Consider the following 71244-nt stretch of genomic DNA (forward strand, 5'->3'; position numbering starts at 1 on the left):
AGGGAATTGAAGCTAATCCAAGTAAAATTGAAGCTATACTTCGAATGGAGCCACCAACTACAAAAAAGGGGGCCCAAAGATTAACAGGGAGGTTGGCATCTCTTAATAGATTTATATCCAGATCAGCAGAAAGAAATTTACCATTCTTCGAAGTGCTGAAATCAGCCGAAGTCTTTCAATGGGGACCAAGCCAACAAAAATCCTTCGAGGAACTGAAGCAATATCTGATAGATTTAACAACATTAACTCCACCAACGCCAGGGGCTCCTTTGTTATTATATGTGACAGCTTCGCACTCAGCGGTAAGTGCAGCACTTGTTCAGGAGAAGCTTGATGGCCAAGTCAAGAAGCAGGTCCCAGTGTATTTTGTATCTGAAGTTCTTAGTATATCAAAGAAAAACTACACAGAATTAGAGATGGTATTATATGCTGTTTTGATGGCATCCAGGAAGCTTCGGCACTACTTTCAAGCATACAATATTGTTGTTCCTTCTTCGCAGCCGTTGAAGGATATTATGAGAAATAGAGAAGCTACTGGGCGGATTGGAAAATGGGCTGCAGAGCTCAATGAATTTTGCATTGATTATGTGCATAGATCTTCGATCCAGTCCCAGGCGTTAGCAGACTTCATTGCTGACTGGACGCCAGGGGCTCAGGATGAAGACACAAATAAAGATGCCGAAGTATGGACAGTGTTTTGCGATGGGTCTTGGGGAACCTTCGGGGCAGGAGCAGCTGCTGTGTTGGTCTCGCCATCCAAAGTTAAAACTTGTTATGCGGCAAGACTCGATTTCAGTTGTACAAACAATATTACCGAGTACGAAGCCCTGCTTTTGGGTCTTCGGAAGCTAAAAGCAATGGGAATCAGAAGGGCCATTCTTAAAACTGATTCCCAGGTTGTTTCGCGTCATATCGACAAGAGTTGCAAGGCTAAAGATCCGAAGCTTGAAAAATATCTAGACATGGTTCGAAGAGTTGAAGCTTCCTTCGAAGGATTTTCTGTCAAAAGTATCCCTCGAGGACAAAATGAACATGCTGATTTGCTAGCTAAGTCAGCAGCACAGGGGTTGCCTTTGCCTTCGGATGTGTTCTTCGAAACAATAAAGGCACCTTCAGTGGAACTCCTTGAAAGAGCAGTCCTCAATATATCTCCTGTTTATAGCGAAGATTGGAGAACTGAAATCATCTCTTACCTTCAGGGTAAATTCCTTTCAGATGACGAAACTTATAACAGGAGGATAGAGGCAAGAGCTCGTCCATATGTCATGATAGAAGGGGAGTTGTACAAGCATGGAGTTTGTGCTCCGTTGCTCAAGTGTTTATCTAGAACCGAAGGCATAGAGTTGATGAAAGAAATACATGCAGGCCTGTGTGGATCTCACATTGGATCTAGGCCGTTACTTGGAAAAGTTTTCCGTCAAGGGTTTTATTGGCCGAAGGCAGCTTCGGATGCAGCGGAATTAGTTCAAAAGTGCGAAGGTTGTCAGAAATGTGCAAGAGATCAAAAACAACCTTCGTCCTTAACGCAGCTCATACAACCCATTTGGCCATTGCAAAGGTGGGGCCTTGACTTGTTGGGTCCATTGCCACCGGCCCAAGGGAACTTAAGATATGTTGTAGTGGCTGTGGAATATTTTTCCAAATGGATTGAGGCAAAGCCTTTAGCCACAATAACTTCGGCCACCATTCAAAAGTTTTTCTGGCAGAATATTGTTTGTCGTTTCGGGATACCAAAGGCCATCACTGTGGATAATGGAACACAGTTCGACTCCGAAGCTTTTAGGGATTTCTGTGATCAAATTGGTACGAAGATCCATTTTGCATCAGTCAGGCATCCGGAGTCAAATGGGCTCGTTGAAAGAGCCAATGGCATTATAATGACAGGAATAATGAAGTTAATCTTCAATCAACCCAGGGGAAAGTGGCCAGATCAGTTAACCAAAGTGGTGTGGAGCCACAACACAACAACATCAAGGTCTACAGGCTTTACTCCATTCAAGTTATTATTCGGTGACGAAGCAATAACTCCGGAGGAAGCTAAAACTGGATCAATAAGAGTAGTAGCTTCGGCAGAATCAGGTTCTGAAGATGCTTATTCTGTGGAAAAAGATGCTTTAGAAGGGATTAGGCTTCAAGCTGTGGAGAATATCAATAAATATCAAGCCGAAACAATCAAATGGCGAGATAGAAAGGTTCGGCTAAAGAATATTGAGCCAGGACATTTGGTACTTCGGAGAGTGGCCAACCCAGACACAGTGGGCAAGTTGCAGTTGAAATGGGAGGGACCTTTCTTAGTAGCATCTTCGTCAAGACCCGGTTCATACAGATTGAAGGATATGGACGGCAACGACATTCCTAGATCTTGGAATGCGGATGAGCTTCGGCGATATTATGTGTAACTTGATGTAACTTTTTTATGTTTTTTCTTTTTCATGGCACCCTTTTCCTTTCTAAAGGGGGAGAAAGGTTTTTAATGGGGCCATCATATGTAATTACCTTTTTAGTTCTATAAGAGCAAAATCCCCCAAAGAATGTAAATGTAAAAGCTGAGAACGCACCATCGAGTGCCGAAAAGTAAAAAGCGAACAAGCTCCAAAGTCGTTCCTAAGGGAATGCAGAGCTTACAGCGAAAAGTCAACGCTGATTCCGCCAAAAGTAAAAGGCGAAGAAGCTCCAAAGTCATTCCTAAGGGAATGCAGAGCTTACAGCGAAAAGTCAACGCTGATTCCGCCAAAAGTAAAAGGCGAAGAAGCTCCAAAGTCGTTCCTAAGGGAATGCAGAGCTTACAGCGAAAAGTCAACGCTGATTACGCCGAAAGTAAAAGGCGAAGAAGCTCCAAAGTCGTTCCTAAGGGAATGCAAAGCTGATGTGTGATTGTTTCTAAGAAAATAATGGCTGAGAGTATAGCTTCGGATATGTGTTTGGACATTCATTCGCACATCACATTACATCATAGCATTTGCATTCATAAACATTCATCCAGGCATATGTAGGATAATCATCATCATGGCATAAGTAATTGCTTCGGCATAAGAGAAGAGCTTCTTCGCGTACAAAAAGGAGAGCTTCGGAAGAAAGGGAAATGTTGTTTTCTATGCTTCGCTGTGTACGAAAAGAAGGGAAGGTGTTTTTTCGCCTTCGGCTCAAAAAAGATAGTTTCGTCCACAACAAAGCACTTCACATACATTAATGGAAGGGTAAGAGCATGATACAAGGTATGAACAGAACTCATTAAAGACAAGTTTAGTTACATTTACAAAAGTTATCTCAAAAGTTTCCTAAGTCTGTCTACAGTCTACTCCTACTTAATCTTCGGGGGATCTTAGCTTCGGCGTCATTCTTTTCAATCATCGGCTTCGGCTTCGTCATTCTACATGAATTAAGTTGTTGTAAGTCAAAATTGAGCTTGAAGGAAGAGGTAAGCACAAGGTATGATTTCTTACTGGTTCAAGATGACTCCGAGCTTCGTCTCCAGCCTTTTCTCGCCCGCCTTTTGTCCATATCATTTTCACAAATCTATTGGAAATACTTCGGGCGAGATCAGGAATGTCATCTAGGATTGATGGTGATAAAGTAAAATTGGGCCTATTGACAATCTTTCCGTGATCGCAGCCAGCTTTTAGGAAGGCTGCAGCAGTGCCCCGAGAAGCTACCCAGGCACAGAAGTCACCGTGCCCAGCTATAACTTCGTCGAGCTCGTCAATTTCACCCTCAATATGTTCGAAGGTCTTCGATAAATCTTCAGCTGAGGGGGTGAATTTCTCACTGCTGGCTCCAACTGAGTGAAAAAATTTTCTTAATCGTTGAATGCATCTGTTGCTAAATTTCAAACATTTTTCTTGAAGGCCCGCTAATAGTTTTTTCAAATCTGAATTTTGTTGAGCTTCGGCTTCAAGTTTTGTATTAAGTTCTTGCTTTTCTTGTTCAAACTGCTCAGATTGGTGGAGAAGCTTCGTGTTCAGTTCTGTTATTTTTGCTTCGGCTTCCGCCAATAAACCTTCGGTTGCCTGGAGCTCAAAGTTCTTTTTCTCGACAGCATCTGATTGCTCCTTTATTTTGCTTTCTAAATTTTCAATTATAACTTCGTGTTTCTTGTCTTCAAAATCTTGCTGCATTTTCAAGGCTTTGCTTAACAGCATACTCTGCACGAAAACAACCTTTGTTAGACATGTTTTTTATTATTAAAAACAATAAAAGTTAAGGGAAAAGTAATTCACCTTGAAATTGGAATAAAATAAACTACCAACGATATGTTGTCGTCGGTAGCGGCTAATGTCCGTTTCTAGCTTCGGAAAACCGATACTCTTTGACAGAGTACCGATAACTTTGGCTCCAGTTTGGTTTCGGATACAATCTAATTTCTCATCATCAATACCTCCGAAGAGGAGTGCTCCTGGCTTGTACCCGCAAGATTTGGCATACTCTTTAAGCTCTTCTATTTCGGGTTCTGACAATTTTTCTCCAACTAAATTTTGGAACATGAAGGCTTCGTTTTCTGAAGCTTCATCAGCAATTTCCTTCCCTTTCCCCGACGCTGCGGCCGCGGTCTCTTCGGCGGCGGTGGTAGCTTCTTCTGCAGCCATGTCTAGTAGTATTTTGTCAATGTGTTCAATTGTGCTCTCCAGGTTCAAATCTTCAGCTGAGGCAGCTTCGGCAGCCGCGACCTCCGAAGGTGTGATTTCAATATCTGTCCCTTCCTCAGCCGCTGGTGTCTTCTGAGCTGAAGCTCTTGGCGGTGTCTTGTCAATTACCTCTGTCACACCGATGATCCTCTGTCTCTTTACTTTAGTCGTTTTCTTCATTTTTTCGGGCTCCTTTTCCTTCTGAAAAAACTTTGTCAGTTGAGGCCCCAATGGACTTAGCTTCGCAGGCAGGGATTCAGTCATTACCTTCAAAATTGCCTCCACATCAGTGGCAGAGGGTGATGTGGGGGTTTCTTCTTCGTCAGATATTTTTCGCTTCGGAGAAGACGCTTTCCTCTTCTTCGGAATTTTCTTCTTTGGTGGTTCTTTTTCATCTTCATTTAAGGCTTCAGTTATCCTTTTCCTTTTCTGGCCTCCGGCACCTTTGTTCAGATTTTCATAGTCAGGGTATTCAAAACCCAAGGCGTCCAGCACTCGATTCAGTCTTCGCTTCGGACGGGTGCCGAAGGCCGCAGTCATCAATTGATCTTCTTTTTTGGAGTAGTTGCCAAGTATTTCATTACACATTACTTCAATTGTATCCAGCCACTCTTGGCAAGGTGTTTTAAAGTATTTCTTAAACTTGAAATAGTAAGGTAAACGCACAAGTTCACCTTCTTTCTTTTCCCCCTTTAGCTTCGGCATTTCCCATTCTTTTAAACTAGGAAAAACCTTGAAAGCCAAAAACTCCTGAACCAGGTCTCTTGTACTGATATGCTCTGCAATAATTCTGAATTCATTCATTGCTTTTTGAGTTGGACCTTCCGGTGTCATGTTGCAATGGGGGCGGGTTTCTCCGAAGATTAGTTCAAGTGGACTTTGCACAAGCTTCTCCTTGTCGTCATCAACCTTGACATAGAACCACTCCGACTTCCAGCCTGCTGCCCATTTGCTTCGGTAGCTTATTACAGGAAACTTTGTGGTTTTTCGGTAAGCAAAATTATAGCAACCAAAATTGTCATGCAATCCATCTTTTCTAGCCTTCGTCTGATAGTGCAGTTCGTGAACTCGACAAAAGCTGTCCGCAAACGGCTCCACCGCTTGGCTTCGGAGGGCCCAGATATAAACGCTAAGCCTAACAATAGCGTTAGGAGTCAGCTGATGAAAGTAGATACCAAACCTCTTCAGTACCTCTGCAATAATCCCGTGTAGGGGGAATCTTAATCCAGCCTTTAGAAAGCTCTTGAAAATGACAATTTCACCCTTCTCTGGTTTTGGGGTAGTCTCTTCTCCCCCGAAGCGTAATAGCTTCTTCTGATTCTCATTGAAAAAGCCCGACTTTACCATTTTGGAGAGATCAGCCTTCGAAACAGTAGACTTTCCGAAGTCCAAGTGGCTGGGCTTGCTTGGCATGGCAATTCGATAATCGTCTTCGGGATCAGTATCCTCAATATCTTCTTCTTCTGCTTCGGCAATTGCTTGTTCTGCCTGTTCTGCATCATCACTGGGGATCTTTTCCGAAGTTACCAGTCCGGACCTCTGCATCGCTTCGGAGATGGGAACAGTCTCCGAACCTTCAGCTTCGCCCCCCTCACGCTCAACCCTAGCGGTAGAACGCACTCTGGCCATTTAATTCTGAATTTGTAAAAATTTAATACTTTTTTCTTCCCAAGTTTTTTCTTCTGACGAAGCAGGCTTCAAACTGGAGCTTCGTTCGATTCCGAGAGTTAAGCTTCGGCGATGGTTAAAAATTTTGGCAGCAAAACAGTGCAAATAGCAATGAATGCTGTGGTAACTTCACACCTACTCGTCTGTTTATATAGTACTGCAGGTAAGAAGGCGAAGCGCCAGGATTTTTACACCAGGCGGGCACCCGCTCGCACTCGCTGCAAGGTGGACCGCAGAGACCAAACAGTAACTCTGCAAGGTGGGACCGCTACGCGCCGGGAAACTGAATCGTTTCTCGACAACGAGCTCAGGGAAGGTGTTTTTTGGACCTTCGGCTCCCCGAAGCTTAAGAGACTTTTTTCACGGATCAAGCTCGTTACGAAAAACGATCTAGCACCGCGAAAGGGGCTACTGTTGGGTCTATGCTTCGTCGCCGAAGGTCTTCTAGGAAGAAGCGGCTTTCGGCTGAAGCTGCTTGTGTGAGATGGCCGAAGGTTCCTCTTCATGAAGCTTCGGTATTACAAACCGACTTAAGGATAGAATGACCTTTTAGTCCATAAAGGTCTGGGTCAATGTTGTAAACTTTTATGAGGGGCATGATTGTAATTCCTCACAGGCTGTGTCCTGTGCCTATAAATAGTGAACAGTATTCCTTTACTGTTCAGGGATTCTAGCAATTGTAATCGCATCTTTCGGGAACCAATCTTTGCCAAGGCAGAGGTACAATTGTATTCAATAATTCAATATATTAAATAAATACAATTTAATTCGTTTATGATCCATTTATCTTTTCATACCCTTTATTTTATGTTATCTTATATCATCTATTAGAATTTAATTACGAAGACTTAACCTTCGTAATTATATTCTCATCAACCTTCGTCCATGGTTCATTATCCTCATGGGAATATTGTTTCATGGGCGAAGGGCGTTAACATTTAACATTTTATGTTGCCTTGTTCTTAATTCATAGCATTTGAGAACAAGTCCCCAACACGGAGCTTTCGGCCCGTCGGACCACGGCGTCCTCCAGGAGATTCTTGAGCTCTCCCTGAATTCGCTGCCCCTCGGTGGTTGATGGCTCCGGCATCACGCGGAGAAGCATTGCCGCTGCAGCCAGGTTCTGGCCGACTCCACTGGAAGTGGGTGGCGGCCTCACCCTGACATCGTCGGTGATGCGGTGCTGGATACCCTGGGGTAGATGACGCATTTCTCTGGCCGGAGGTTGGCCCGCCCATTCCTGTCCGATGTCCCGACAGATCGGCTCAAGTGTTCCTGCTCCCTCGTCGAGCCTGGCCTGCACCCCGCGGATTTGCTCGAGCTGTGGGTCATGACCCCCCGCTGGAACGGGGACCACAGCTAGCTCCCGTAGGATGTCAACGCGAGGCACAAGCCTAGGGAGATCACCGTTCTCCGGCATACCAAGATGGTTGCCTTCGGAAGGACCCCCTAGATCGACGTGGAAACATTCACGACTTGGGCCGCAGCCCTCGTTGTCGAGGCTGCGGCTACCGTCGGAACAGTCGGAAAGGCAGTAGTCACACGCGGTCATAAAGTCCCGCATGGCACTGGGGTTACCAAGTCCGGAGAAATCCCGACAGAAGTCGGGCTCGTCATCTTCCTCGGACCCCGAGGGCCCGTAGGTCGAGACGTCCGTCAGCCGGTCCCAGGGTGACCGCATACGATACCCCAGAGGGTTTGGACTCGCCTCTACGAGAGCGCCCACCAAAGCGAAGCCGCTTGGCGGGTCGAGGCTGAATCCAAGAGGCGTGAGATGGGAATCGGTGGGTACCTCTTGGTCGACGGGCGGTGACGAAGTCACGTCAGGGACTGACTGCACCGTCGTCTTAGGTATGAGGGTGACGCCTAGCAAGTCCTTCACGAGCGTGCTGGCGTCGTCCGTTTGCTTGGGATTGGCGTGTTGCGGGGAGAGGGCGCTCGTCTTCGTCTCAGACGCGAGGTCGATGCCCGACGTGCCCCCAGTTGGGGCGCCGGCGCCGTCGACCCGCTCGATAGCCGACGAGGTGCCGCCTCCTGCTTGGCCTTGGTTGCCCCGCCTCCTCCTCCGTCGGCGGGGGAGGGGACGGGGCGAGCTCGAATGTTGTTCTTCCACCACGCGGGGAAGACGTCCTCGATTCCGTCGCCGGCGGGCGGGCTGTCGGCCGCCATTGTCGCTGTCGCACGGCGGGGGAAGGAGTATCATGTCGTAGCTGCCGTCGAGGGATATGAACTCAAGACTCCCGAAACGGAGCACCGTCCCGAGCTGGAAAGGTTGCTGGAGACTGCCCATCTGGAGCTTGACGGGAAGTTGTTCGTCAACACGCAGCAGGCCCATACCTAGCGCGCCAACTGTCGGCGTTTCGAGACCGGGGGGTCCCTAGACCGACGAGTGAATTGTCGTCGCGTGCCCCAGCCCAGATGGGTCGGTGCGAGATGGAGCGCGAAGGGGGGAGGCATCCGGAGGGAGACGTGCGTGAGAGGTGGAAATCCCGTGGCCTTCGTGTTTGTCCCGCGCCCAGGTCGGGTGCGCTTGCAGTAGGGGGTTACAAGCGTCCACGCGGGAGGGAGCGAGCGGCCTCACGCGAGCGCCTGTCCCGTCCTTCCCCGCGCGGCCAACCCTCTGTAAGAGGGCCCTGGTCCTTCCTTTTATAGGCGCAAGGAGATGATCCAAGTGTACAGTGGGGGGTGTAGCAGTGTGCTAACGTGTCTAGCGGAGGAGAGCTAGCGCCCTAAGTACATGCCATCGTGGCAGCCGGAGAGGTTTTGGCACCCGGTTCGTGTGGTGTCGTGGCCGTCGGAGGAGCGCTGGAGCCTGGCGGAAGGACAGCTGTCGGGGCTGTCGAGTCCTTGCTGACGTCCTCTTGCTTCCGTAAGGGGGCTGAGAGCCACCGTCGTCATAGAGCGTGCGGGGCACCATCATTACTTGTCTAGCGGAGCGAGCCAGATGGGACGTCGGTCTTGTTCCCCGTAGCCTGAGTCAGCTTGGGGTAGGGTAATGATGGCGCCTCTTGTTGACGTGGTCGGTCCGTGCCCTGGGTTGGGCGATGTGGAGGCTCCTCCGTGGTCGAGGTTGAGTCTGTCTTCCGAGGCCGAGGTCGAGTCCGAGCCCCTGGGTCGGGCGAGGCGGAGACCGTCGGCTGAGGCCAGGGCTGAGTCCGAGCCCTGGGGTCGGGCGAAGCGGAGTTCGTCGTCTTCCGGGGCTGAGCCGGAGTCCGAGCCCTGGGGTCGGGCGAAGCGGAGTTCGTCGTCTTCCGGGGCTGACCCCGAGTCCGAGCCCTGGGGTCGGGCGAAGCGGAGTTCGTCGTCTTCCGGGGCTGAGCCCGAGTCCGAGCCCTGGGGTCGGGCGAAGCGGAGTTCGTCGTCTTCAGGGGCTGAGCCCGAGTCCGAGCCTTGGGGTCGGGCAAAGCGGAGTTCGTCGTCTTCAGGGACTGAGCCCGAGTCCGAGCCCTGGGGTCGGGCGAAGCGGAGTTTCCTATGGCGCCTGAGGCCGGGCCTGGCTGCTTGTCAGCCTCACTCTGTCGAGTGGCACAGCAGTCGGAGCGGAGCAGGCGGTGCTGTCCTCTTGTCAGACCGGTCAGTGGAGCGGCGAAGTGACTACGGTCACTTCGGCTCTGTCGACTGGAGGGCGCGCGTCAGGATAAAGGTGTCAGGCCACCTTTGCATTAAATGCCCCTGCGATTTGGTCGGTTGGCATGGCGGTTTGGCCAAGGTTGCTTCTTGGTGAAGGCTGGGCCTCGGGCGAGCCGAAAGTATGTCCGTTGCTAGAGGGGGCCTCGGGCGAGACGTAGATCCTCCGGGGTCGGCTGCCCTGGCCCGAGGCTGGGCTCGGGCGAGGCGTGATCGGGTCCCTCGAATGGACCGATCCTTGACTTAGTCGCACCCATCAGGCCTTTGCAGCTTTGTGCTGATGGGGGTTACCAGCTGAGAATTAGGAGTCTTAAGGGTACCCCTAATTATGGTCCCCGACAAGTAGTCTTCTCCATCAAAGTGTGGAGGTTTACCAAGAGGAATTGAGAGCAAATGAGCATTGGAATTGAACGAAATACGAGAGTAATCAAAAGAATAGTTTTGATTAACCGGTTTCTTTTTAGACGAGTCATCGTCGTCGTCGTCTCTTGGTGAAGAAAAGGAGGCATCACTGTCGTAGTAAATGATCTTCTTGATCCGCCTCTTCTTCTTCCCGTCCCTCTTCTTGTGACTCGATCCTGAGTCAGTGGGCTTGTCGTCCCTTGGCTCGTTGAAGAGGGACTCCTTCTCCTTGTCGTTGACCATCATCCCCTTTCCCTTAGGATCCATCTCTTCGGGCGATTAGTCCCTTACGTGAAGAGAACGTCTCCGATACCAATCGAGAGCACCTAGAGGGGGGGGGTGAATAGGTGATCCTGTAAAATTCAACACTAATAGCCACAAAACTTTGGTTATGAAGGTTAGAACGGTTAAGTGGCTTGAAACAAGCTCTTGTGAACACAGACAATCAAAGAGAAAACAATCACAAGAGACACACGATTTTATCCCGTGGTTCGGCCAAGTAACACTTGCCTACTTCCACGTTGTGGCGTCCCAATGGACGAGGGTTGCACTCAACCCCTTTCAAGTGATCCAATGATCAACTTGAATACCACGACTTTTCTTACTTTTCTCTTTTTCCCGTTTGTGAGGAATCTCCACAAGTTGGAGTCTCTCGCCCTTACAACAAAGATCACAATGAACACACAAGAGTAAGGTTGGGAGCAACACACACGCACACAAGCCAAGACTTGAGCTCAAGATGAAGCACAAAGAGTTCACAACTAGAACGGAGCTCAAATCACTAACACGATCGATCAAGTGCGCGGAGATGGAGTGTGGGAGTCTTAGAATGTTTAGTGAATGCTTGGATTACTCCTCCATGCGCCTAGGGGTCCCTTTTATAGCCCCCAAGGCAGCTAGGAGCTGTTGGAGGCCAATAAGGAAGGCCAAAGTTGCCTTCTGTCGGGTGGCGCATCGGACAGTCCGGTGCACCACCGGACAACCATTGTTCATGTCCGGTGCGCGATCTCCTTTCTATTCTGGGGCAGACGACCATTGCAGAGTCGTGGCAGTTGGCGCACTGGACACTGTCCGGTGCACACTGGACAGTCTGGTGCCCCCTGCCGACCGTTGGAGCGGGCCACACGTCGCCCGCGGATTGCGCGGCCGACCGTTGCGCTGGCGGCCGTTGGCTCACTGGATAGTCCAGTGCACCACCGGACAGTCTGGTGAATTATAGCCGTACGTCGCAAAATTTTCCCGAGAGCGGCCAGTTCATCGGAGGATGGCCTGGCGCACCGGACACTGTCCGGTGCACCACCAGACAGTCCGTGTGCCAGACTGAGCAGAGATTTGGCTGCACCAAGCCAAGTCTTTTGGTTCTTTTCTTTTTTCTGTTTCTAGCACTCAGACAACATATGTTAGTACTCAACACAATGTACTAAGTCTAGAAACGTACCTTGTTACATGATTTGCATCTTTTGCTTGTTTGGCACATAATATTTCACTCACTTTGTGTTGGACACTTAATCACCAAAACATTATAGAAATGGCCCAAGGGCACATTTCCCTTTCACCATGGCCCCAAACGTAAGTTCTGAAACACAATTGATTAGGGTAGAATGTAGCTGGATATTTAGATATCGTGCACGCGATTGTATGAATAGAAGTGTGTCCCCATCATCCTCCCCTTCTTGAATTGGAGTCGTCCTCGACTCGATCTAATCTTTCTCACCCATGTATGGCTTCAAATCTAAAATGTTAAAGGTGGGACTAACCCCAAAATCTGGAGGCAACTCAATTGTGTATACATTATCATTATTTTTTGCAAGAACTTTATAAGGCCCAACAACACGTGGCATGAGTTTAAATTTTCTCAAATTAGGAAACCTATCCTTTCTCAAATGAACCCACACCAAATCACCTAGTTCTAATTTTATTTCCTTCCTACCTTTACTAGCAGCAATACGATATTTTTCATTTATCTTTTCAATTTGCAACTTAGTTGTTTCATGCATCTTAAGAATGGATTTAGAGTGTTGTGTAACATCCAAGTTCACTATTTCAGGAGTTGGTAAAGGTAGCAAATCAATTGGAGCATGAGGATTAAAACCATATACTACCATAAATGAACTAAGCTTGGTTGTGGAATGAATGGATCTATTATAAACAAACTCAATATGTGGCAAACATTCCTCCCACAACCTCAAATTATCTTTCAAAACAGCCTGTAACATAGTAGATAAAGTTTGATTAACAACCTCTGTTTGTCCATCAGTTTGGGGATGATAAGTAGTAGAAAATAACAACTATGTTCCTAGTTTAAACCACAAGGTTCTCCAAAGATGGCTTAAAAACTTAGCATCCCTATCAGAATAATAGTATTTAGGACACCATGCAACCGCACAATCTCGGTGAAGAACAAATCAACAACATGCGAAGCATTATCAGTTTTGTGACATGGTATAAAATGTGCCATCGTGGAGAAATGATCGACAACCACAAAAACGTTATCACTCCCCCTCTTTGTTCCAGGCAAGCCCAAAACAAAGTCCATAGAAATATCCTCACAAGGTACAATAAGAACATGAAGAGGCATATAAATACCATGTGGGTTAAGTCGGGACTGTTGTGAGCTTCTGTTTATGAGAGAAATTGGTTAGATTTTGTAGCAGTAAGTAGTATTCTATTTATGGTGGTTTACTTGTTGATTGATCATTATAGCTTGCTTAATTTGTTGTATATGCAATTATGCATTTTTAGGTCTATACAAAAAGTGTATCCGACTAGAACACTAGAGGCTTAATAAATTGGTCTATGTCAGTTACAATAGGAAGATAGAAAATATGTTTCCAACAATAAGAGAACTGGGATCCAAGGGAAAAATAAGCAACCCATTGATGCTTGAAGAGTTTATGTGGGAAAATGAATGGGTTGAAGAAAATAATGAAGCTAACGGTGGTAACACATATGACATGTTGTGGATGAGGCATTAGGAACAACTCAAGCTCTCCAAGGCAGGATTTCGTCAAGAATAGTTGTTGCAAGTGCTGGTTCGTCTTCTCAGCCTCAACGGACATATGTTAGGACAAGGAAGCGTTCAAGAAATGCAACAACTCAAGGTATTGAATAAGATGACAGTGATGCTCAAGAAGATGGTCCTGCCACAGCAGATGCAAAACAACAACCGCCACCAAAAGCAACTCAAGATATGGAGCAAGATGGATCTGAATCTATTGGAGGGGAAGCTGATGTTGCTTTTTGATCGGATGTTGATATGCTCTAGGTAGTAGACTAGCAGGTACTACATTATTGCTTGTACTTTCAATATTTCAGTTTAGACTTAAATAGTGCCTATCATATTGGCTATTGCAGTATTGTTTGTATATACATATATTATGTTATATACATATACATATACATATGTCCAGAAATTATATAAGGCGAGTAGGAGACGACCAGAGGTTGACTACACGTCCTAATTGTTTCCCTAATCACGATTAGGTGTCTGGTTGGTTCTTTGGAACAACCAGCTGGTTGCTCGACTTGAAGATAGTGACATAGAAATCCTCTATCCTCCGCACCAAGTCCTAACAGATGAGAAAAAGTAACAAAATTGATTGTGTAGTGTTGATCCTATGTCATGAAGCATATCGGACATGTTGTAGCAATAGAAAGTAACAAGGAACTGACGAAGGACTTTAATGTTTCAATCATACCTTAATATCGTAAAATAAAATTCATATTGAATCGGTTACAAGCTTTGATGACTTGGTTGAAATCTTCGTCTCTTTTTGATTTCATGTGCTCCTAATCATTATATTCCATGTCCTAAAACAAACTCTAAAAACATGCCATACTCAATAGAGGGTGTTAGAGCGTTTACAATAGTAAGCCGAACACGTTAAAAAATATAAATTCAGAGAAAACATGCTCTTATCCAGCAGATAATCTATGACAAGTTTGGTCCGCTGCCTAATTATCATAATTTATCTAACTTTTTATGTCTAAGAATAGTTTTCAATTTGGTCGACTAATCTTATGCTCTGTTTGAATGTCTGGAGGGCAAGAAATTAAATTAGGTTTAATACCAAATCAGTCATGATATTGAAATAAGATGTAATTTCAATCATATTGTTTCGATGTCACTCAATTAAAGTTTTGAATTGTGCTATTTAATTCCACGCAATACATAGAGGTGACACTTTGAATTAGGAGAGGGAATTTCTAGTTGTAGTCTAATTCCAAAGAATTGGGTCGCTGATTCCAAATATCTATTCCATGTGAAACCAAACAACAGAATTTATGAAAGCTGGTTTCAATTCTCAATTATGTGCTCTAATATCTACATCTAAACAGGATATTAGGCAAGTTGTGGCAAAGTTTGCCAAGAATCAAACAATCTTTTTATTTTACTATCATTACAGATAGAACGACAAACCAAACACTAGTCCGTCCACATAAATTAATCATTTTGGGTTTGTCTTGAGTCAATCACTATCAATTTTTGTCCGGTTATTACCGGATGTTTCATAAGATTTTACAACATAAAAGTAAAATGTTACTTTCTCCGTTCTTTTATATTTGTCGCAGTTTAGTTAAAAATACACTAACAGACGACAAATATTCTAGAGCGAAGGTAATACTAGATTTATCATGACTTTAACTATCATAATATTCCTTTTTAATTTAAAATAATTTAATATTGTTGGTCAAAATTTAAATAGTTTTGCTGTTGACGTATAAAGCAAGTCACGACCGACCCCACGTGTCAACGGCTCATATACAGCTACTTTCTACGTACGTAACTGCAGCGGATCGGGCCGCATCCCCCCTCCCCAGCCCATCTCCGCCGTCATGACTCATGCCACGCTGCTCACTCACTGACAGCCTGCCGCCGGCTCTGGTCTGCTACGGTTGATCACAGTCGCGAGCGGCGAGAGTGACAGTGCGAACAGGCTCGTCAGCCAACAGGAAGCAAGTGCACACTCCCACCCCACTCCCGCGCGCCGCGCCCGCGACCGGGGCGGCGGGGCCGGTGGTGGTGGAGGCGGCGGCCATGGCGGAGCTGCGGCACTCGATGGCGGTGCGCTCGTCCAACTCCCCCGCCAAGCGCGATTCCGACACCTCCGCGGCGTCGTCCCCCTTCCTCCTGTCCCCCTCCACCCGCGGCAGCCGCGGCGGCGGCGGCGGGGACGACGACGGCAAGGACGCCCACCGCTCGTCCCCTCTCCTCTCGCATCACCACCACAAGCGTGTCCACCTGCTGACGTCCCCGTTCCGCTCCCTCCTCGCACTCGAGGACCCCAGGTCCTCCGCCGCCTCGTCCTCCTACAGGATCCTGCTTGCTCTCCTCGCGCTCCTTCTCGCCGCTGTGATTTTCTGCGCGCCCTTGTTCTGGTCCCGCCTCGTGAGCTCCTGGCCCCTCCCGTATCTTTCCAATGCCATTCAATTTTGTCAGGATTCCGACTGACCACTGACATTCTGTTGATGTTGTTGTTGTCGTCCTAGAACACTCCGTTCTTGTGCCACAAGGAGGGGATCACGCTCCACTGCCCTGAGGTGAAGTGTGCTTCGTTGCTCCAAGGGTTTTGGGACCCGTGTTCGCTTCATAAACATTTGGTCTGAAGAATTTCTTCTTTGGGTGCAGACGAAGGAACCCCCATCTCTATGGGAAAATCCACGTGCTGCCACGATGTCCTGGAAGCCCTGTGCAGAGCGATGCAGCAATGAGCCCTCAGGCGAGTCTACCTTTCACGTTTGTTAAAGACAGCAATATAGCATATATTGTATCCCTACTTTATACATTACCCCAATCACTTTGAGGTCAGTAACCTCCATTGTGCAAATTTCGATCTCCCAGAGCTAGTCTTTATTGATCTAGTGCAAAAACTGAATTTCGTATGTCTCAGGAACCTGCCCAATTGTTATGTGTAGTTTCATGTTAGATGATAGATTTATGAAACAGCACATCTAACATCTGTTTTCATTCATGAATGGGACCTGCTAAGTGATGATACCGTAAATTTCTATATCATGCAGATGTCCCATCAGTGAATGAAACCTCTGGGTATATTTTTATCCATGCCGAGGGAGGACTAAACCAGCAACGCATAGCTGTATGTATGCACTTCTGTCCCTCAGCCTTGCTCACCTAGTTGTGTGTGAGTGCTACTTGCAATATACAAGCCTATGTTTGCTTCTTTTCCTGTTAGCGTGGTTGCTGCTCATTGCTCAAGCATAACTACAATAACCCTTCAATATAACCTTGTTAATTCTTTTGATAATGTGTGTTTTCCATGACCTGCTAAAGCTGGTTTGAGATGAAACCTCTGTTTCTAAATACAGAGTATGGTTCTCCATTAGCAGATCATGCCAGTTTCTTGAGCTTGTCCATTGGCTTTCTAAATGTAATTGAGTTTTGGTTACTTCTCTCAAAAGAAAACAATTCGAATTTCAGATATCTGTTGTTTTTGCAGATATGTAATGCTGTTGCGATTGCTAAAATAATGAGAGCAACACTTATTCTACCTGTTCTGAAGCAGGACCAAATTTGGAAAGACCAGTCGTAAGTGTTATTGTTCCAGATTCTAATGTATTCTTCTTGTCTATTTCCCTGCAGATATTTAATAGATAATTGTATTATAAAATCTTGTTAACTAGAACTTAAACTTTCGATAAACTGAACATAACGTTTGACTAGAATGTTAAAAATGAGCATATCTGACTTTCATCTAATCTACTACAATCTTGTTTGGGTCATCAAAGCTAAGACAAATATTTTAGGTCTTACTTTCATTGAAACATTTTGCTCCAAATATGTGTAATGGAATTTTGTTAGCTTAAAAACCTTGTAACTGAATGGTTTTGCATACTATCATCTGTAGATGACTGTATCTGTCATTCTATTACTGAAACACCAAAGTAATGCCTCTAGAACTGGAAGTCAGTGCTTCATTTCTCATGCTTCTCCTGTGGTTGTAGTATTGTCCTGTCATATAATGTCGTTCAATAAGGAAATCCACTATGATGCTTCAGTGCTTTGCTAGTAAACTAGTGATTACTGGGACCACAAACAAAAAATGTATGGGTTAGTTGATTGGACCAAATGCAGATCAATGTACTCTCACCTGAAAATCCATCACTGTTCTTATATAGTTTAATTTGTAGTTGATGAACAGACAAGAAAAGCAATAAACTATGCTAATTTTGTATGGAAATGCATCCGAACTGCTTATGGATTATACTGATAACAATCAGTAGTTGAATCATTTGGCATCTTTGAACTAGTTCATGTAATCACAAAACTTGCAAGGACAGGAATTTCCAAAATCATGGATATTTGGGCTGAGTGTTTCTTGGTCTTATGCTGACCATTCTGTACTGAAGTAATTCCCTTGAGCACTTACACATGATATGAGTCATATGACCTACTTAAATACACTATTTGCTTTCTTCCAGATTGTCTTGGTTCTGAGAATGTATATCTTCTCTGCAGAAAATTCGAAGACATCTTTGATGTTGATCATTTTATAAATTATTTGAAGGATGATGTACGGATTGTCCGAGATATCCCTGACTGGTTCACAGAGAAGGATGAGCTGTTTACTAGTATAAAGTAGGCGTTTTTTTACTCTGTTTTAATTACCTGAAGCTTTCAGAAATTAATATTACAACATGCAAGATACTGTTGGCAATGAAGGGTGCATTGGTATTTGGGTACTTTATCAGGAATATTTCTTTATGATTTTGCTGGTATTATCTCAATAGGGTAGGAAAATTTTAATAACCTCATATGACATAAATCTTAACCACCCATGCACTCTTAGTTGTTGTTTTGAACCAGTCTTTCCTTGTTTTTCTTTTCACCAAATAAAGTCTCGATGATGTGTGATATACCTGTTTGGTTATATCATGTCATCTATGCAGTTCAGTTTAGAATATGGTCAATTGAACAATGTTATCAGGTATAACTAGATGAAGCAAAGTATATATATATATATATATATATATATATATATATATATATATATATATATATATATATATATATATATATATATATATATATATATATATATATATATATATATATATATATATATATGCCAATACATTTTTTTGTTATATACAGCTTATCCAACATTCTACTATATTAAGACATTTTTTTGGTGAACTTCTTGCGAAATCAAAAGGTTCTGCTCAAATATCATTTCTCTCCATTAGCTGCTCTGCTGCCTTGTTTTATCTTATGACTTATGTTCCCTATTCTAAAAAATATGCTCTCTGCACTCACCTTTATATTACTGCAAGTTTATTTATGCTTGACTGAATATTCATGTTTCCATGGTATGCGTTGAATTACGGTTTTGTAACAGGCGTACTGTGAAGAACATCCCAAAGTATGCTTCAGCACAGTTTTATATTGATAATGTACTTCCAAGGATCAAAGAGAAAAGGATAATGTCTATCAAGCCATTTGTGGACAGATTGGGGTAAGTAAACTTTTGACGACAACATTTCGGTTTTTCCTGTTCATTTTAATTTTGATTCAGAACATCTGGTCAGCTTAAATGATGTGGTAAAGGGAGCATTATTCTTTTATTTTGTTCTTTGTTCTGTGCAATGGCCATATATTTTCGTATTGATATGCTCTCAGTGGAACAGTCTGAAGCTAATGTGAAACTTCGATGTTCAGGTATGATAATGTACCAACAGAGATTAACCGGCTGAGATGCAGAGTTAACTATCATGCATTAAAGTTCCTACCTGATATTGAGGAAATGGCTGTTAAGCTTGCTGCAAGAATGAGGAACAAAACTGGCAGCATAAATCCATACATGTACGTTATAATTATCCTTTTCGCTGGGTGATATTGTGTACAGTAGAGCTTGTATCTACCCAAGACACTATCCAGTGCATAGCTGAAGTTGACGCTCTCAAAGTTTATTTCACAATCAAATATTGACACATTTTTTTTGTTCTTAAAGGGCTCTTCACCTGAGATTTGAAAAAGGGATGGTGGGGCTTTCTTTCTGTGATTTTGCCGGCACACGGGAGGAGAAGGCAATGATGGCGGCTTATAGGCAGAAAGAATGGCCAAGGCGCTTCAAGGTGACGCGGACTGGACTAGATACATCTGTTACATTGGACTGAGAAAGAATCCCTAGGAGAAATGAAGCACCGACACTAACTATACGCGCTAGTTCGGGAACCCCGTTTTCTCACGAGATTTTTATTTTTCCAAGAAAAATTAGTTCATTTTTTTTAGGAAAATATAAATCTCTTAAGAAAATGTAGTTCCGAAACTAGCCCTACAAGTCTAACGATTTTCTCTTTTTTGTATCTGCCACGCAGAATGGATCCCATCTATGGCCACTGGCGCTGCAGAAGAGAAAAGAAGGGCGGTGCCCTCTTGAGCCCGGTGAGATCGCTGTGATCCTGCGGGCACTGGGGTACACGAGCGGCACACAGATATACGTCGCGTCCGGGCAAGTGTACGGCGGCAAGAACCGGATGGCTCCCCTCAGGAACATGTTCCCCAACCTGGTAGGCAGGCTCAAATCCACTTCAGATTGTGTCAAGCTGAAGCCAGTGATAACTGATAAGCCACTGCCGTGCATTGTGCATCGCTGCAGGTGACGAAGGAGGAGCTAGCGAGCGCGGAGGAGCTGGCGCCGTTCCGGCGGCACGTGACGAGCCTGGCGGCGCTGGACTTCCTGGTGTGCCTGCGGTCGGACGCGTTCGTGATGACGCACGGCGGCAACTTCGCCAAACTCATCATCGGGGCGCGCCGCTACGCGGGGCACCGCCTCAAGTCGGTGAAGCCCGACAAGGGCCTCATGTCCAAGTCCCTGGGCGACCCCGACATGGGCTGGGCCTCCTTCACGGAGGACGTCGTCGTCACGCACCGCACGAGGACGGGCCTCCCCGAGCCCACCTTCCCCGGCTACGATCTCTGGGAGAACCCGCTGACACCCTGCATGTGCAGGGCATGAGACGGGCCATCCCTCAGATCAGAGTGGCCGTCTGGCCGAGTCCTCGTCTTCGCTAGGCTACGACTACGAGTAGTCTCGTGCTCACTTCCATCAGCGCGCATTTCAGCGAGCATATGCTTCTACTAGTTAAACACCTAGATTTGTATGTATTTGGCTGGCCTAATCTGTAGTTTCACATAGATCACTTCATGCTGAAAATGTCTTGGACAAGGCAGTGAATGAAGATAACATCAGTAACGACCTGCTTTTCCAAAGCTCCTCTTGGATTTACCAAGCTGAGCCAAGAAATGGCTAACCTGAGTTTTGACTTGCAGCCTTGCAGGCATGACGTGGGCGACCTGAACTCGCTAGTCGTAGAGTTTCTTTCCACGCGGCAGCTCGGCAGAGCTACGCAGCCTCTCTGCCCGCCACGTTCTCCTGCAAGGCTGCAACTCGAAGCACTGAGAAGCTATTAATTAATGGATTCTCGAGCATGCGGCCTTGTTCGCTAAACCTCGCGCACAGAAACACAAGCGAGTACCAGAGCAGCTAGGAGTGGTCAGCAATGGCGCAGCTTAAAGCAGCCGCCGACGAGCAGCAGGAGGCGGCGCTGCACGGCGTCGCCTCCGGCGGCGGGAACGAGAGCAACAAGAAGGCGCGCGCGGGGCTCTGCGGCCTGCTCCGCGAGCGCAAGGTGGTGGACCTGGCGCGGGCCAAGCGGCGGCTGGTGGAGGTTCCCTACACCGCGACGCTGGCGCACACGGCCAACGCGCTCCTGGCAGCGCGCGTCTCTGCCGTGGCCGTGGCTGCGCCACCGGGCCACTGGATCGGCGCCGGCGGCTCCATGATCCTCGAGTCCGACCCGGCCACCGGCGCCGTCCGCAAGCACTACATCGGCATGGTGAACATGCTCGACATCCTTGCCCACATCGCCGAGGCCAGCGACGACGACGAGGCGGCCGACCTCGACCGCCGGATGGCCGTGCCGGTGTCCTCCGTCATCGGACACTCCCTCGAGGGCCTCACTCTGTGGACGCTCCACCCGAGCACCAGGTACGCCGGCCGATCTCCAGCTCACACTCGTATTTTTCTTCTTCTTCCTCGCATTGTACGCAATCTGCGCGTGTGCGACATGTTCGTTGCGTTGCGCCAGCGTGCTGGACTGCATGGAGACGTTCAGCAAGGGTGTGCACCGCGCGCTGGTGCCGCTGGAGAGCTCGGCGGACAACGTGGTGGCGCTGGAGCTGGTGGAGTCGGCGCCGGGGTACCGGATGCTCACCCAGATGGACGTGGTGAGGTTCCTCAGGGCGCACGGCGCGGAGCTCAGGGGCGTGCTGTTGCGCACCGTGCGCGAGCTCGGCGCCGTGAACGACACCGTGTTCGCCGTCTCTGGCGTTACCAAGGTGATCGACGTCATCAAGGCGATGCGGGCGGCGTCGCTGACCGCCGTGCCCGTCGTGGACGCCGTCGGTAGCGGTACAGAGACCCTTCAATACGTGAGCACTGCACGCGCCTCCGATCCGAACACGCCATCTCCTGCCGGATTTCCTCCTGTCTGAAATTCCTGTCGTGCTGCTGCAGGGGAGCGGGCAAAGGGCGGTCGAGACGTTCTCGGCGACGGACCTGCGGGACTGCCCGGTGGCGCGGCTGCAGGCTTGGCTGGGGATCAGCGTGATGGAGTTCAAGAGGAAGGTGGCTGAGTACCGCGCCAGCACCAGGCTTGTGGTCCCCGGCGCCGACGCCACGGACACTGGCACCCCTGTCGCCGGGTACGCCGACACCCCCGCGGCTGCCGCCGCCACTGACGAAGAGCAGAGCGAGCAGCAGGAGTCGGCGCTGGTGACGTGCTCCCAGGAGAGCACCCTCGGCGAGGCGATCGAGGCGGCGACATCGAGGCACGTGCACCGGCTGTGGGTGGTCGACGAGGAAGGGCTCTTGCGTGGGGTCGTGTCGCTCACCGACATCCTCCGGGCAGTGCGGGAGGCCGCGCTCGGCGAGGACCTGGAGCTGCACAGCATCGTGCCGTGAGCCCGTGGGCCGTGAGTCGTGACGTCCAAGAACAAGCTCGTAGCTGTTTCTGCCCATAGTGTCCGTCCACCTGTCGTGCTCCTGCAGAGGAGGGGGAAAAGGGCGATCGAGACGTGTTGGCGACGGCCGACCGGCGACCGCCGCCGAGCTCGTTTTGCCTTGTTGCTTTGTTTGTTATATGGCCCTGGCTCCGATCCGGGCTTCGTATTTCGTTGACAGGCCTTCATCGTGACGCCTTATTTTGCATCGTTTTATTGATCAACCAAAAATACGGCTCGTTTGAGTTCGAGCTAGAGCTTTAACGAGCTTGCTCGACTCTGACTCTCTTAAGCTAAAGAGTTACAAATTTAGCTCGTTTACAGAGTTAGCTTGTCTATGAGCTGGCTCGCTGGAGCAGAAAGTAATAATAATTAATTTCTAGTTAATTTTAAATTAATTTAACAATAGAAAATAAGCCGGAGTAGAAAAGTAATAATAATTAATTTCTAGTTAATTTTAAATTAATTTAACAATAGAAAATAGTAATTATACTCATAGTTTTACTGACCATAACATCAAATTAACACAACTTATCACTCATTCATTTACAATTATCACTCATCTATTTACAATTTACATAAATGTTCATCCGTATAATCTAGTTATATTTATATAGATCAATTTAATATATAAATACAGTCTATTAGTCATTATTTTAATTTATAGGTCATAGATATAACATGTAATATCAATTGTATAGTTTCGTTTTTAATATGATAGTAGCTCGTTTATCTATGTTTATTAATTGTTACGTACTATGTTTATTAATGGTTACGTAAATGATATATATAGTTTTGGATTTCTGAAATGTGATAGTAGCTTGTTTACCTCGCTCGTTTATCTCGTGAGCTGACTCATTAACGTGAGCTGACTCATTAACGAATCAACTAGCTTATTGACGAACCAAGCTACGAACGGAGCTAAAATGTAAAATGATTTCCTGAAATGTGATAGTTCGTTTACCTAAAATGTGATAGTTCATTTATGTCGCGAGAGCTAGCTCGTCAAATAATCGAGATAGGAGTTAAGAACCGAACTCAAATGTTAACTCAACTTATAAAAAAATTCAAACAATCCCGTCTAACCCAAGCCGAGCTGCCCAATCGTTCGTCCAGCGCTAGGTGCACTGCCAGTGTTTCCAGTGATGCATCGGTGTCAGTGATGATGAGCATGATTGGTTGCAGGGACGTCTCCCGCCAGCATCGTACTAGCCTGGGCCGCTGGAGACGAGGAGAAGTTGCGTGAAGTTGCGTTTCCGCGCATGCAGACTACCCACTAAAAAAATAACAATGTTACATGCGTAGAAGCAGGTGGTAGAGATGCTATGCATCTATCCAAACACACGCTAACTGCAGTCAACGGAACGCCGCGGGCCTGAACATAGCCAACCAATCACCCGGGATGTGCCTGGAACGCATTCCACGAGCCGCGGCCTCGAAATTGAAAGATGCAAGCGCTTACTGTAGGTGTTTGAGGGGCGTATCGACACACAAAATCGACCTAAACACCTGGTTGAAACAGAAACAAATCATCTATTGAGAACATGATTCTCTAATAGGATGTTATCTTAATCGAACGTGACAGATATGTATATGTAGAATAGAAAGCAGGCTAAGCTAGCTCAATAATGGTGGCTGAGTGATTAACGTTGCGGAAGGCTTTCGACTCTCTTGTTTTGCTTGTGGCATGGCTGATTTGGAAAGACGAATAAAAGAGAGAAATAGGCGGGTGTTGGATCCAGGACGGCGCAGCAGCTGCTCGCACAGGACAAACATTGACATTTAATTGATTCAAACCAGCCAGGCGCCAAATTAACACGATGCAGACGAATCCGTGCCAAAAATAAACCTCCTAGTTATTCTTTCCGCCATTGCTATCTCCAACGACCTACGCTACGCTACGCATGGCCGGCCATCGTCAAGCGTACGTGATGCAGAAGCAGTCGCCGGGGAAGCCGCTGGGCAGGGTGTCGCAGCGCCCGCCGGCGTAGCCTTTGCTCGTGCACCGCTGGTAGCAGGAGAAAGCGCTGCTGCCGCCGTCGCTGATGGGGAAGCATGCTCCGATCTTGATCTCCCGGTGACGGTGACCTTCCATTTATTATATTTGGGGTTGGGGCAGCAGGCCGGGTAAACGAATTTCAGTTTAGAAAAAAGGCTAAACAATCGACCAAAAGAAACAGATACTACAATATGCATGGCCACGCGTTCTTGTTAGTACGCACCGCCGGTTGGTGCCGGTTCCTCCCTCAGGGTTTCGTAGCCCTTCGGCGCCGGCGCCTGCTCCGCCGGAACAGCGCGCTGCTGTGACGTTGCCGGCTCATCGGCGTCGGCTTGACCACCTAAATATATAGACATGTGTAGCACAGTTAAGCAAGTAAAAATGGGATCGGAGCGAGATCTAATTGATAACGGTGGTGTTTATCGAACGCATGAATAGATTCGTATATCAGGGTAGCTTACCGGTGGCCAAGAGTAGCACGAGTAAGAGAGCGAGGAGCAGAGCCATGGCTGCAGACCGCTCGATCATCATCGTGATGCTGATGCCCCGTGAGGAAGAGAGCTGAGTGCTGATGTCTACTACTACTGGAGTTGTTGGTCGCTCATCAGATCACTATGCGCGTCTGTTTATATAGGCAGCCAAACAGCAGGTGCGTTATTGTTTATTATTGGATGATTATAATGGAGCATTAGTATGTGCTACGCCAGGGTGGCATCATCATTGGCAGGAAACCAATTCGTGCTATATACTAGGATCTAGTCTACTATGCAATTGCAACGTTATTGGCAGGAATTTATAGTGTGTTTGGTTTGAGTAATTAGCTAGTACATCATCTTCTCACTCCTCACTATTTTTGTTTGGTTTGTGGAATGGAATTAGTTGATTCATCACCACATCATTCCTTATAGTTAGTTAGTTAGTACTAATATGAGGAATGAGGTTATCCCACCAAATTTGAGAAATAAACCAATGATGCACCATCTCAATTTGGATGTAGTGATTCCTTAAACCAAACATCCCCTTAAACTGCTACTAACACTATTACTCTAGTACGAGAAACTTTATATGGACGGTTATGAACACATTTGCACTGTCGATTTTCAGAACCGACGGTGCTAAGAATTCATAGAAAAAATTATTTGTACGAGCGGGTAATTGAGAACCACCAGTAAAAATTGATTTCTACTTACGGTCGACCTAAACCTAAGTCATCAGTAAAAATAGATTTTTCACCGACAGTCAATGTGATAAAACATAAAATGTTTTTTTAAATAGCAAAACATTTATTTTTATTAGAGAAGGAGCCTCACTAAAAAACGTTTGTTTTTATTATTGGATGGTTATAATAAAATTATTGTGTGCTACGCCAGGGCCGCATCATCGTTGGCAGGAAACCAATTCGTGCTATACTACGATCTAGTCTACTATTATGCATTGCAACGTTATTGGCACGAATTTAAACTTACTAACACTAGTAAAAAAAGCTTTATACAGACGGTTATGAATACATTTATACTGGTGTTTTTTAGAACCGTCAGTACTAAGAGCCAATATATAGAAAAAAACATTATTTGTACGGACGGATAACTGAGAACCGCAAGTGGAAATCGATTTTCACTGACGACCGGCCCAAGTCGCTAATAAAATAGATTTTCACTAACGGTCGATGTAATAAAACACCAGTGAAAATCTTTTCTATAAAACATAAAATGTATTTTAAAAATAGCAAACCATTTATTTTTATTAGGGAAGGAGCCTCACTAAAAACCGTTTGTTTTTATTATTGGATGACTATAATAAAACATTAGTGTGTGCTACTCCCGGGCCGCATCATCGTTCGCAGGAAACCAATTCGTGCTATACTACGATCTAGTCTACTATGCATTGCAACGTTATTGGCAGGAATTTGAACGACTACTACCATTAGTACAGAGAAGCTCTATACATATATAGACGGTTCTCAACACATTTACATTGTGTTTTTCAGAACCACCGGTGTTAGAGGCAAGTAAAAACAAAAAATTATATATACAAGCGGGTAACTGAGAACCGAATCAATTTTTACTGTCGGTCGATGTAAAAAATTTATTTGTACAGGCGGGTAACTGAGAATCGAATCGATTTTCACTGGCGGTCGATATAAGCCATTAGTGAAAATCTTTTCCAGCAAACATAAAATACGTTTGAAAAATAACAAAACATTTATTTTTATTAGGGGTGGGGCCTCACTAGGGAACATTTATTTTTATTAGTGGAAATCGATTTTCACTAGCAAGTCATGACAAAATTCGTGGCTACGCGACCAGTGGGAATCAAACCCACAAACTTACCCTCGCATGAAGCCTCCTTTATCACTCCGTCTATGACGTGACTTGTGTATATATTGTAGTTTTGTTGCCCACGTATTAGAATAATCTGAGTCTAAATTGACTATTTTAGACTGTAAACGAACTTAAACGAAAAAGTTGTCAACTACAAACTTTCATAACTTTTGAAGCTCTACAACTTTTGTTTTGATAATTTTTCCATCTGAGGTCGTTAGCAAAATTTGCATTTTAAATTTGACAAGAGTCGAGATGATTTCAAATAAAAAAGTTGTCAACTACAAAGTTTCATAACTTTTTAAAATCTACAACTTTTATGTTGTTGATTTTATCGTCCACAATCGTTCGAAAAACTCAAAAAATAAGGATAAAATGATTTCTAGTGGTGGTTTCTTAAAAAACGCCACTAGAAATCGATTTCTAGTGTCGGTTCCTTAAGAAAACCGCCACCAGAAATCATGGATTTCTACCGGCAGTTTTCTTAACAAACCGTCTATAGAAATATGATTTCTAGTGGCAGTTTTCTTAAGGAATCGCCACTAGAAATAGCACTAGCAGTTGATAATTGAATCAGTCGGTAAAAGTTAGATCCTACCGCAGGCTTTGCGAAAGGATCACGATGCCAAAGAGGGGGTGAATTGGGCTTTTCTAAAAATCAACAACAATTAGACCCTAATCAAGAGCCCAACTTCACCCAACAACTAACAATAAGAGAATACTACTAGAAATACAACAATACTAAGACAATGCTTCAACTAATTGCTAAACAAGTGCACAAGGTAAAATGCTTGAATTAAATACGAAATGTAAAGCAAAGTTTAGAAGACTCCTCTAATTTTTCCCGACGTATCGAAGAGTCGGCACTCTTCCCTAGTCCTCGTTAGAGCACCCACGCAAGGGTATCGCTCCCCCTTGGTCCTCGCAAGAACCAGGTGCTCACTATGAGATGATCCTTTGCCACTACGGCGCGGTGGATCCCTCAAGACCGCTTACAATCTCGAGCCGGGTCACCAACAAGTCCTCCAAGGTGATCACCGTGCTCCCAACGCCACCAAGTCGTCTAGGTGATGCCGATCACTAAGAGTAACAAGCCATAGACTTTCACTTGCCAAGAGAAACCTAATGCATGCGGTGTGTGCTCTAGGTGGCTCTTACTAGCACTAATGAGGTTCTAATGTGGGATAAAGATTTTCTAATCACCTCACTATGCTTTGTGGTGCTTGCAATGCTCTAGCAATGAATGGGTGTTAATGTGGGCAGCAAGACATTCAATATGGTGGGTGGAGGGGGGGTATAAATAGCCCTCACCCACCCAACTAGTCGTTACCAGCCTTTCCTGTGCATGGCCACACCGGACAGTCCGGCGCGCCACCGGTGCGCCAACGGTCACTTCCAACGGCTAGTTCTGACAGCTAGCCGTTGGGCAGATGGCACACCGGACAGTCCGGTGTGCCTGCTAAAAATCCAATTCTCAACTCGTTGCTCTCGGGTTTCTGCAGGGGGAGAAGCTCTTCCCCGGGCCAGACTGACCCCACTGTCAGAGGGTGCATCGGACAGTCCGATGCACACCGGACAGTCCGGTGCCCCTAAGACAGAAACCCTAACTCCTTTTTAATTCTGTTTTTCGAATCCGTTTTCGTTCTAACTCGTGAGTGTGTTATAGAGTGACACCTAGCACTAGATGTGAGTGTGAATATGCACCAACACTATAATAGAACTCTCTTGGTCAAACTACTCATCGACAACCCCTCTTTATAGTACGACTAAAATAAAATAGAAGGCCTAACTCTACTGAGTGTCCGCAACTCCTTGACACTCGGAATACGATGACCTTCATCTTTTGATTCGTCGTTTTAGCCGTCGCTTCAAGTTCTCATCTCAGGGATTGTTTTCACCGTTGTAGTACAACTTACTGTAATGCGACCTAACTTACCATTGTCTCTACAAAACACACGTTAGTCACATATAATATTAAGTTGTCATTAATCACTAAAACCAACCAGGGGCCTAGATGCTTTTAATCTCCCCCTTTTTGGTGATTGATGACAACCCTACGAGAGTGTGAGAGTAGTTTATTTGTTTTTCTGTCAATAGAGAAGATGGTTAGCTATACTCAATAATTTTGACAGAAAAGAGCGTGTAAAATAATAATAAGTATAGGCGCATACACGACGTAAGTTTCTTGTTCATATACGAATGAAATGAAATCGACGAACAAGAAATGAATGACTGGTGAAAACATATTAGGTGAAAACACAATACACACAGTCAAAATAAACATCGAGAGCATATTATAGAGTTCGTGAGCTAAGCGTCATACAAAAGTGGAGCTAGTATATAGAATATCAAGCAAATATATTACATCAAAATACAAAAGGCACTCTTAACTAACTCCCCTAGCTCTCACACCTCTCATATATCTCTCCCTTTAGCGTCAAACACCAAAAGGGTTACCCGAACCTATAGCCCAGAGGCGGAAGGAGGAGACGGGGGCGCATCCGGTCGCGGTCGGGGCAGAAGCGCAAACGCAAGCTAGGGGTCGGAGTCAGTCTCGGATCCAGGATCTATAGTAAAAGCTGGAGCTGGTACTGACTCTGACAGAGGCTGCACTGCAGGATCCACCGGAGCAGAAGTGGTCATGGACACCGCCACAGCAGCAGTGGTAACAGCAGGCGCTGGTGGCACTGGAGGCTAAGCAATGATGGTTCCGACAACCGGCAATGAGAAATCCAGAATGACCGGCCGGAGCTGGGAGGGAGAAGGACCAAAAGGAGGTAGTGGGGGTCCTCCTGAATCACTGGCACAACGGCTGCCTGAAGAGCTGGAGGAGGGGCAGACTGAACCGGTGGGAGCTGAACACCGGTATGCTGAAGGATATGAGTCATGAAAGCCCGGTGCTCAGCCCTGTCTGTCAAGAGCTGCTGCTGTAGAGTGTCATGTCGGTCCTGAATGGTCTTAAACATGGATACCATCTTTTCGAACATCTGGTGCTGGATAGCTGCCTGTCGAGCCTTCTCGGCTGCCAGATGAGCCTGCTACTGTGAAAGAGACTAAAGTATCACAGCCAGAGCAGGATCAATAGCAGGAGGGGCAGCAGGGGCAGCACTGGAACCCCCGGTCTCGTGATCATGTGAGCGAGGAGGCATAAGAGGTGGTGGCGGGATCCCAAAGTCATCATCACCATTAGTTGTACCCTGGGTCTCGAACTGTCTGAATGCCTCATCCTTAGCCTGAATATCTGGCACTAGATCTGGCACTAGGATCGGGTTCTTAGGGGCTGGACGATATGAACCAAACTGGAGGCGTGAGGCCTCGAGGGTGCCCTGGAACTGAGACGGCATGATTAGCTGCGGGAAGATGTGACAGAGGTAATGCGCATACGACAGCTGACGGCGAGCACAGAGACCATCCAAAACTGTGTCCTCGATCTCACAGATAAGAAAGTCAACGACGTCAAACTCAGAGTGTGAGATCAAGGCACCAAGTAGCCATAACTGAATATGAGTGGTGGCCTCTCTATATCCCATCCTGGGTAGCAGTGTCCGTCTCATCACCTGATACAAATACTTCGCCGCAGGGGTGAAGTCAACTGGAGAGTGTCGTGACCCATCTGTGAAAGGAGGTCTCAACAGGGCCACGACGTGAGCAGTGGCTGGTGCAACTCCGCCGTGAGGGCGACGAGGAGGATCTTATGTACCATAGCACAAACTGTGGAGCCGAGTCGACGACTCTGGAAATCCAAAGAGTTGGCGTATCTGGCTGACATGCAATGTGACATCCTCTCTCTCGAAGCGGAACCTCATCCACTGATGATCCGGGTCAATCCACACTGCAACATAAAATACTCGGACCCACTCCTCAACGTATATGCCACTCGTAGTCAGTAGGGAAAGAAGTCATGGCAGACAGGAGAGATGCACCTCTGAATCAGCACCGGATGCTAGCATAAAGGCAGGTAGATCCAAAAGCCGGTGCGCTCGCAGGGCAAACTGCGCTGACAACTGTGCTCGAAAGAAGGACTCCTGAGTCTTGGTACTGAAAAGATCTGCCGCTGCAGGGTCCCTCTGAGCTGGCAACCAAGACTCCACGGGTACGTGTCTGAACCTACGTACCTGTGCTGCAGTGGCACGCTGAAGATCAAGTAGTCGAGGATCAGCAGCTAACGGTCGCATCTTTGTCTTGTCTCGCTCCCTGAAGCGGGGTGGTGGAATGGGTGGAGCGAAAATGGGAGCGGGAGGGGGAACAATGGAAGCTGGAGTGGTGGAGGTGGTGGGTATGGCGACAGTGGTGGATGGCTCTAGAGCGACATGAGTTGGTGCAGTGGGAGGTGGAGTAGTAGCTATGGCGGGTGTAGAGGGAGCGGATGAGCAAGGTCGAGACACGAGGCAACGAACCCTGTAGGCAATCTGGTCTGAGGATGTGGCGGAACCGCTCGAATTATTCCAACTTAAGTGCCTAAGTCCCACCTTAGAGGCTAGACCACACTTAAATAGGAATAACCCGTCAGTCCCTCGAATCTAGTCCGACAAGGCCACTAACAGGATCAAGTACCACGTACTCACTCGATGGTGAGGCACAGAGCAAATACAATAAAACATAAAACCAACAGTAAGGAGTATTAAATTTATTACAACATCATCGGAGTTTTAGCAAAAGTAGTGATCATTGTTTGGAATGCAGCGGAATAAAAACTAACGATAAATAAATGAAGGGATGGGGAAGCCTGTCCCATCACTCCTCATGCTCCTCCTCAACCGAGGTAGGGTCTGTAAAGCCCAAAATTGGTATAAGAAAAAAAATTAATAATAAAATGAATAAACAAAATAAATTTATAAGTGAGCATTTTAGGGAAACTCCTTGAATGTTTTTATTTTCCTTTGCATACTCAACTAATGGCATTAAATTATGCAAATAACAAATAAACAAATAAATGAAATAATATGAATACTACATCACATATTGGATTTTGATTGTACTTTTATTTTTTAAAATTAAATGTGAAACCAGAGTCAAATTTGAATTGAAACACAAAAATTGATTTGGGAATATCCATGATGCATTAGAGAATGACCCTTAACAATAATATCTCTTGTTAATAGATACAAAACTAAACTATGCTGCATGCTGGGAATTTTGAATGCGCATATAGTTCTGGTCGAGACTTAAACTCAAATTTGAAATCCAAAAGTAGATTTGAATATAGCAATTTAAACTATGCTGCTGACGTTGGGCCAAAACCACTGCTTCCGGCCCACTCTCGCTGCACCCCGCGCCAGCCCATCTCTCCTTGTGCGCTCGCATTGTACAAAAAAATGAGACTGACCGGTGGGACCCTCCTGCTCGCGTCTCCTCCCTTTCTGTCCGCGCATGCACATGTGTGAAGGGTCGCTGCCAGTGGGTCCCTTCGGCCAGCCATCCCCGCGCTCTCTGGTGTGTAGGCTCATGTCGTCAGGAGTCATCTTCCCCAACTGAACGCGATTCCCTGGCCAATTTTCGTGCCGTCCTCACCGAACCTCCGCTCGGCCGCCGTGCATGGCGCAACCGACCCTCTCAGCTCGGACTCGCCCCGCCCCTATATAACCCAGCCGCTCTAGCTCCCTTATCCATCTCGACGAGTACCCAGTCACCAAGTGAACCATAGGCGGAAGGGAGAGTGAAAGGGAATTAGGCTTACACCTATTTTCTAATTGATTTTGGTGGTTGAATTGCACAACACAAATAATTGGACTAACTAGTTTGCTCTAGATTATATGTTCTACAGGTGCCAAAGGTTCATCTACAACTATACTAAATCGACTGTCCGGAATACCGTAGATTATTCCGGACAGGAGAAGCTTTTTGGAAAAACAGGCCAAGCGCGGACCGTCCGGGCCCTTGCGGCGGACTGTCCGCGACACGAGGATGACACTCGGACAGAACCAATGCAAAAATCTAAGTCTGCACTGTGGACCGTCCGGAGGAAAAGTGCGGACCGTCTGAGTCCTCACGCGGACCGTCCGGCCTCTAGCGCGGACCGTCCGGTAGGCAAGAAACCGAAAAACCCGAAGGTGACGGGTTCAGAGAAATGAATTATAGCGGCCTCGCGGACCGTCTGGGCCAGGCGGGCGGACCGTCCGCGACTGGCTTCATCTGACATCTGCCGACGCATTAAATGCGATATAGCCGTTGATATAGCCGTTACTGCTGACCGTTGCTTTTTCAGCCGTTGATCTACAGGGGCGGACCGTCCGGACCTGGCTCGCGGACCGTCCGCGCTCAGCAGAATGGAGCAACGGCTAGGAAGTGGTTGGTGGCTATAAATACAACCCCAACCACGTCCATTCATATCATCCAAGCATTCCAACCTTCAACATTCAATACAAGAGCTAGCAATTCATTCCAAGACACATTCAAAGCCTCCACCTCTCCAAGTTTCACAATTGAGAAAAGAGATCATTAGTGATTAGTGACTTGAGAGAGAAAGTGATCCATGTGTTATTTGTCGCTCTTGTCGCTTGGCCTTTTTGCAATCGTGCTTTCTTTCAATCTTTCATTGCGATCAAACTCACTTGTAATTGAGGCAAGAGACACCAATCTTGTGGTGGTCCTTGTGGGAACTTTGTGTTCCAAGTAATTGAGAAGAGAAAGCTCACTCGGTCCGAGGGACCGTTTGAGAGAGGGAAAGGGTTGAAAGAGACCCGGCCTTTGTGGCCTCCTCAACGGGGAGTAGGTTTGCGAGAACCGAACCTCGGTAAAACAAATCCGCGCGTCACACTTCTTATTTGCTTGCGATTTGTTTTCCACCCTCTCTCGCGGACTCGATCATATTTCTAACGCTAACCCGGCTTGTAGTTGTGATTAATTTTGTAAATTTCAGTTTCGCCCTATTCACCCCCCCTCTAGGCGACTATCAATTGGTATCAAAGCCCGGTGCTTCATTAGAGCCTAACCGCTCGAAGTGATGTCGGGAGATCACGCCAAGAGGGAGATGGAGACCGGCGACAAGCCCACTACAAGCCAAGGGAGCACTTCATCGGAAGAGTCCCACACCAAGAGGAAGGAGAAGAAGAAGGACTCCTCCAAACGGAAGGAGAAAAGATCTTCTTCCTCACATCACAAAGAGAAGAAGGAAAAATCTTCTTCTCACAAGTCGCATCGGAAAGGCGACAAGCACAAGAGGATGAGGAAAGTGGTCTACTACGAGACCGACACTTCATCAACATCGACCTCCGACTCCGATGCGTCGTCCGTAACTTCTAAGCGCCAAGAGCGCAAGAAGTTTAGTAAGATCCCCTTACACTATCCTCGTACATCTAGACATACTCCATTACTTTCCGTTCCATTAGGCAAACCGTCAACCTTTGACGGTGAAGATTATGCTAGGTGGAGTGATTTAATGAAATTTCATCTAACCTCACTCCACAAAAGTATATGGAATGTTGTTGAGTTTGGAGCACAGGTACCATCCGTAGGGGATGAAGACTACGATACGGACGAAGTGGCCCAAATCGAGCACTTCAACTCTCAAGCTACAACCATACTCCTTGCCTCTCTAAGCAAGGAGGAGTACAACAAGGTGCAAGGGTTGAAGAATGCAAAGGAGATTTGGGACCTACTCAAGACCGCGCACGAGGGTGATGAACTCACCAAGATCACCAAGCGGGAAACGATCGAGGGGGAGCTCGGTCGCTTCCGTCTTCGCCAAGGGGAGGAGCCACAAGATATGTACAACCGGCTCAAAACCTTGGTGAACCAAGTGCGCAACCTCGGGAGCAAGAAATGGGATGACCACGAGGTGGTTAAGGTTATTTTGAGATCACTTATTTTCCTTAACCCCACTCAAGTTCAATTAATTCGTGGTAATCCTAGATATACTCAAATGACCCCCGAGGAAGTTATCGGGAATTTTGTGAGCTTTGAATGTATGATCAAGGGCTCCAAGAAGATCAACGATCTTGATGAACCCTCCACGTTCGAAGCACAACCGGTGGCATTTAAGGCAACGGAGGAGAAGAAGGAGGAGTCTACACCGAGTAGACAACCAATTGACGCCTCCAAGCTCGACAATGAGGAGATGGCTTTAATCATCAAAAGCTTTCGCCAAATCCTCAAACAACAGAAGGGGAAGGATTACAAATCCCGTTCCAAGAAGGTTTGCTACAAGTGTGGTAAGCCCGATCACTTTATCGCTAAATGTCCATTATCAAGTGACAGTGACAGGGATAACGACAAGAAGGGAAAGAGGAAAGAAAAGAAGAGGTACCATAAGAGGAGGGGCGGCGATGCCCACGTATGCCGCGAATGGGACTCCGACGAGAGCTCCACCGACTCCTCCTCCGACGAGGACGCCGCCAACGTCGCCGTCACCAAGGGACTCCTCTTCCCCAACGTCGGCCACAAGTGCCTCATGGCAAAGGACGGCAAGAGGAAGAAGGTAAAATCAAGATCCTCCACTAAATATGAAACCTCTAGTGATGAGGATGATGCTAGCAATGAGGAGAATAACTTGCGCGTTCTTTTTGCCAACCTTAACATAGAACAAAAGGAAAAACTAAATGAGCTAATTAGTGCCATCCATGAAAAGGATGACCTCTTGGACTCCCAAGAGGACTTCCTAATCAAGGAAAACAAAAAGCATGTTAAGGTTAAAAATGCTTACGCTCTAGAAGTAGAAAAATGTCAAAAACTATCTAGTGAGCTAAGCACTTGCCATGAGATGATTGACAACCTTAGACATGAAAATGCTAGTTTAAATGCTAAGGTTGATTCACATGTTTGTAATGTTTCGATTTCCAATCCTAGAGATAATAATGATGATTTGCTTGCTAGGATTGAAGAATTAAACATTTCTCTCGCTAGCCTTAGAGTAGAAAATGAAAATTTAATTGCTAAGGCTAAAGAACTAGATGTTTGCAATGTTACAATTTCCGATCTTAGAGATAATAATGATATCTTGCGTGCTAAGATTGTTGAACTTAATTCATGCAAACCCTCTACATCTAGTGTTGAGCATGTTTCCATTTGTACTAGATGTAGAGATGTTGATATTAATGCTATTCATGATCATATGGCTTTAATTAAACAACAAAATGATCATATAGCAATGTTAGATGCTAAAATTGCCGAGCATAACTTAGAAAATGAAAAATTTAAATTTGCTAGAAGTATGCTCTATAATGGGAGACGCCCTGGCATCAAGGATGGCATTGGCTACCAAAGGGGAGACAATGTCAAACTTAGTGCCCCTCCTAAAAGATTGTCTAATTTTGTTAAGGGCAAGGCTCCCATGCCTCAGGATAATGAGGGTTACATTTTGTACCCTGCCGGTTATCCCGAGAGGAAAATTAGGAGAATTCATTCTAGGAAGTCTCACTCTGGCCCTAACCATGCTTTTATGTATAAGGGTGAGACATCTAGCTCTAGGCAATCAACCCGTGCTAAGTTGCCTAGAAAGAAAACTCCTAGTGCATCAAATGATCATAGCATTTCATTTAAAACTTTTGATGCATCTTATGTTTTGACTAACAAATCCGGCAAGGTAGTTGCCAAGTTTGTTGGGGGCAAACACAAGGGCTCTAAGACTTGTGTTTGGGTACCCAAAGTTCTTGTTTCTAATGCCAAAGGACCCAAAACCGTTTGGGTACCTAAAGTCAAGAACTAAACTTGTTTTGTAGGTTTATGCATCCGGTGGCTCAAGTTGGATCATCGATAGCGGATGCACAAACCCCATGACGGGGGAAAATAAGATGTTCTCCTCCTACGAGAAAAACCAAGATCCCCAACGAGCTATCACATTCGGGGATGGAAACCAAGGTTTGGTCAAAGGTTTGGGTAAAATAGCTATATCTCCTGACCATTCCATTTCCAATGTTTTTCTTGTAGATTCTTTAGATTACAATTTGCTTTCCGTTTCGCAATTATGTCAAATGGGCTACAACTGTCTATTTACTGATGTAGGTGTTACTGTCTTTAGAAGAAGTGATGATTCAATAGCATTTAAGGGAGTGTTAGAGGGTCAGCTATACTTGGTAGATTTTGATAGAGCTGAACTCGACACTTGCTTAATTGCTAAGACTAACATGGGTTGGCTCTGGCACCGCCGACTAGCTCATGTTGGAATGAAAAATCTTCATAAGCTTCTAAAGGGAGAGCACATTTTAGGACTAACGAATGTTCATTTTGAGAAAGACAGGATTTGTAGCGCATGCCAAGCCGGGAAGCAAGTTGGCATTCATCATCCACACAAGAACATCATGACAAGTGACAGGCCACTGGAGCTCCTTCACATGGATTTATTCGGCCCGATCGCTTACATAAGCATCGGCGGGAGTAAGTACTGTCTAGTTATTGTGGATGATTATTCTCGCTTCACTTGGGTATTCTTTTTGCAGGAAAAATCTCAAACCCAAGAGACCTTAAAAGGATTCTTGAGACGGGCTCAAAATGAGTTCGGCTTAAGGATCAAGAAAATAAGAAGCGACAACGGGACGGAGTTCAAGAACTCTCAAATCGAAGGCTTCCTTGAGGAGGAGGGCATCAAGCATGAGTTCTCTTCTCCCTACACGCCACAACAAAATGGTGTAGTGGAGAGGAAGAATCGAACTCTACTGGACATGGCAAGAACCATGCTTGATGAGTACAAGACTTCGGATCGGTTTTGGGCCGAGGCGGTCAACACCGCCTGCTACGCCATCAACCGGTTGTATCTACACCGAATCCTCAAGAAAACATCATACGAACTCCTAACCGGTAAAAAGCCCAATATTTCATATTTTAGAGTCTTTGGTAGCAAATGCTTTATTCTTGTTAAAAGAGGTAGAAAATCCAAATTTGCTCCTAAAACTGTAGAAGGCTTTTTACTAGGATATGACTCAAACACAAGGGCATATAGAGTCTTTAACAAGTCCTCAGGACTTGTTGAAGTTTCTTGTGACGTTGTGTTTGATGAGACTAACGGCTCTCAAGTAGAGCAAGTTGATGTTGATGAGATAGGTATTGAAGAGGCTCCGTGCATCGCGCTAAGGAACATGTCCATTGGGGATGTGTGTCCTAAGGAATCCGAAGAACCTCCAAATGCACAAGATCAACCATCCTCCTCCACGCAAGCATCTCCACCAACTCAAAATGAGGATGAGGCTCAAGTTGATGAAGTAGAAGATCAAGCAAATGAGCCACCTCAAGATGACGGCAATGATCAAGGGGGAGATGCAAATGATCAAGACAAGGAGGATGAGGAACAAAGGCCACCACACCCAAGAGTCCACCAAGCAATCCAACGAGATCACCCCGTCGACACCATCCTCGGCGACATTCATAAGGGGGTAACTACCAGATCTCGTGTTGCACATTTTTGTGAGCATTACTCTTTTGTTTCCTCTATTGAGCCTCACAGGGTAGAGGAAGCACTCCAAGATTCGGATTGGGTGGTGGCAATGCAAGAGGAGCTCAACAACTTCACTAGGAATGAGGTATGGCATTTAGTTCCACGTCCTAATCAAAATGTTGTAGGAACCAAATGGGTCTTCCGCAACAAGCAAGACGAGCATGGTGTGGTGACAAGGAACAAAGCTCGACTTGTGGCCAAGGGATACTCCCAAGTCGAAGGTTTGGATTTCGGTGAAACCTATGCACCCGTAGCTAGGCTTGAGTCAATTCGCATATTATTGGCCTATGCTACTTACCATGGCTTTAAGCTTTACCAAATGGACGTAAAAAGTGCCTTCCTCAATGGACCAATCAAGGAAGAAGTCTATGTTGAGCAACCCCCCGGCTTTGAAGATAGTGAGTACCCTAACCATGTTTACAAACTCTCTAAGGCGCTTTATGGGCTCAAGCAAGCCCCAAGAGCATGGTATGAATGCCTTAGGGATTTTCTCATCACTAATGAATTCAAAGTCGGAAAGGCCGATCCTACTCTATTCACTAAAACTCTTGATAATGACTTGTTTGTATGCCAAATTTATGTTGATGATATTATATTTGGGTCTACTAACAAGTCTACATGTGAAGAATTTAGTAGGATCATGACACAAAAGTTCGAGATGTCTATGATGGGGGAGTTGAAGTACTTCTTGGGATTTCAAGTGAAGCAACTCCAAGAGGGCACCTTCATTAGCCAAACGAAGTATACTCAAGACATTCTAAACAAGTTTGGGATGAAGGATGCCAAGCCCATCAAGACACCCATGGGAACCAATGGGCATCTCGACCTCGACACGGGAGGTAAGTCCGTGGATCAAAAGGTATACCGGTCGATGATAGGTTCTTTACTCTATTTATGTGCATCTCGACCGGATATTATGCTTTCCGTATGCATGTGTGCAAGATTCCAAGCCGACCCTAAGGAAGCTCACCTTACGGCCGTAAAACGAATCTTGAGATATTTGGCTTATACTCCTAAGTTTGGGCTTTGGTATCCTAGGGGATCCACATTTGATTTGATTGGTTATTCGGATGCCGATTGGGCGGGGTGCAAAATCAATAGGAAGAGCACATCGGGGACTTGCCAGTTCTTGGGAAGATCCTTGGTGTCTTGGGTTTCAAAGAAGCAAAATTCGGTCGCTCTTTCCACCGCCGAAGCCGAGTACATTGCTGCAGGCCATTGTTGCGCACAATTGCTTTGGATGAGGCAAACCCTGCGGGACTACGGTTACAAATTAACCAAAGTCCCCTTGCTATGTGATAATGAGAGTGCAATCAAGATGGCGGATAATCCTGTCGAGCATAGCCGCACTAAACACATAGCCATTCGGTATCATTTTCTTAGGGATCACCAACAAAAGGGAGATATCGAGATCTCTTACATTAACACTAAAGATCAATTAGCCGATATCTTTACCAAGCCACTTGATGAACAAACTTTTAACAAACTTAGGCATGAGCTAAATATTCTTGATTCTAGGAACTTCTTTTGTTGATTTGCACACATAGCTCATTTGCATACCTTTGATCACATCTCCTTCATATGCTATGACTAATATATATTCAAGTGAATTTCAAACCAAGTCATAGGAATGTTGAAAGGGAATTGGAGTCTTCGGCGAAGACAAAGGCTTCCACTCCGTAACTCATCCTTCGCCATCGCTCCATGTCACTCTCCATCCTTGGGGGAGAAAGCAAAAGGACTTCGTCTTTGGTACAATCTTAACTCATTTATTTATAACCAAAGAGGAAGAAAGTACTTCAAGGGCTCTAATGATTCCGTTTTTGGCGATTCATGCCAAAGGGGGAGAAAGTAAGGGCCCAAAGCAAAAGGACCGCACCACCACCAATTTCAAAAACTTCGTGTTTTTCAAAAATATTATCAATTGGTTTCCTATTGTGTTCGAAAAGAGGAGAAAGTAGTATTTCAAAAATGATATATCAAAACCCTCTTGAACACTAAGAGGAGGATCTCATTTAGGGGGAGTTTTGTTTAGTCAAAGGAGGAGCATTTGAAACAGGGGGAGAAAATTTCAAATCTTGAAAATGCTTTGCAAAATCTTACTCATTTACCTTTGACTATTTGCAAAAGAACTTTGAAAAGGATTTACAAAAGAGTTTGCAAAAACAAAACATGTGGTGCAAGCGTGGTCCAAAATATTAAGAATGAAAGAAACAATCCATGAATATCTTATAAGTATTTATATTGGCTCAATTCCAAGTAACCTTTGCACTTACTTCATGCAAACTAGTTCAATTATACACTTCTATACTTGCTTTGGTTTGTGTTGGCATCAATCACCAAAAAGGGGGAGATTGAAAGGGAATTAGGCTTACACCTATTTTCTAATTGATTTTGGTGGTTGAATTGCACAACACAAATAATTGGACTAACTAGTTTGCTCTAGATTATATGTTCTACAGGTGCCAAAGGTTCATCTACAACTATACTAAATCGACTGTCCGGAATACCGTAGATTATTCCGGACAGGAGAAGCTTTTTGGAAAAACAGGCCAAGCGCGGACCGTCCGGGCCCTTGCGGCGGACTGTCCGCGACACGAGGATGACACTCGGACAGAACCAATGCAAAAATCTAAGTCTGCACTGTGGACTGTCCGGAGGAAAAGTGCGGACCGTCTGAGTCCTCACGCGGACCGTCCGGCCTCTAGCGCGGACCGTCCGGTAGGCAAGAAACCGAAAAACCCGAAGGTGACGGGTTCAGAGAAATGAATTATAGCGGCCTCGCGGACCGTCCGGGCCAGGCGGGCGGACCGTCCGCGACTGGCTTCATCTGACATCTGCCGACGCATTAAATGCGATATAGCCGTTGATATAGCCGTTACTGCTGACCGTTGCTTTTTTAGCCGTTGATCTACAGGGGCGGACTGTCTGGACCTGGCTCGCGGACCGTCCGCGCTCAGCAGAATGGAGCAACGGCTAGGAAGTGGTTGGTGGCTATAAATACAACCCCAACCACCTCCATTCATATCATCCAAGCATTCCAACCTTCAACATTCAATACAAGAGCTAACAATTCATTCCAAGACACATTCAAAGCCTCCACCTCTCCAAGTTTCACAATTGAGAAAAGAGATCATTAGTGATTAGTGACTTGAGAGAGAAAGTGATCCGTGTGTTATTTGTCGCTCTTGTCGCTTGGCCTTTTTGCAATCGTGCTTTCTTTCAATCTTTCATTGCGATCAAACTCACTTGTAATTGAGGCAAGAGACACCAATCTTGTGGTGGTCCTTGTGGGAACTTTGTGTTCCAAGTAATTGAGAAGAGAAAGCTCACTCGGTCCGAGGGACCGTTTGAGAGAGGGAAAGGGTTGAAAGAGACCCGGCCTTTGTGGCCTCCTCAACGGGGAGTAGGTTTGCGAGAACCGAACCTCGGTAAAACAAATCCGCGCGTCACACTTCTTATTTGCTTGCGATTTGTTTTCCACCCTCTCTCGCGGACTCGATCATATTTCTAACGCTAACCCGGCTTGTAGTTGTGATTAATTTTGTAAATTTCAGTTTTGCCCTATTCACCCCCCTCTAGGCGACTATCAGAGAGAGAAGAAGGTTGTCGCCGCCATGGAAATCGGTCGGACTTGCGTCTCTGGCCATGGAAGGGAGACCAGGAGCATCGCCTTAACGAGGGGAAGCTGTAGCTACCACAAAATCAGCGCGGGAGGCCACTAATCCATGGCTATTCCTCGTCGGAGTACGGGCGCAGTCGCGAATCCGCCTCGCGCCATGAACCGTGCGGTCGTCGCCATAATCAGAGGTATGAATGTCGCTTACGCATTCGCCTGGGTCGCCTCTAGGGGTAGGACAGTTTCGGGTCAGGTAATTGTCAGGGGAAGTGCGCATTGACCGGGTGCCGGTGAACTTCCGCCACAGGGCGTGGCGGCGCCGCCGTCCTGGCCAGTCATGTGGAGAAGATGTCGGAGCACCGTCCGATCATGCACCAGTGGCTGCGATTAGAAGCTTAAACACCGGTTCGGGAGATTGAAATCGGGCTATTGATCGACAATCCAAGGGTTTAATCAATCTCGCTGCGTGGCACGTTCTCTAGCGTGGATCCTTGATCCAACGGCTTCTGTGGCGTACCGATTCGATGTAGAAGAAACCTAATCCGAGCGCTTGATTGGTAATCTGATGGCTCGCGATTGTCCATACCCCTTCGCCATGGCTATTTTTCTAAAGAGCCCCTTCACTTTTATACAATCAACCCGCCATCCATATAGGGTTAATCTGAGTCTGGGGTATTTTTGTACGTCTGCCCCCGAACTTCTCTGGTTTTGGTGCCCAGTCCAGAGAGTTGGAAAATCCAGTAAAAATATTTAGAAAATGATTTTAATGTGAAAATAAATGCTAAAAAATTGTATAATTCATATTTATTTCATATTAACTTCAAATTGAGTCGTTCCAGTTGAAATAATTTTGTTTTCATGTTGTCTATCAACTAGTAACACTGTTTAGCCATGAAATGTGAATTAAAATTGTTCATTTGAATTAATCTGTTCTAGGTGCTTAATAACTTCAGAAATTCATAACTAAATAACTATAACTCCAAAATTAATTATTCATGTTTCTATGATCTTATTCTATTATTTAGATTATTAATATATATTTTGTTCTTATGATTGGTGTGATGTTAATTTTGCCTATACATGCTTGTATGTATTACTACGACTAGCGCGAGGTCACGAGTCATCTGAAGAGCAAGTTGGTACCTGGATCTCAAGTGCCAGGCAAGTTGTGCCCTTGATCACTTCTTTTACCCACTCATGTTCTAATTAATCATAATGATCTGTATAGGTTAATTTTGATGGAACCTAATAGGTTACCCTAGTTTGTCTATCTTTATGCCTTGTTTACCATTGAACTTTTTGGATAGTACTTGCTAGTGCTATATGTAGTTTTGGGCATTGAGATACACATTATTCATGATTATACTTTTGTTATTTGTTGTTATTTACTGTTCATGATAAGATCATTATATTAATTGGAACATGGAGCGACCACCCGGGAAAACAGTGCTACCACAAGGGTTTAATGGGATGCCCTTGGCTGATTAATTAGGAAAGCTAGTGGAAGACTACCTTACCCGAAAGGGGCAAGGGCAGTAGGGGAGTGGTCAGTGTGGGGAGGTCCTTGGTTGATTTTGCTGCGATGGCAGTCAGGCGAGGGATCCCTGTATTGGAGCTTCCTATAAACTGTAGCGGGTTTTCTGAAGCTAGTGGAACTTTGTAAAGGCCTCGTAGTGTTACCCTGCCTCGCTTCCTTGGTAGAGGTGTATGGGGCCCGTACAACCCCGTGGCAAATGGATAACATGACTTGTGGGTAAAGATGCACAACCTCTGCAGAGAGTAAAACTGGTATACTAGCCGTGATCACGGTCATGAGCAGCTCGGACCCTCACATGATTAATCTATGGAACTAAATTCAATTTGTGATATGCATTGCATCGCATGTGTTGTTATTACTTTTGTTCTATTACTTAATTGGGTTGGTATTTACTTATACTCAGTAATTGCTAATAAAATTTTGACCAACTCTAAAAGCAATGCTCAGCTTCAACCATCCTCTTTGGTAAGCCTTACACTTCACGTGAGCTCCCACCTTTGGCGAGTTCATGCACATTATTCTCCACAACTTGTTGAGCGATGAACGTATGTGAGCTCACTCTTGCTGTCTCACACCTCCCACATGTCAAGAACAGGTACCATAGGATGAGGCGCTTGGAGGATGCTGCGACAAGTTCGTGAGAGGTCTAGGCCGTCGTCTCCCAGTCAACTTTGGGTTGCTGGACCGTTGTCTCCTTATAATGTAATTATTTATTTATTTTGTGTAGAACTCCTATTATATAGTAAAGTTGTGACATTCGATCCTGTGCCATGATTCATCATCTGTGTGAGACTTGGTCCCAGCACACCTGGTGATTATGTTCGCGCCCGGGTCTTGGTGCCCCGAAACCCAGGTGTGACAGGGTCCCACTCGACTGTCCAACCTGGTGGCAAGATGGATGGCCAAGTCACTCCAGCAACCATGTCCTCCAGAGAACCTGTAAAATTATGCCACAAGTAAGGCTAAGTATACTAATACTCAGCTAGACTTACCCGGTGTGAGGAGTCTACTCCTCTTCCTCTAGACATGCAGCTGTTTGGCTGAGAGGTTTGCTTGCCAAAAGCACTAGCTGAGTCTAAAAATCCAGTTTTAGCTGTTTCAAGTTTTAGTGTGACTTTCTTAAGACTAAATGTGTACCTATCTAATCATACATGGTATCAAACATTTAGCAATCAACCACTTTTGCACATCAAATCATTTCCACTTGTTACTCGATGTAGCAGCATGGATCAAGCAGTCTCATTAGCTACGAGAAGCAGACGATTCGAATCGAGTTTTTATCCTTGCAAGGTAAACCTAAACACACGACGTGGCGAGGCACTCCGTCCCCACACATATCAACCGCCCCCATCGATTCCCCGCCAGCAGATCAGGGCTCACCGCCTTGGCGTACAATGCCTCACTGACCCCAACTGCCGTCGTGCAGTGACCGCACTTGTACCCACCATAACCGGAATGGGAGACCACGTCCCAGGTCGCGTGAGGGGTAAAGTCTGCTGCCAGGTTCAATCAGGTACTAGGCTTACCGATTTACCATATTTCTCGACATGTGCTTAGTACATTCAAACGCTTGACACACGGTACCACACCTTAATCCTTATTCCAATTTCCGTCTCGTAGACAACCAATCCCCATGGATTGTTGTCCACAGACTAACATCGTTACGATATGAAAATGGATACAACCAATTCCTGATCTCGCGTGAGTGCTAGAAAAATCACTCGACTTCTACCGAGATCCCTAATTAGTAAAGCAGCTACTCGACCTAGCATACTAGTATCCATCTCAAAAGGAAATCCTGAGTTAATGCAACTAGGGTTTCATACAACTCCTACACTTAAGTGCACAATTCAAGCCTACAATCATTAAGTGCAGTAAAATAATATATAGAACTGGTTATGCATTAAACCGGGGCTTGCCTTCCAAGGCTGGGGCAGGCAGATCCTCGAGGGCAGGCTCTGGTGCTGGATCCTAGGCTACCTCCTGAGCAACTCCTTGCTCCGGCACGAGGATGTACTCCCCGTCAGCGAGATTACAATCTATCGAATGCAATGCATGAGATATATGCATAAGTATGACATGAACATTTGTAAGGGTTATGCATAATAAAACAGTATTAACTTTAGTGTTTCTCTAGGGTTTCTTTCTGGATATACTTAAGGGTTTTGTATTTTCATCTATTTTTCCCAAGGTTTCCCTTTTCTTTTTATTGCTTCCAATTAAGCCTTTTTGATCCATCAGGGTTAGTTAACATTTTCCAAAAATGTTATAAAAATTACAGTGGGTAACTATTAACATTTGTGGGTTCTCCTAAAAATTTGAGGTGGACATTAATTCAGATACTACTTGTGCAAAATTAACAAAAACAAGTGTAAAAGGGCATTTTACACTATAGCTATGATCTAAGTGAGGTTTCTGTACCACTTTTTATTTTTGTCCAGATTCATAGATGATATTAGGCCTCTGTGTTAAAAATCACAGAAAAAGACCTAATGGATATTTAGTTATGATTTTCTAAAGTTTAATGCCAAAAAGGTACTTATAACTAACTTGTTATTTGAAAAATATCAAACAACAGAAATCATATTTTTCCTATGTTCATAAGAACAAAATATTGGCTATCAAGGAGAAGAAAGATTGCTGCAAACGCTTACATCATGACAAGTGTGCGGAAAACATAGAGAAGTATAGGATAGCGAAGAAGTCTGCAAAGCGAGCGGTTAGTAGAGCCCGGGGTCAAGCCTTTGACAACCTTTATCAACGGTTGGACACAAAGCAGGGAGAAAAGGATATCTATAGGATGGCCAAGATTCGTGAAAGGAAACAAGGGATGTCAACCAAGTCAAATGCATCAAGGATGAAGCAAACCAACTATTAGTGAAGAATGAAGAGATCAAGAACAGATGGAAGGAGTACTTCAACAAATTGTTCAATGGAGGGAATGAGAGTTCTACAATAGAATTGGACGAACCATTCGATGACAACAACAGGAGTTTTGTACGAAGGATACAAGAATATGAAGTTAAGGAGGCGCTAAAAAGGATGAAGGTAGGAAAGGCGATGGGCCCTGATGGTATCCCTATCGAGGTATGGAGATGCCTTGGAGACATAGCGATAGTATGGCTGACTAAGCTTTTCAACACCATCTTTCGGACAAACAGAATGCCCGACGAGTGGCGGCGGAGTACATTAGTACCAATCTTCAAGAACAAAGGAGATGTTCAAAGTTGTACTAATTACCGTGGAATTAAGCTCATGAGCCATACAATGAAGCTATGGGAGAGAGTCATTGAACACCGCCTGCGAAAGATGACGTGCGTGACCCAAAATCAGTTTGGTTTCATGCCCGGGAGATCAACTATGGAGGCCATTTTCCTACTAAGACAACTTATGGAGAGATTCAGAGAACAAAAGAAAGACCTGCATATGGTCTTTATAGACTTGGAGAAGGCTTATGACAAAGTACCTAGGAGTGTAATGTGGTGGGCCTTGGAAAAACACAAAGTAGCAACAAAGTACATTAATCTTATTAAAGATATGTACACTAATGTTGTGACAAGTGTCCGAACAAGTGATGGGGACACCGATGACTTTCCAATTAACATAGGACTACATCAAGGGTCGGCTTTGAGCCCTTATCTTTTCGCTTTGGTGATAGATGAGGTCACAAGGGACATACAAGGAGATATACCGTGGTGTATGCTTTTTGCCGATGATGTGGTACTTATTGAGGAGAGTAGGAGTGGTGTTTCACAAAAGTTGGAATTGTGGAGGCAGACGTTGGAAGCAAAAGGTTTTAGGCTTAGTAGGTCTAAAACAGAGTATATGAAGTGTGATTTCAGTGCCATGGGGTATGAAGATGGCGATGTTAGTCTTGATGGGCAAGTGGTACCCAAAAAAGACACTTTTCGTTACTTAGGATCAATGCTTCAGAAGGATGGAGACATCGATGAAGATGTCAGTCATAGAATTAAAGCTGGATGGTTGAAGTGGCGGCAAGCGGCGGGTGTCTTATGCGACCCCCGGGTGCCACACAAACTAAAAGGCAAATTCTACAGGACAGCAATCCGGCCGGCTATGTTGTATGGAGCAGAATGTTGGCCCACTAAAAGACGACATGTCCAACAACTATGCGTGGCAGTGATGCGTATGTTGCGCTGGATATGTGGCCACACAAGGAGAGACCGAGTCCGGAATGATGATATACGAGAGAGGGTAGGAGTGGCGCCAATTGAGGAGAAGCTTATGCAACATCGTTTGAGATGGTTTGGACATATCCAACGAAGATCTGAGGAGGCACCGGTGCATATCGGAATAATTAGGCGTCCCGAGAATGTGAAGAGAGGTAGAGGTCGACCAACCTTGACGTGGACAGAGGCTGTGAAGAGGGACCTGAAGGAGTGGAATATTGATAAAGAGCTCGCCGTGGATAGGAAGGGGTGGAAGTGTGCAATTCACGTGCCAGAACCTTGATTTATAGTTTCGCTTTTCCTCTTTAATCGTTTGACCTTTTCTTGTGCCCATTTAGATCTTGCTGGTTCTTGTGGGTTTTATCTCTTTTATGTGTTTCCCCGTTTCGTCGTTTTTCGGTTCTCCTTTGCCTTTGTTTCCCTTTTTTTCTTTGGGGGTTGAGCTCTGAGGTTTTCATACGGGGTTTCATCTCTAGCCTACCCCAACGTGCTTGGGACAAAAAGGCTTTGTTGTTGTTGTTGTTTCCTAAGTTTTCATTGTTTACATAAAATAAAAGGTATCTCATTTCTTTTGTATTATACAAAGGTCTAATAAAATTTTCCAATGAACTATATTAAATACGTGAGCTAACAAAAATGTGGTTGCTTCCTGGTTCTTATTTTAAAATACCTTTTCTCTTTTCTTTAACTTTAGGCAAAAAGTGATTTAAATGGCAAACCCTATCTTTAATTGTTGTACTGAGGGGTTTACTATTTTTAAACAGATTAGGGAGTGATTAAGTACTTCTTTGATTTTTCTTAACCTCAGTCTAACAGTGTAACTATTTTCCCCTCTATTATTTAGCTTTTGGCCAATTCAATATTTAATTCCAAACTTTAAATTCTTCTGCAATACTAAGGGGGTTTTGCATTTTTCCTAGGTAGTTCACACTATTTAGAATCTGGCAAAATTGGTTTGACCAAATTTGGTTGAATAAAACTGAAGTTATGAATTTTACAAGCTCTGTTTGCATTTAAATTAGAAATATTAAAAAGGTTTTCTGGAAAACCAGTTTACACCGAGGACCCTGGGCTTTTCCTAAACCAGTTCTTTAACTTATACCCCTACGCGACTATTCATTTGAGTCTGTAACAGTTCAAAAACCCCCTGACTTCTATTTCTTCTTCCCCGAGGTCCCTCCCCCCTTTTGAACAGTACCCATGGAAGGAAAAAGGGCGGCGCGGCTTACCGGCGGTGAGGGAGGTCCGACGAAAGGTGGGGTTGGCTTCGGGAAGTCCTTGCGGTCACAACGAGGTACGACTCGACGACGGTGATGGCCGGAATCGGCCGGTCCACGTGCGTAGGCGGGCGAGCTCGTCGGCGGCGAGTGTGACGGCCTATCCACGGCGATATAGGTCAATCCAAGGGCACGGGGAGCTTCACAGGATGCTAAAGAGTCGACTCGTGCAAGGAATCGAAGAATAACTCACCGTGGAGCTCAGTCTACGTTCGCCGGCGGTCGGGTGAAGTCCAGTGACCTTGATCCGACGTCTCCGGCGAGGCAGAGCTCGATTCCTCGCTCTGGGAGCTTCACCGAGGCACGTAGAGTCTATTCCACGGGTTGGACGGGGTTGGGGATGGCTCTGCTGGCCGGTCTACGGTGGCGGGTGCTCGGGCGTCCGCTGGCACGCCGTGTGCAGGGCAAACTCCGGCGATCTCGTGTTCCGGTGAGGTCGAGAGCGCACGAGGGCGTATGACTGAAGCCTTGGCTGGCTTTATAGGCAGGCGCGGGCAGTGGACACGGGCGTGGCTTGGCGCGGCGCGGCGCGCACGGGTCAGGTGCTGGGCGTGCTCTGGCGCGTTCAGGGCGCATCAAACACGTGGAGGTGTTCTTCTGCCGATGTTCAACAGCTCGCCGAGATCGCAAACGTGCGAATCTTGGCAAAAATCTGGCGCAGGCCTCCTCGTAGCACCTAGGGCTGTCTCTTGTATGTGAGTTCCAATGGCAGATATGCCCTAGGTAGGGAGATTTGCGGACGCCAAATTTGGCTTGTCTCCCTGTCCACTTCGCGACAAAAGAGATGCCAAAACATGTCAAACGAATTTGGCTCGGTTTCAAACTTTTCCAGTGGGTGCCTGTCACACCCGGGTTTTAGGGGCACCAAGACCCAGGCGCGAACATAAACACCAGATATGCTGGGACCAAGTCTCACACATATGATGTATAGTGGCACAGGATCGAATGTCACATCTTTATATATAACAGGAGTTCTATACAAAATAAATAATTACATTATAAGGAGACAATGGTCCAGCAACCCAAAGTTGACTGGGAGACGACGGCCTAGACCTCTCACGAACACATCGCAGCATCCTCCAAGCGCCTCATCCTGCGGTACCTGTTCTTGACCTGTGGGGGTGTGAGACAGCAAGAGTGAGCTCACATACGTTCATCGCTCAACAAGTTGTGGGGAATAATGTGTATGAACTCGCCAAAGGTGGGAGCTCATGTGAAGTGTAAGGCTTACCAAAGAGGATGGCTGAAGCTGAGCATTGCTTTTAAAGTTGGTCAAAATTTTATTAGCCATTACTAAGTATAAGTAAATACCAACCCAATTAAATAGTAGAACAGAAGTAACAACATCACCTGCGATGCAATGCATATGACAGATTGAATTTAAGTTCCATAGATTAATCATGTGAGTGTCCGGCTCATGACCGTGAGCACGGCTAGTATACCAGTTTTACACTCTGCAGAGGTTGCGCATCTTTACCCACAAGTCATGTTACCCATCTGCCAAGGGATCGCGACTTCCCATACACCTCTACCGAGGAGGCGAGGCAGGGTAACACTACGAGGCCTTTACAAAGTTCCACTAGCTTCAGAAAACCCGCTATAGTTTATAGGAAGCTCCAATGCAGGAATCCCTTGCAGGACCGCCATCGCAGCAAAATCCTCCCGAGGGCCTCCCTACACTGACCACTCCCCTACTGCCCTTGCCCCTTTCGGGTAAGGTAGTCTTCCACTAGTTTTCCTAATTAATCGGCCAAGGGCGTACCATTAAACCCTTGTGGTAGCACTGTTTTCCCGGGTGGTTCTCCATGTTCCAATTAACATAATGATCTTACCATGAACAGTAAATAACAACTGATAATAAAAGTGTAATCATGAATAATGTATCTCCATGCCCAAAACCACATATAGCACTAGCAAGTACTACCCAAAAAGTTTAGTGGAGTCAAGGTATAAAGATAATCAAACTAGGGTAACCTGTTGGGTCCCATCAAAATTAACCTATGCAGATCATTATGATTAATCAGAACATGACTGGGTAAAAAGAAGTGATCAAGGGCACAACTTGCCTGGCACTTGAGATTCCAGGTACCAACTTGCTTTTCAGATGACACGTGTCCTCACGCTAGTCGTAGCAATACAAACAAACATGGTATAAATAAAATTAACATCATACCAAACATAAGAATAAGTTTCGTAATAATAATCTACGCATTGCTACGAGATCGTGGAAACGCGAACCACTAAAGTCGGAGTTAGAGTTATTAAGTTATGATTTTCTGAAGTTATTTAATGCCTAGAATAGAGTTATTTATGTGGATAATTTTAAATCAAGTTTCATGGTTGGACAAATATACCAGGTGATAAACAATAGTTAAACAAAATAAATGCCACTGGAATAAATCAATTTGGAGTTATATATTTTAAATTATGAATTTCTAATGGTTTTATGTGCTTAAATTAGGATTAACTGAAGAATTAATTTTCTTACTATTGTCATGCCAAAACAGAGACTCTAAGTGTTAAAGAATATTATTACAAAATTTTAGAAACTGGAATGGCTCAATTTGGACTAAAAATGGATTTTCTATGATTTATACAAGTTCTAGGGTTTATTTTCATATTTAAAATCCAATTTCTAATTCATTTAATCGATTTAACACAGTTCTGGATCGGGCCTCCATTTCTGTGAACTACAGGGGCTTCGGAGTAAAACTCCGCAGACACATAACACAGCTCTCGTGGATAGCGGGTTGATTCTCTGGAAGCCCGAGGGCTCTTAAGCAAAACGCCAAGGCCGAAGGGGTATGGACAGATCCTAGCCGTTGGATTAGATGCGAACGAGCCAGATTAAATCCAGCTGCCCGCGAAGCGGTACGCGACGTGGTCCGCCCGATCTAGGATCTACGGTACCGATTTAATGAATCCCAGGGTGATGACCATCATCGGATCCAGATCGGACGGTTCTCGTTACTCCTACCTGAAACGTTACACAGTCACCAAATCCGGCCATCAAAAGGAGATCCAACGGTCGGGCGATCATCTCCCAACCCAGGCTGTTCCGACGGCGGCGTCGCACAGGGGCACGGCGGCGGACTTCGCCGGAGCCCTCGAATCCGGCTAATCCGAGCGCCAAACTCAAATTCGCCTGACCCACGCAAGATTCGCGACCACCCGAACCTATGCTGCCCATCAATTTCAGCCGCAACACCGCGCAGACCCCCGACCCACGGCGCAGTTCAACCACGGCGGGGATATACGCTACGGCGAGCGATTACTATGGTCATATGGCTCGAATCATGGCGCAGTAAAACTCCTATCGTCCAGAGAGGATTCCGCAAGCGAGAGGAGGGAGTTACCGCCAAGGGTCGCCGGTGGGAGCTCGGTTGCGGCAGTGGTCGTCTCGGACGTCGATGGCGGCGCCCTCCTCGTGCCGCCCAGGGTGGTCTAGGTACCGCGAGAAGGGGAGAGGAATGCAGCGCGGTGGGTTGAGGAGGAGGCGAGACGTGGCTGGGTTTTATACCCCGATCGAGCTCGGTCAATGGCGGAGCCGCGCGCGCGAGATGCACGGAGGAGCGGGCGACGCGCGGAGGAAACGGAACAGAACGAGCAGGTGGCTGATCGGTGGGACCATCTCGTCAGTGGCCACGGTGTGCGCGCGATTCAGGTAAAAAGGCGCTGACACACAGGCCCCACCAGGCAGCGACCGAGTACCCAGGCGCGCGCGCGCGGGTATGCCAGTTGGGCCACACGGGTGTAATTCGAGGTTGGGCCGAATTGGCGCCAAACGGCCCAATTAGGGTTATACTCTTTTTCCTTTTTATATTTCCTATTTTCTTTTCTTTCCTAAGTTTATGTTTTTCAAATTTTGAATTCAAGTGCTGTTGTGAAGTTTATTCCTTAACCAAAAATATAAGTTCATAATATAGTATGCTCAAGTACAATTATTTGATTAATCATATTTTATTTATATTTATATAGTACTTTTCTCCTCTTTTCTCAAATTCTAAAATTCCTTTTAGCTCTTAAATTCCACTTTGGGCTTTAATATATTTCCTTGTCTCATTATTTCCATGATTGAATGCTCAATCATATAAACACCAGCATGATGCATGATTCTAGTGGCTTTTATGTCATTAATTATTTGTTTTTACCTAGGGTGTACACATGTGATGATGCACAAAGATTAAACTGACATAAGGAGAAATTGTTTCTCTATTGGTATTTTTTTTCCCTAGCAATTTACAAGTGGGTGTTACAAATCCTACCCCCCTTAAAAATAATCTCGTCCTCGAGATTTGTAAGAAAAGGGATGCAAAAGAATTGGTTTGTAATTCCGCTTTTAGTCTATAGTTGGTTCAAAAATCTGGAGTCTCATTTTTTTATAGTCAATAGGGGTTGATTAGGAGAGCCTAGGTATCTAGTTACCTATTATATAGGGTATAAGCTGGACAAGTTGAGGTAAGAAAGATTATGACAAGGAAAAGACTTCACCAGCAATGTTTAAGTCTTGATTCATCTCGAGATTCACTTTGACTGTTTTATCCTTCCTTGTCGAGGTCGATCTTCTCTTCTCTGGTCTTGGTCTCATTGATTCGAGGTTAGTGTATATCATCGGAGTTGGGGAATATGGTTAAGATAGATATGGATGAGATAGACTACATGATGTAGGTCAAAATCTTGTTTGATGTTAGGTGGGGATAGACAAATTGGATATAACTAGATTAGACTAGTTAAGATCTACTTATTTTAGAATAGATCATAGTTGTTACACTTAGTACGAGATAAGCAAAGTAGTTAGGATATGACAAGATAAGATAGGATATAATCTTTTAAGATGAGATGAATCTATTAAGATAAGAGAAAATCTTTTAAGATAAGATATATTTTAATTAGGATAAGTTAGGATCTTTTCACATAAGATGGATCTATGAGTGTAGGATAAAATCTTTTAAGATGAGATGGATATTGTTAGGCTAGATACTTTAATGAGGGATAACCTAGTTTATCTAGTTATTTTTATAAGCATTTTTTTTCGATATGTATATGCATATGTAATTGTGGACATTCCTCCACAACTCATCACACTCAATCAAAGATCCAAATCAGGCAAGTATCATAAGAACAAACATTCAAGGGCACAAATAATTATATAAAAAAATAGTTTTGTTTTTGTTCCTAAGATGAGGTCTCCTATTCCTAAAAGTCACTTTAGGCACAGGATTTCAAAGTGTGAAATCCACATTTGTCTTTGGAAAGAAAAGGTAAGAATAATCAAAGTAGAGCGAAAATAGACGAGAAAAGATTAAGATAAGTTTAGAAAAGAATCAGAGTAGCAGAGGTAAGTAAGTATTGGTTGTCCAGTTCTATCTAGGTTTCGTCCTACAGTCAACATTCCTCTGATACCACTTCTGTCACACCCGGGTTTTAGGGGCACCAAGACCCGGGCGCGAACATAAACACCAGATATGCTGGGACCAAGTCTCACACATATGATGTATAGTGGCACAGGATCGAATGTCACATCTTTATATATAACAGGAGTTCTATACAAAATAAATAATTCCATTATAAGGAGACAATGGTCCAGCAACCCAAAGTTGACTGGGAGACGACGGCCTAGACCTCTCACGAACACATCGCAGCATCCTCCAAGCGCCTCATCCTGCGGTACCTGTTCTTGACCTGTGGGGGTGTGAGACAGCAAGAGTGAGCTCACATACGTTCATCGCTCAACAAGTTGTGGGGAATAATGTGTATGAACTCGCCAAAGGTGGGAGCTCATGTGAAGTGTAAGGCTTACCAAAGAGGATGGCTGAAGCTGAGCATTGCTTTTAAAGTTGGTCAAAATTTTATTAGCCATTACTAAGTATAAGTAAATACCAACCCAATTAAATAGTAGAACAGAAGTAACAACATCACCTGCGATGCAATGCATATGACAGATTGAATTTAAGTTCCATAGATTAATCATGTGAGTGTCCGGCTCATGACCGTGAGCACGGCTAGTATACCAGTTTTACACTCTGTAGAGGTTGCGCATCTTTACCCACAAGTCATGTTACCCATCTGCCAAGGGATCGCGACTTCCCATACACGTCTACCGAGGAGGCGAGGCAGGGTAACACTACGAGGCCTTTACAAAGTTCCACTAGCTTCAGAAAACCCGCTACAGTTTATAGGAAGCTCCAATGCAGGAATCCCTTGCAGGACCGCCATCGCAGCAAAATCCTCCCGAGGGCCTCCCTACACTGACCACTCCCCTACTGCCCTTGCCCCTTTCGGGTAAGGTAGTCTTCCACTAGCTTTCCTAATTAATCGGCCAAGGGCGTCCCATTAAACCCTTGTGGTAGCACTGTTTTCCCGGGTGGTTCTCCATGTTCCAATTAACATAATGATCTTATCATGAACAGTAAATAACAACTGATAATAAAAGTGTAATCATGAATAATGTATCTCCATGCCCAAAACCACATATAGCACTAGCAAGTACTACCCAAAAAGTTTAGTGGAGTCAAGGTATAAAGATAATCAAACTAGGGTAACCTGTTGGGTCCCATCAAAATTAACCTATGCAGATCATTATGATTAATCAGAACATGACTGGGTAAAAAGAAGTGATCAAGGGCACAACTTGCCTGGCACTTGAGATTCCAGGTACCAACTTGCTTTTCAGATGACACGTGTCCTCACGCTAGTCGTAGCAATACAAACAAACATGGTATAAATAAAATTAACATCATACCAAACATAAGAATAAGTTTCGTAATAATAATCTACGCATTGCTACGAGATCGTGGAAACGCGAACCACTAAAGTCGGAGTTAGAGTTATTAAGTTATGATTTTCTGAAGTTATTTAATGCCTAGAATAGAGTTATTTATGTGGATAATTTTAAATCAAGTTTCATGGTTGGACAAATATACCAGGTGATAAACAATAGTTAAACAAAATAAATGCCACTGGAATAAATCAATTTGGAGTTATATATTTTAAATTATGAATTTCTAATGGTTTTATGTGCTTAAATTAGGATTAACTGAAGAATTAATTTTCTTACTGTTGTCATGCCAAAACAGAGACTCTAAGTGTTAAAGAATATTATTACAAAATTTTAGAAACTGGAATGGCTCAATTTGGACTAAAAATGGATTTTCTATGATTTATACAAGTTCTAGGGTTTATTTTCATATTTAAAATCCAATTTCTAATTCATTTAATCGATTTAACACAGTTCTGGATCGGGCCTCCATTTCTGTGAACTACAGGGGCTTCAGAGTAAAACTCCGCAGACACAGAGCACAGCTCTCGTGGATGGCGGGTTGATTCTCTGGAAGCCCGAGGGCTCTTAAGCAAAACGCCAAGGCCGAAGGGGTATGGACAGATCCTAGCCGTTGGATTAGATGCGAACGAGCCAGATTAAATCCAGCTGCCTGCGAAGCGGTACGCGACGTGGTCCGCCCGATCTAGGATCTACGGTACCGATTTAATGAATCCCAGGGTGATGACCATCATCCGATCCCGATCGGACGGTTCTCGTTACTCCTACCCGAAACGTTACACAGTCACCAAATCCGGCCATCAAAAGGAGATCCAACGGTCGGGCGATCATCTCCCAACCTAGGCTGTTCCGACGGCGGCGTCGCACAGGGGCGTGGCGGCGGACTTCGCCGGAGCCCTCGAATTCGGCTAATCCGAGCGCCAAACTCAAATTCGCCTGACCCACGCAAGATTCGCGACCACCCGAACCTATGCTGCCCATCAATTTCAGCCGCAACACCGCGCAGACCCCCGACCCACGGCGCAGTTCAACCACGACGGGGATATACGCTACGGCGAGCGATTACTATGGTCATATGGCTCGAATCATGACGCAGTAAAACTCCTATCGTCCAGAGAGGATTCCGCAAGCGAGAGGAGGGAGTTACCGCCAAGGGTCGCCGGTGGGAGCTCGGTTGCGGCAGTGGTCGTCTCGGACGTCGATGGCGGCGCCCTCCTCGTGCCGCCCAGGGTGGTCTAGGTACCGCGAGAAGGGGAGAGGAATGCGGCGCGGTGGGTTGAGGAGGAGGCGAGACGTGGCTGGGTTTTATACCCCGATCGAGCTCGGTCAATGGCGGAGCCGCGCGCGCGAGATGCACGGAGGAGCGGGCGGCACGCGGAGGAAACGGAACAGAACGAGCAGGTGGCTGATCGGTGGGACCATCTCGTCAGTGGCCACGGTGTGCGCGCGATTCAGGTAAAAAGGCGCTGACACACAGGCCCCACCAGGCAGCAACCGAGCACCCAGGCGCGCGCGCGCGAGTATGCTAGTTGGGCCGCGCGGGTGTAATTCGGGATTGGGCCGAATTGGCGCCAGACGGCCCAATTAGGGTTATACTCTTTTTCCTTTTTATATTTCCTATTTTCTTTTCTTTCCTAAGTTTATGTTTTTCAAATTTTGAATTCAAGTGCTGTTGTGAAGTTTATTCCTTAACCAAAAATATAAGTTCATAATATAGTATGCTCAAGTACAATTATTTGATTAATCATATTTTATTTATATTTATATAGTACTTTTCTCCTCTTTTCTCAAATTCTAAAATTCCTTTTAGCTCTTAAATTCCACTTTGGGCTTTAATATATTTCCTTGTCTCATTATTTCCATGAGTGAATGCTCAATCATATAAACACCAGCATGATGCATGATTCTAGTGGCTTTTATGTCATTAATTATTTGTTTTTACCTAGGGTGTACACATGTGATGATGCACAAAGATTAAACTGACATAAGGAGAAATTGTTTCTCTATTGGTATTTTTTTCCCTAGCAATTTACAAGTGGGTGTTACAGTGCCTTAGGTGGTTTGGCACCTTTTTGGTATTCAGACCAAGTGGTTTTGGCGCCATTTACTAAGTGAACACATCTGATCTTTAGATTAGGGTTAAATTTTGACTTAGAAAAGATTAGAGAGCTCTAGTGTGCTCTCTACTTAAGGGGTGGTTTTGGGGTCTTTGAGGGGCCATTTTGCAATGTTTCCCCTCTGCATTTTGTAGATTAATATGTTACTTAAACTTTGGTTAAGGGTTAACTCATGGTTTGCACATTTGTTTAACCTTTCCATTAAACCAGGGTTTTGGGAGTTAAGGGCTCAAGAAGGGGTCTAGGGTTTAATCCCTCTTGCCCAAGGTGATTATTGCATAAATGCTTGGGTAATGCTTTTGTCCTTATCATTTCTTAGCTAACTCATGCTTCCAAGGTTTTAGGTGCTCCTTCTCCTCCAATTTAACCATATGTGATAACAAGTCATCAGTGCAAGTATGAAGCCAGTGTCTTGGTAACACCTGAGGTGTTACAGAGGAGATCTGCAACTGGCCACCCCGCTCTACCTGCTCTTAACTTTCAAGATTTGCTTGGACAAGAGCTAACAGGCGCCGAAAAGAAGAGCTGAAAAAATATGCCATATCTTGCGGGTATAAGCCAGGGGCTACGCTATTTGGTGGGGTCAACGAAGGGAAGCTGAGATGCCTTCAGAACCGCACCGAGGCTAAAGTTGTCAGAACCCTCTCCAAAAGCGTTGGTCTGCCGAAGCTAGAAGCGGACCTCTGCAGGTACCAGCGACACCATATCGCCGGTAGCCTGCTCTATGCTAATTTTAAGGTAACAGATTTTATTATTATTATTATTATTATATATATATTTTATTTTTTAGGTCGCTTTCTGACGAAGATTGTTTTGGTAGAGTATACTATTGAGTAAGGTTCTAAAAATGCAACAAGATCTCGAAGAGGAGAAGAATAAAACTATCATTAAAGATTTGGAAGAAAAAGTTGAAAATTACGAAGTTGTTCTGAAAAAGAGGGACTTCACCATCCAGGATCTTGAAATCATGGCTAAAGAGCACGAAGGTGCATTAGAAAAGAAAGACTTTGTTATTCAGTCTATGGAAGGCTCCTTGGCTGAGGTCCAAGCCGAGAATGCTAGTTTAAAGAATGAATTGCTCAAACAATCAGAAAAATCTGAGCAAGAAAAGAAACACCTTGAAGCAAGACTTAAAACTGAAATGGAGAAGAATTCAAATTTGCAATCATCCTTGAAAGAACTTCAGGAGAAATGCCTAAGCTTCGGCAGCCGATGCGTGCAGCGGCTGAGGGATGTGTTTCATTCTATCGGAGCCAGCTCTGAAAAATTTACACCCTCAGCTGAAAACCTGCCCAGCACATTAGAATATATTGAAGGCGAGGTTGACGCTCTTGACGAAGTTATTGGTGGCCATGCTGACTTCTGCGCCCTGGTAGCTTCTCGGGGCACAGCTTCCGCTTTTCTGAAGGCTGGCTGCACGCATGGAAAAATTGTGAATAGACCAAACTTCAACTTATCATCATCAGATCTGATAGATATTCCAAGCCTAGCCCGAAGCATCAGAAATAGATTTATGACCCAAATTTGGGTAAATGGCGGGCGGAAAATGGCGGGTGACGAAGCTCGAAGTCATCTTAAGCCGGTAAGAAACTTATATTTATTACTTTTACCTTCTCCTTAAAATTTGCACCTTTCTTATTCTGTTCTTTAATATACGTAGGATGACGAAGCTGAAGTATGACGAAGCTGAAGTGTGACAAATCTGAAATATGACGACCTGAAGCTTGCTAGTTGCTACAATATTCTTTCCTGCAAAAATTCTGGAGAGACTTTTGTAATATCATTATGGAAAAACTTATGTAAATTTGTACATACCTTGTAATATATTTTATTCCCGCTAACTGTGTACAACCTGCTTTGATGTGGACGAAACTTCTTTTTTGAGCTGAAGGCGAAAAACACCTTCCCTTCTTTTCGTACACAACGAAGCATAAAAATTCCCTTTTTCGAAGTCTTTCCTCATTGCCGAAGCACCTATCTTTTTGTGTGGTATGATGATGATTCTATATATGTCTAAATGAATGTTTATGAATGCAAATGACATGATGAAATGCATTGTGTAAATGAATATTGGGACACATGCTCAAAAACCATAATCATAGTCCTTCATCCCCTTGGGAATGATTCAAATCTTTTTACTTTTCAACTTCATCATTTACTTTTTGATATATCAGCGTTGACTTTTCGCTGTAAGGCTTCCTTAGGAGCTTATTCGCCTTTTACTTTCAGCGGAATCAGCGTTGACTTTTCGCTGTAAGCCTCCCTTAGGAGCTTCTTCGCCTTTTACTTTCAGCGGAATCAGCGTTGACTTTTCGCTGTAAGCTCTACATTCTCTTAGGAACGACTTTTGAGCTTCTCCCTGTTTTCTTTTCTTTTCCCTTGGCATTTACATTTACATTTTTTGGGGGATATCACTTTTATAGAATGGAAATAAGGAAAATTACATGTTGTGGCCTCATTAAAAACCTTTCTCCCCCTTTGGAAAGGAAAAGGGTGCCACAAAAAGAATAGAAAAAATTACATCAAACTAAACATAATATCGCCGAAGCTCATCCGCATTCCATGATCTAGGAATGTCGTTGCCGTCCATATCCTTCAATCTATAGGAACCGGGTCTTGACGAAGATACTACCAAAAAGGGTCCTTCCCACTTCAGCTGTAATTTGCCTACTGTTTCAGGGTTGGCTACTCTTCAAAGCACCAGATGTCCTCGTTCAATGTTCTTGAGCTTAACCTTCCTGTCACGCCATTTTATTGTTTTGGCTTGATATTTATTGATATTTTCCACAGCTTGAAGTCTGATCCCTTCTATAACATCTTTTTCCATAGAGCAATCAGCTTCGGCTTCACCTTCTGCCGAAGCTACCGTTCTAATCGATCCTGCTTTGGCCTCCTCCAGGGTTATTGCTTCATCCCCAAACAATAGTTTGAATGGTGTAAAGCCTGTTGATCTTGACATGGTTGTGTTATGGCTCCATACCACTTTGATTAACTCGTCTGGCCACTTTCCCCTGGGCTGATTGAAGATTGACTTCATTATTCCTGTCATTATGATCCCGTTAGCTCTTTCGACAAGTCCGTTTGACTCCGGATGTCGAACTGATGCAAAATGGATCTTCATGCCGATTTGATCATAAAATTCTCTGAAAGCTTCAGAATCAAACTGTGTCCCATTATCCACAGTAATGGCCTTCGGCACTCCGAAGCGACAAACAATATTTTGCCAGAAAAACTTTTGAATAGTAACTGAAGTTATTGTGGCTAGAGGCTTTGCCTCAATCCATTTAGAAAAATATTCCACTGCCACTACAACATATCTTAAATTTCCCTGTGCTGGTGGTAATGGACCTAGTAAATCAAGGCCCCACATTTGCAACGGCCAAGTGAGTTGTATTAATTGAGTTAAAGACGAATGTTGTTTTTGATCTCTTGCACATTTCTGACAACCTTCGCACTTTTGGACTAAATCCGCTGCATCCGAAGCTGCCTTTGGCCAATAAAATCCTTGACGAAAGACTTTCCCAAGCAAAGGCCTAGATCCAATGTGAGATCCACACAGGCCTGCGTGTATTTCCTTCATTAATTCTATACCTTCGGATCTGGATAAACACTTGAGCAACGGGGAATAGACCCCACGCTTGTATAGCTCCCCTTCTATTATGACATATGGTCGAGCTGTTGCTTCTATCCTCCTGTTGTAAGCTTCGTCATCTGAAAGAAAATTACCCTGAAGGAAAGAGATGATTTCAGTTCTCCAATCTTCACTATAGACAGGGGATATATTGAGGACCGCTCTTTCAAGAAGCTTGACCGAAGGTGCTTTTATTGTTTCGAAAAATGCTTCCGAAGGTAAAGGCAGCCCCTGTGCTGCTGACTTGGCCAATAGATCAGCATATTCATTTTCTCCACGAGGAATATTTTTAACAGAGAATCCTTCAAAGGAAACCTCAATTCTTCGGACTGTATCTAGATATTTTTCAAGCTTCGGATCTCTTGCTTTATAGCTCAACATGACCAGAAATAACTTGGGAATCAGTTTTAAGAATGGCCCTTCTGATGCCCATTGCCTTTAACTTCCGAAGACCCAATAGCAGAGCTTCGTATTCAGCAATATTGTTTGTACAACTAAAATCAAGTCTTGCCGCATAACAAGTTTTAACTTTGGAAGGTGAAACCAACACAACAGCTGCTCCTGCTCCGAAGGTTCCCCAAGACCCATCGCAAAACATTGTCCATGCTTCGGCATCTTTATTCATTTCTTCCTCCTGAGCCCCTGGCGTCCAGTCAGCAATGAAGTCTGCCAACGCTTGGGACTGAATCGAAGATCTATGGACATAATCAATACAAAATTCATTGAGCTCTGCAGCCCATTTTCCAATCCTTCCAGTAGCTTCTCGTTTTCTCATAATATCCTTCAAAGGTTGTGAAGAAGGAACAATTATGTTGTAAGCTTGAAAATAATGCTGAAGCTTCCTGGAGGCCATCAAAACAGTATACAGTACCTTCTCCAATTCTGTATAATTTTTCTTTGATAAACTAAGAACTTCGGATACAAAATATATTGGGGCCTGCTTCTTGACTTGGCCTTCAAGCTTCTCCTGGACAAGTGCTGCACTTACCGCTGAGTGCGAAGCTGCCACGTATAATAACAAAGGAGCTCCTGGCGTTGGTGGAGTTAGTGTTGTTAGATCTATCAAATATTGCTTCAGTTCTTCGAAGGCTCTCTGCTGGACTGGTCCCCATTGAAAAACTTCGGCTGACTTCAGCACTTCGAAAAATGGTAAATTTCTCTCTGCTGATCTAGATATGAATCTGTTGAGAGATGCCAGCCTTCCTGTCAATCTTTGAGCCCCCTTCTTTGTACTTGGTGGTTCCATTCGAAGTATAGCTTCGATTTTGCTTGGATTAGCCTCAATTCCCTTTGTTGAAACTAGGCAACCAAGAAATTTCCCCTTCTTCACTCCAAAGACACATATTTCTGGATTCAGCTTTAAACCAGCCTGTCTGAAATTAGCGAAGGTCTCCTGCAGATCAGCAATGTGATTATCTTGCTTCGTGCTTTTTACAATGATATCATCAACATAAGTTAGCACATTCCTGCCTATCTGAGAATGGAGAACCTTCGCTGTCATTCTGCTGAAGCTTCCTCCAGCATTCTTAAGCCCCTCAGGCATCCGAAGATAACAATATGTTCCACTAGGGTTTATGAAGCTGGTTTTCGGTTCATCCTCCTTCTTCATCCAGATTTGGTGGTAGCCTGAATAGCAATCCAGCAGACTCATAAGCTCTGATGAAGCTGCTGCATCGACTAATGAATCTATCCTTGGCAATGGAAACTCGTCCTTCGGACAGACCTTATTGAGATCAGTAAAATCGATACACATTCTCCATTTACCATTGGCCTTCTTCACCATAACAGTGTTAGCCAACCATTCTGGGTATTTTACCTCTCTAATAACTCCGGCACTGAGGAGTCTTTTCACTTCATTTCGAGCACCTTTGGCCTTGTCATCAGACATCTTCTGAAGCCTCTGCTTTCTGGGTCTGAAGGATGGATCAACATTGAGCGAGTGCTCTATAACATCCCTGCTAACTCCACAGAGATCATTAGCTGACCAAGCAAAAACATCTTTATTGTTGAACAAAAACCTTATCAAGGTTTTCTCCTGTTCTTCGGACAATTGAGATCCCAATAGCACCTTCTGCTCTGCTATGTATTCACATAAGAGCATGGGCTTCGGCTGGTCAGCTGAAGCAGCTTTTTTCCTTCTGAACTTGTATTGCTCACAAGCTTCAGCTCCATCTATATTATGGATTGCTTTTGAGTCTGTCCAATTTTTTTCGGCCCTTCTGGCAGCTTCCTAACTTCCATGAATAGCAATGGGCCCTTGGTCCGAAGGTATCTTCATGCAAAGATAAGCTGGATGAAGAATTGCTTCGAAGGCGTTGAGAGTACCACGACCAATGATTGCATTGTAAGGGTATTCCATGTCAACAATATCAAACACAACTTGTTCAGTCCTTGTGTTGTTGATAAATCCGAAGGTTACTGGCATTGTGATTTTGCCAAGTGCTACAATCTGCCTTCCTCCGAAGCCACAAAGTGGATGTGTGGCATCATGAATTTTATCTTCGGGCTCTTGCATCTGTCTGAAGGCCTTAGCAAATATGATATCAGCTGCACTGCCTGTATCAACCAAAACATTATGGACCAGAAATCCTTTGATCACACAAGAGATAACCATAGCATCGTTGTGTGGGTAATCCTTGAATTGAAGATCCTCTTGGGAGAAGGTAATTGGAATGTGAGACCATCTTGACTTGATGAAGGGTCCTTGCACCCTGACATGATGTACCCTTCTCTGTGCCTCCTTTTTCTGCTTCTTGTTGGCTGGCTCTGAGCATGAACCGCCTGTTATCGGGAGTACCAACTTCGAAGTCGAAGCAGCTCCAGCTTGATTGTTGAACGAAGCCATCAGCTCAAAAAAGTGGAAGTGAGTTCACCGGAGGTGGGCGCCAATGTTGGGGACTTATTCTCAAATGCTATGAATTAAGAACAAGGCAACATAAAATGTTAAATATCAAAGCCCTTCATCCTTCGAAGCATTATTTCCACAAGGATTTAATGCTTCTTCGGACGAAGGTTACAAGCATAATGTTACGAAGGTTTCACCTTCGTAATTAAAATTACAAGAATAGAAAAAGTAATATAAAATATAAAACATTAAAGATAAATACATTGAAAATGAATAACGTCATTCACATGTCTTATTATATGAATTTAATGCATTTGAATACAATGTTTAGGTACATTTATACCTTTGCCTTGACAGTAATTCCCGAGTGATGCGTTAGCAATTACAGGAAAGCGTGAACAGTAAAGGAATACTGTTCACTATTTATAGGCACAGGGCGCAGCCTGTATATAATTACAATTATGCCCCTCATAAAAGTTTACAACAATGACTCAGACCCTTATGGACTAAAAGGTCATTCTATCTTTAAGTCGGTTCGAGCCTTCGTCTTCGGATATGCTGTAGTTCCGAAGCTTCGTGAATGGTGTCTTCGGCATCATGTTCAAGCAGCTTCAGCCGAAGCTGTATCTTTTTGCAGGACCTTCGGCGATGAAGCATGGTCCCAACAGTTCCCTGCGCCCGCAATAAATGGAGCAACTGGTGGGAGTTTTGGTTCTACGTTGCCGAGGGCACAGTCGAAGGCCATCCGGGGCTCCCCGTGGCCGAGATGTGCTCGCATTATTACTCGGCGTACCCGCAGTTTGAAGTGGCGGAGGAGGATGCAGACGAAGGGGCCCTGCGGTGCGCGGCCGGCATGAGTAGCGGGCGCGATCTGGTTGAGGAGTTTGTCGAGTATGGGGTGTGGCCCTTGGCGCGTGGCTGGGCGCTGGGCAAAGTATGCCCTCGCCAGATGCCCTCCCGTGGCGGGATGCAGGTGCGGAGTCCCGCCTTCGCACTGGATTTGCATGGCCGAGATCCCGCCGCATTCGTGCGTGATGTGGAGAATGGGGGGGTGCGGATTGTTGGTCGCTATGTGCCAAAGACGGAGTCCCAACGTAGTTGGGATATACGTGGATCCAACGATCGCTTGAATAGGGTCTTCGAGTTGACCCGTCTGCCATATGGCGGTTATCCCGGGCAAGATGTTGTCGACCGCCGCGGGAAAAAACCGGCGGTGGAGACTGAAGACGACTTCGCGTCGGCGGCCGCCCCATCCTCCAAGAAGAGGAAGCTAGGTACTGCGAAGGGAGGACTTGGGGTTTCCGATAGTTTTGCTATGGAGTTGATGGGGACATGCGCGGCCCCCGGGGGAAGGATGTCTTCGCCCGAGCTCCGGGAGTCTTCGGCGCGGATGCTGAAGGTTACCGGGGGTTGGTGGCCTAAGAACGTTCCTATCCCCCGCGCGGCCGGCGAAGACTTTTTTACATCTCGCATGGTTCGTGATATGAGAGTGTTTCCTTATGGACGGAATATTGCTGCTGTTGTGTCGGCAGTGATGGACAAGGATCGTCAAGAGGCTGCGCAGAAGGGTCGGGCGGTCATCAGGCTGCCCGAGGCTAGGCCGAAGAGGGCGTGGGGGACTGCGAAGTCTGCCGCCCCCGGCGGTAGCCAGTCGACGCTGGCGGCGAAGTCGGCCGCCCCTGGGTCCAGCAAGGTGCCGGAGGTCGTGAAGGCAGCCGGAGCCAGCGGGACCAAGTCCGCCTCGGCTGGAGCCACGAAGGCCCGAGAATTGCCTTCGCCGGGGAAGCGCGTTGCCGACTTCGGTACCGATATTAGCGTGGACGATTATCTCGTTGGTGAGTCATTAGCCCGAGTTTTTTTTTGACTGTTGATACGTTGCAGGATCGGGCGAGGGGCAACTTGTTGTTGTTCCGCCTGCGGTGGCGACTGCGGTGTCTGCCGCGGTGCCTGGGGCGAAGGGTAGCGCTCTCAGCGCTGGTGGTGAGATTCCGGCGCTCACAGCCGTCAAGGACGAGGCGGGCGCTGTGTCCCGCCGGCTGAAGGAGGCGTCGCAGCGGCTAAGTCAGGTAGGTTGAGCTAGACTTCGGTTTTTATCGGTTTCGTTGGGATTGTGGTCTTATGTGTGTCTTTTAGGCGGCTGACTTCGCTGACCGAGTGGCGTCGGGGGCCCTTACGGCAGTTGTGTCTGCCAAAGTCGAGAGACTTCGGGCGCAGCATGCTGACGCCGTTCGGGAAAAGTCGGCCGCCGATAGCAAGTGCCGCAAGCTGGCGGAGAAGGTGGCCGCGCTGGAGGGCGAGAGGACTGACCTCCAGCGCCAGCTGGCGGAGGAGAGGAGGGAGGCTAATCAGGCCCTCGCCAAGGCGCAGTCTGCGCAGGCGGAGGCCAATTTGGCGCGGGTGGAGGGTAGCCTCGCCAGCCAGCGCGTCGAGGAATGGGAGGAGCGGTTCAACGCTCTGCAGGCCCGTATGGAGAGGGCCGAGGCTTCTACGCGCTCGAAAGTTGAGCGGACGCGCAAACAGCTTATGGACTCATACCACGAGCTGGGCGCGCGGACCGCTGACTTTGAAGTGCCCGACCGAGAGTCAGGCCTTCGCTGCCTCGAGTGGCTGCAAGAGGAGTTGCTGGTGCTCCCAACCATTGTGGAGGGTTTTATGTCTTTTGCCTCCCTCGTCACCTGCGAAGGGGCGATGAACGCGCTGTCCCGCGAAGGGTGCCGTCACTATGAGGTCTTCGACCGATCTGATGAAGATTTTGAGCGCGAGATCTATAAGGTCGAGGACCCGGTGGTGAAGGAGTCCGCGGGGCCCTCTTTGACCGGATGTGGGGCCCTCACGGTTGGGAGGTGGTTAGGGAGCGGTCCGACCGGGCGAGGGTTCAGGTAATGTTCGTCTTTTGTTTAGTGTTGTTGGATGTGGGTTATACGTGGGCTTGTTGAATCCGTGTGCTGTGTTTTAGGCGGCGCGTGCCGAGACCGTGGAGGACTTCGGATCTTTGAACAGCGCGCGGCCCGAAGCCGAGACGAACCTGGTGGCAGCCGAGGCTGAGGTCGTCCCGGCGCCGCCCCCGGAAACCGGCGAAGGCTCCCTCGCTGCCCCTGTGGCTACTACGTCCGGCGGTGGCTCGTCGCCAACAGATGTGCCGAGGGCTGAGGATCCCCCGAAGACGGCGACGGAGCCGGCGGCGGAGGATCCCACGGCGGCTGGGCCTTCGCAGGTGGCTTAGTGGGTGTGGGTAGTTAGAGAATTTTGTCTATGTTGCTGAACCTTGGTTGCTGCGCAGGTTCAAGATTTTGGGCCTGCGCACGCAACCGCTACTGCTAATTTTGTGGCAGCTTCGACCGTGGATGCTGGGAATGAATTGGATGAGTCTGCTTCTAAGTTTTCTGATTTTGGTGACTCTGGGAGTTCGGTTGAGTGGACGGAAGAGTCGTCGGATGAGGACTTGGATTACTTTGCGGCCTTGGATGTGGCAGCGGCGGAGGCTTCGTCGCGTGCTGCGGATGCTGAAGTTGTGCCTGGTCCGAGTGCTGGGCGTAGGCGGCGAAGGGCGGTTGCGAAGCGTAGAGTGAGTGAGGCGGACGGCGGTCGGCTTCGTGTGGGCAGGGCTGGCAAGCAGGAATTGTTGTCCTCGCCGGCCGTTACGAGTGTAGGTGAGGGGGAGCTGCGAAGTCTTTTTGAGGGTGAGGAGCTGAGGATAATGCTATTTAACTATAGGGAGATGGGAATCATTTCGAAGGTTGAACCGATGTAAGGTGTGATGCCCTCGCTGTACATATGTAATAGCTTGTATGATGAGGCTGTGCACCTTCGCACATTCGGCTATGCTCATAAAGGCGTTGCGCACTTGGTCTAGTGTGTTTATTATGTCGGTCCGGCGCGCCTGTAGTCGGTCTTTGCGCGGACAGTTTGGTGTAGGGTTTAGCACGGGTAGTCTTTTGAGGAAGACTTCGATTCTTCGCACTTGTTGTGCTTAGTCCGGCTGCACCCTTAGGCGACTTTTGCACGAATAGTCTTTTTGAGGAAGACTTCAATTTTTTGCACTTGTTGTGCTAGTCCAGCTGCACCCTTAGGCGACTTTTGCATGGATAGTCTTTTTGAGGAAGACTTCGATTCTTCGCACTTGTTGTGCTTAGTCCGGCTGCACCCTTAGGCGACTTTTGCACGGATAGTCTTTTGAGGAAGACTTCGATTCTTCGCACTTGTTGTGCTTAGTCCGGCTGCAACCTTAGGTGACTTTTGCACGGATAGTCTTTTGAGGAAGAGTTCGATTTTTCGCACATGTTGTGCTTAGTCCGGCTGCACCCTTAGGCGACTTTTGCACGGATAGTCTTTTTGAGGAAGACTTCGATTTTTCACACTTGTTGTGCTAGTCCGGCTGCACCCTTAGGCGACTTTTGCGCGGAGTGTCGCACGCGAGGGTAGCTAGCGCTGCCCCTCGCGGTGACTTTGTGTTGGTCGAATGTCGAAGACCGTCGACGCGGTCTTTTTTCGACGTAGATTTTTGTGGGGGATTTTTCACTTGTATATTACATGACTCTGCCTCGTTAAAAACCTCACCCCCGGGAGGAAAAGAGTGCGGGCCAGAATAAAATTGTTTTTGCGAATTACAAGGGCGAGCTGGCCCTGATGAGTCAAACAAAAAATTTGTGGAGATTATCAATGTTCCAGGAATGCTCCAAGTCATCGCCGGATGGCGTTGCGAGCCTGTATGCGCTGGGGGATGCCTTCGTCTTGACGATGAAAGGGCCCTCCCACCTGGGCTCCAGCTTGCCCCTAGACTCTGTCCGAGCTGTTCGGACGAGTATGAGGTCCCCTTCGCTGAATTCCCTCGGGATGACTGCATGGTCACACCATGCTTTTGTTTGGGCTTGGTATTTATTTAGAGCATGTAGGGCGAAGACGCGGTCTCCATCGATGAGATCCTTTGAAGTGGGTTCGTCCACGTCGGGGACAGCTGACGAGACTGTCCGTGGGGACCCATGTTTTATTTCTTGTGGGGTCATGGCCTCCGATCCATATAGAAGGCGGAAGGGGGTGAACCCAGTCGCCCTGCACTCAGTCGTGTTTAGCGCCCAGACCGCTTCAGGTAACAAATCGGCCCACTTGCCCTTTTTCTCGTCGAGGAGCATCTTCTTGACAGTTGTGAAAATTTTGCCATTTGCGCGTTCCACAACTCCGTTGGACTGCGGGTGGTATACTGAGGCGAAGGCGAGCTTGGTGCCATTGGAGAAGCAGAAATCCTTGAAGTCTTGGCTGTCAAACTGCTTGCCGTTGTCAACTGTGAGTTCGGACGGTACTCCGAAGCGGCAAACAATGTTTTGCCAGAAGAATTTCTGTGCAGTCTTTGATGTTATTGTGGATACAGCCCTCGCCTCGATCCATTTGGTAAAATACTCGACAGCGATGAAGGTGAACTTGAGGTTCCTCTGAGCCGTGGGCAGGGGCCCGACAATGTACAGGCCCCAGCGCTGGAGAGGCCATGTGTGGGTGATTAGTTTCGTGAATTGCGAAGGGCTGCCTGATCGAGGAGAAAACTTCTGGCAGGCTTCGCAGGACCTTGTGACCCGATTTGCGGCGCAGATCATTGCGGGCCAGTAGAAACCTTGACGGATCACCTTTGCGGCTAGGGCCCTTGGCCCTGCATGAGAGCCGCAAGTACCGTTGTGGACTTCGCGCAGGATTTGGACGCCTTCGGTCTCGGTGACACATTTAAGCATTGGTTGACTGACCCCCTTCTTGTAAAGCTGGCCTTCAATCAGCGTGAAGTCCCGGCTTCGATGTTTGAGGCGCTTGGCCTCGTTGATGTCGGTTGGATGGTAGTACCCCTGTAGAAACAGGGTTATTGGTGCCCGCCAGTCTTCGGTCATAATAAGGTTGACTATGCGGTGGCCCTCGCTGTCATTGGTTATTTGGAGCCCTTCGGGACTGCGGACGGCTGGCGTGCCAATAACATGGTAGAACACGTCGGAGGGCAGGGACTCGCCTCTGGCGGCAGCCTTGGCCAATGCGTCGGCCTCCTCATTCTTGGCCCGGTCCACATGCTGCAAGGTGAAACCCTTGAATTGTCTCTCGAGACTACGGATAGCCGCGAGGTATTGCATAAGTGCGGGGTCCTTTGCTGCATAGTCTTTCTCGACTTGGCTGGCGACTACCTTGGAGTCTGTTCTGATAATGCAGGTGGTGACACCAAGGGCCCTTAGCTTGCGGAGGCCGAGGATGACAGCTTCGTATTCTGCTATGTTGTTAGTGCATCTGTCAGATTCCAGAGCAAAGCTGAGGCGTGCCGCGTATCTGTGCTTGACCCCGGCGGGTGAGGTAATGACTGCAGCAGCGCCTGCCCCCGCGTGGCACCATGCGCCGTCGCAATTGATTGTCCAAACCTTCTCTGCTGACGGGTCCGGCAGTGTTATTGGCCCAGTCCAGTCGACGACGAAGTCTGCCAGAACTTGTGACTTGATGGTTGTCCTGGGCTCGAACGTGATGTGGTAGCCGGAGAGTTCGGCCGCCCATTTGGCAATCCTGACCGATGCCTCCGGGTTTCTGAACAATTCGCCGAGTCCCCTATCTGAGGTGACCCAGACCTTGAAAGCTTCAAAATAGTGGCGCAATTTGCGCGAAGCCATAACAACTGCGTAGGCTATCTTTTCCAGTTCCGTCATATTACATTTTGATGGTGTGAGCACTTCGGAGACGTAATAAACTGGACATTGCCTGGTCATGCCCTCTACTGTCTGCTCCTGAACCAGTGTCGCGCTGACCGCATGCGGCGAAGCCGCAACATAAAGCAACAGGGGTAGCGAAGAGTCGGGGCTTGTAAGAACTGCCAATTCCGATAGGTACTGTTTCAATGAGGCGAAGGCCGCCGCCTGCTCTGGTCCCCAAGCGAAGTCTTTTGCGCCGCGGAGAGTTTTGAGGAAGGGGAGACTTCGCTCTGCGAATTTGGAGATGAATCTGTTGAGGGCGGCCAATCTGCCTGTCAGGCGCTGGACGTCTCTGGCTGACTGCGGGGGCGTCATGTTGATGATGGCCTGAATTTTGGTTGGGTTGGCCTCGATTCCGCGGTGTGACACCAGGTAGCCCAATATTTTCCCCTGGCGAACGCCGAAGACGCACTTTTCGGGGTTTAGGCGAAGTCGTGCATCCCGCATGTTCGCAAACGTTTCGGCGAGGTCAGCGAGATGATCCTCCTTGCTTCTGCTGGCGACGACGATGTCGTCCACATAC

At 46.0% G+C, this 71244-nt stretch overlaps 3 protein-coding genes across 3 annotated transcripts; 2 read left to right on the plus strand and 1 right to left on the minus strand.

Annotated features, from left to right (window-relative positions):
- Positions 1 to 15212: 15212 nt before the first annotated feature.
- Positions 15213 to 20550, plus strand: LOC100285167 (uncharacterized). The gene is made up of 11 exons (NM_001367335.1): positions 15213 to 15708; positions 15810 to 15860; positions 15949 to 16039; positions 16341 to 16417; positions 16778 to 16866; positions 17797 to 17916; positions 18677 to 18793; positions 18997 to 19140; positions 19289 to 19412; positions 19656 to 19847; positions 19937 to 20550. The coding sequence occupies exons 1-11, from the start codon at positions 15358 to 15360 to the stop codon at positions 20294 to 20296; spliced, it is 1716 nt and encodes a 571-aa protein (NP_001354264.1). The 5' UTR covers positions 15213 to 15357; the 3' UTR covers positions 20297 to 20550.
- A 52-nt stretch (positions 20551 to 20602) lies between these two features.
- On the plus strand, positions 20603 to 22579 carry LOC103626636 (SNF1-related protein kinase regulatory subunit gamma-like PV42a). The gene is made up of 3 exons (XM_008647039.4): positions 20603 to 21328; positions 21429 to 21771; positions 21857 to 22579. The coding sequence occupies exons 1-3, from the start codon at positions 20841 to 20843 to the stop codon at positions 22301 to 22303; spliced, it is 1278 nt and encodes a 425-aa protein (XP_008645261.1). The 5' UTR covers positions 20603 to 20840; the 3' UTR covers positions 22304 to 22579.
- Positions 22580 to 24107: 1528 nt separating this feature from the next.
- On the minus strand, positions 24108 to 24933 carry LOC103626637 (uncharacterized). The gene is made up of 3 exons (XM_008647040.2): positions 24802 to 24933; positions 24564 to 24680; positions 24108 to 24429 (listed from the first exon to the last, which is right to left on the minus strand). Exons 1-3 carry the CDS (start codon positions 24869 to 24871, stop codon positions 24260 to 24262), a joined length of 357 nt encoding a protein of 118 aa, XP_008645262.1. The 5' UTR covers positions 24872 to 24933; the 3' UTR covers positions 24108 to 24259.
- Between the last annotated feature and the right edge of the window lie 46311 nt (positions 24934 to 71244).

The sequence above is a fragment of the Zea mays genome, chromosome 5 (genome assembly GCF_902167145.1).
Source record: "Zea mays cultivar B73 chromosome 5, Zm-B73-REFERENCE-NAM-5.0, whole genome shotgun sequence".
NCBI lineage: Eukaryota > Viridiplantae > Streptophyta > Magnoliopsida > Poales > Poaceae > Zea > Zea mays.

What these genes read in the sequence shown, in the direction of transcription:
- LOC103626636 (XM_008647039.4), top strand. Translation starts at nt 20,841, where the DNA reads ATGGCGCAGCTTAAAGCAGCCGCCGACGAGCAGCAGGAGGCGGCGCTG. An exon ending in ACGCTCCACCCGAGCACCAG is followed by an intron (nt 21,329 to 21,428) that starts GTACGCCGGCCG and finishes GCGTTGCGCCAG; the next exon opens with CGTGCTGGACTGCATGGAGA. An exon ending in GTACAGAGACCCTTCAATAC is followed by an intron (nt 21,772 to 21,856) that starts GTGAGCACTGCA and finishes GTGCTGCTGCAG; the next exon opens with GGGAGCGGGCAAAGGGCGGT.
- LOC103626637 (XM_008647040.2), bottom strand. Translation starts at nt 24,871, where the DNA reads ATGATGATCGAGCGGTCTGCAGCCATGGCTCTGCTCCTCGCTCTCTTA. An exon ending in CGTGCTACTCTTGGCCACCG is followed by an intron (nt 24,681 to 24,801) that starts GTAAGCTACCCT and finishes CTATATATTTAG; the next exon opens with GTGGTCAAGCCGACGCCGAT. An exon ending in GGAACCGGCACCAACCGGCG is followed by an intron (nt 24,430 to 24,563) that starts GTGCGTACTAAC and finishes AATAAATGGAAG; the next exon opens with GTCACCGTCACCGGGAGATC.
- LOC100285167 (NM_001367335.1), top strand. Translation starts at nt 15,358, where the DNA reads ATGGCGGAGCTGCGGCACTCGATGGCGGTGCGCTCGTCCAACTCCCCC. An exon ending in CCTTGTTCTGGTCCCGCCTC is followed by an intron (nt 15,709 to 15,809) that starts GTGAGCTCCTGG and finishes TTGTCGTCCTAG; the next exon opens with AACACTCCGTTCTTGTGCCA. An exon ending in AATGGCCAAGGCGCTTCAAG is followed by an intron (nt 19,413 to 19,655) that starts GTGACGCGGACT and finishes TCTGCCACGCAG; the next exon opens with AATGGATCCCATCTATGGCC.